General features: G+C 46.4%; 2 gene segments (V, D, J or C); one reads left to right on the forward strand and one right to left on the reverse strand.

The window, feature by feature from the left end:
* Window positions 1-4827: 4827 nt before the first annotated feature.
* LOC119961493 lies at window positions 4828-6440 on the reverse strand. The segment is given in 2 exon segments: window positions 4828-5222; window positions 6389-6440. Coding segments are annotated over 2 exon segments (447 nt in total).
* A 22195-nt stretch (window positions 6441-28635) lies between these two features.
* On the forward strand, window positions 28636-60482 carry LOC119961500. The segment is given in 8 exon segments: window positions 28636-28750; window positions 28879-29247; window positions 51007-51303; window positions 51513-51824; window positions 52464-52772; window positions 54292-54621; window positions 59973-60100; window positions 60241-60482. Coding segments are annotated over 8 exon segments (1800 nt in total).
* The last annotated feature ends 7435 nt before the right edge of the window (window positions 60483-67917 follow it).

Here is a 67917-nt window from a genome sequence, read left to right on the forward strand (position 1 = left end):
AATATTCCAGCAGTTGGTCCGTAGGCTTTTATGCTATGGCATTCGAAGTGCTCATCTAAATGTTTCTTCAATGTTGTGAGGTTTTCTGCCTCTATGACCCTTTCACGCATTCAGCCCCAGATTCCCATCACCCTCTGGGTCAAAATGGTTTCCTCAAATATCCTCTAAATCCGCCCCTTAACGTAAATCTATTCCCCCTGGTTATTCACCCTTCTACTAAATGGAAAAGTTCCTTCCTATCGACCCAATCAACGCCACTCATCATTTTCTGACATAAAAATCAACAATAAGGAAGACAGAGTCTAAACAGCTGCAATGTAGATTTCTGGGACTCATTTGTGGCTTGGTCTGTATTTCGGTAAACCCACAATCAACTCAACATCCGTATTGACGAAGAGCCACCGATATTCCAAACGTTAGCTCCCTACTCTCTCCATAGGTGCTGTCAGAACTGTTGAGATTGTCCAGTTTTTCAGATTCTAGCAATAATTTGCTTTTATTTATATTATCGATTGACAAATCGATTTTGATTCAAGCCTGAACCCGGCATCGTGTGCTCCCCATGTCACGGACTGATAATGCTGGCAGAGTTGTTAGGTGAGTCTCTGCTATTCTCCATTTCACGTGTAAGTAGCGCAGGAATTGTTTGTTTTTTTTAGGTTCATCGCCAATCGCTCTTTAGGGGGCAGTTATGAGTCAACCCCAGAGAATTACTCTGAGTCTCTGGATTTCTAGTCCAGTGACAATACCACTTTGCCACCGCCTCCCCCTGGTCCATTCATTTCATTACTCACCGGGTGCCGAGGAGTCAGTGTCCCTGGGCTCAGCTGAGTTGCGGCTTCTGGCAGAACAGTCCGTACGTTTCGGCTATACTAACTCCACATCTCTCTGCTGCTTGGTGGATATTCCTGGGTTAAAGTTACTGTAAATATCTCAGCATGATAGGCCTCAACATTCTCCAAACTACTCTATTGTTTATCGGCACAAGGATTGAAGCACCAAAAGAGCGGCCTGCTAAATACACCTGACAACGTTTAAAAAGCGAGGATCAAATTCTTCGCGCAGAAAGAACCTTAGTGGAGCTGTAAATACTCGCTCCGGTTTTTGTACGGTGCTCTAGCTGCTATCTAACGGTATGCCTCACTGCACAGTAATAGACCGCCCCGTCCTCCACACTGAGGGAGCCTATATTGCGGTAACCGTTCTGTTCAGACTTGTCAGCAGCCGTCAGATATCGTCCTGAAACTGCACCGTTCTTCAACGCGTGCTGTTTAGCACAGGGCTAAATCGCTGGATTTGAAAGCAGACTAAGGCAGGCTAGCAGCACTGTTCGATTCCCGTAACAGTCTCCCCGAACAGGCGCCGGAATGTGACGATGAGGGGCTTGTCACAGTAACTTCATTTGAAGCCGACTCTTGACAATAAGCCATTACAATTTTCATAGTGATAATCCATCTCGGTGGTTGTGCCGGTTTCTGCTGATGCCACAGCATGCCGTACATACTCTTGTCTGTATGTTCACAATTCAAACGCACCGAATCCCCTTCTGATGAGGTTATTGTTACCGGTAACTAAGTTACTGGATCTGCGCATAGCCCGCCTGTGAAGGTAGAGGATTAAATATCAAGTGTTGATGTAAATTTGCCTGTATCTGAAAGAGTTTGTGAAACCTCCTAATTGCACTTCATATAGATGTTTTCGATCATAATTATATTGCCATCGATGTGTAATAACATGTTAATTTGCCTCGATGTTTATTGTGCCACAGCGCCGCCATTATTATCAGATACTTGTCAGACTGAATCTCTCTCAGAGATTGTGAGGAGAGAGGTGAACCCGGGCGGCTCTGTTACGCTCATTGCGAGGGCGGAGGGGTTGTGTAGGGGGATGGGGGGGGGGGGGGGGGGGGTTGGAGGGGTTATTGTGTCCTCACTTGCTCCCCATACATCAGGCTTCAGAGTAAACGTCACATGGGTTGTGACGCCTGTGCTTGAATTGGGCGCCCGCTGCTGATACATTTCTGTAAATCGAATTTTCTTGTTGGGTGGGTTCAGGCTTTGCTGCAAAACATACCGAGAATACCCAACACTCTCAATTGGAGCTGTTTAGATACTGTCTCTGTTAATGTTGATGTTTATGACAGAAAATTATGCTGAATCTGGGGAAAACCATCGCTGGAATCTTTTGTCTAAATCCTGGGTATGTCAAATATTAAAAGGACAAGACTATCGAGCTGACGATCAGTAACAAAATGATTAAAATTAAACTGTTAACAGATACAGTCAGGGGAGGGGGGTTGGGGGAGATAGTTCAGTTTAGTTAATTTTAGGCGAATCCAGCGAGTGGAGGAGTAGGGACTGGGGCACTGTGTGTGTAAGCCATGTTGGCTGGGAATGGGTTGTTGGTTGGGGGCGGGGCGGGGCGGGGGAGGGGTTATTACTGAGTTATGTTTACAGTTGTAATTGTCGTTCTAAAGTCATAAATGCCTTAATAAAATGTTTTTTTTAAAAGACGATAATTTCCGACCGCGCCGTGTATTTATGTGGGCAGCACGGTAGCACAGTTGTTAGCACTGTTGCTCCACAGATCCAGTGTCCAGGTTAGAATCCCGGCTTGGGTTACTGTCTGTGCGGGTCTGCCCATTCTCCCCGTGTGTGCGTTGGTTTCCTCCCACAGTCCAAAGATGTGCGGGTTAGGTGGATTGGCCATGCTAAATTGCCCGTAGTGTACTAAAAAGTAGGGTTGGGGCAGCACGGTAGCATGGTGGTTAGCATAAATGCTTCACAGCTCCAGGGTCCCAGGTTCGGTTCCCCGCTGGGTCACTGTCTGTGCGGAGTCTGCACGTCATCCCCGTGTGTGCGTGGGTTTCATCCGGATGCTCCGGTTTCCTCCCACATTCCAAAGATGTGCGGGTTAGGTGGATTGGCCATGCTAAATTGCCCGTAGTGTCCTAAAAGGTAGGGTTGGGGGGGGGGGGAGTTGTTGGGTTACGGGTATAGGGTGGATACGTGGGTTTGAGTAGGGTGATCATTGCTCGGCACAACATCGAGGGCCGAAGGGCCTGTTCTGTGCTGTGCTGTACTGTTCTATGTTCTATGTTCTAAATGCCCACAAAGATTGTGTTAGTTTGCGGGCATGGGATGGGGGTGTGTGTTTGGGTAGAGTGCTCTTTCCGGGGACCGGTGCAAACTCGATGGGCCGGGTGGCCTGCTTCTACACTGTGGATTCTATGAGTCTATGAAATAGGGGCAGGAAGGGTCAGTTGCATCAGATCCTTTCTCGCCGGAGCAAAGTGCCTTCCCTCTACATTGTTCTCAGTGACTCGACCAATGAGCAGGTTACCCCTCGCTATTTCCGCTCCCTCACTTGCGAATGCAGCTGACTACCGCCGCACATTTTTAATCAGCTTTGAGTCTGCGGTGTCCCCGGTCATAGTTTCCGTTTGTTGATCCCGCTTTGACAGAGTGGTGATATTCTAAACATTGTTGTCACTGGGCGATTCCTGTCATTGGTTTAATCAGCCGTGCAGTGGACCTGAATCGGCATTTCTGCTCTGACAGGTAATTGCCTGAGAGCAACTAATTCAGGAACTATCACGGGAACCGCCATTCAGCTCTCCTCAACACCATCTCACGGAAAACCCCCCATTCTCCCCGCATTGTGGAACCTGATATTATTTTTAATTGAATAACAATGATAACGGTGGGTGTGGCCGTTATGCTGGGTAATGTGAGGCCGCTATTGAATTTTATTTGATTATTTCTGTTTGTTTCTGTCAGATTGCAGCCACCAGGACCCAGTGAAACAGCGGGGAGGCTGAAATAAGGGTTGTAGAGACAGTGACGTCACACCACAATTCAGTCAATACAATAGATCCTGACAGGTACAGTAAGCATCCGGGCAGCCTGCACGGTTCATATTCCGTCTGATTGGAGAGGATCTGCAGCAGAAACGTATAAATTATCTTAATGTGACTAACATACAGATAAATAACTGTACATAAGTATATTGTTACCGACCGAGGCACAGCACAGTTGAGCTGTCTGACCGCAGGAAGAGGAAGTATCTACAATGGTGTACACAGCTCAATGTAGCAGCAGGAGCGGGGTACTGACGATCAGAACAGGCTCTGTTCATTTCAACAGAGACGGTCAATCCTCTGATTATCAGCGACACTCGGGTGAAAGGCATCGTCAGTAATATTGGCCCCCGTGACAGTGCAGCAAAAATCTAAGGACGATACAAGTACAAGGCTGTGGTGGTCCAGCGCCTTCATGACTTGTGGGTTAATTCGAGCTCCGGCAGTTTTATAGCACTCACCATAAGCCGCACCCCCCTGAAGCACGTCTCGTATTTGAGTGACTCCCTAGCAACAGGCAAGAGATGAGTTTTCGATCGAAAAATCAATTTTCTACTGAAGCCTAAATCAGACTCCATGGTCCCGCATGATAATAATAATCCTGTTGCTCAGTGAGTCTGCTGAAATTCTTATTACAGTATGAATTTCATGTGTGAAATACAACAGTAGAATTTGACACACTCTGTTTTTTACAGGATCGTACGGGGTAGGCTCAGCGACCTTGGGCTTATCCAAGTTAACGGTTCTGGAAGAGCAATCTATAATTTCCGGCGACATTATCTCCAGATCTGAGAGCTGTTATTGCCCCCTTCTGGTACGCGGGCATTCCAAGTTTTAATTTACCATCTACATCGCGGCTGGAGATCATTCTCATGATTTCGCAAATTGCCCCTCTGTTCACCCGCAGAAGAACAGAGACACCAATATAACTGTCTGATAAATAGACCTGACTGTTCGTGAATCCGGGATTAAACAATTCCCGCAAACAGCGGCAGCAAAGCCCATTTAGTGGCGCTGTAAATACTCGCTGAGGTTTTTGTACGGTGCTCTAGCTGCTCTCTAACGCTGTGCCTCATTGCACAGTAATAGACCGCCCCGTCATCCACACTGAGAGCGCTTATATTGAGGTAACCGTTCTGTTTAGACTTGTCAGCAGCCACCAGATATCGTCCTGACACTGCATCATCCTTCAGATCTACAAATTTGCTAATAATCCAGATTGGTGGCTGTGCCGCTTTCTGCTGATACCATTGCATGGACTGCATAGCGGAGTCTGTATATTCACAATCCAGCCGCACCGAACCCCCTTCTGATTCGGTTTTTGTCACCGGTGATTGAGTTACTGGATCTGCGCTTAGTCCGCCTGCGAAGGGAGATAAATGAAATATCGATCAGTTAAACGTAATTCACCTACATTTTTTTGTATATCTGTGAGTTTCTGGAAACTCAACTCTACTCATCATGTGGATATTTCTGATCGTTAATTATATTCAATGTTATTGCAATCTATAACCCGCTAATATGGCTTGATGAACATCATCCATTACTTACCGTCCAACAATACCGCCAGTATTAACAGAAACATGTCTGACTGAATCTTTCTGAGTGAATGGGAATGGGATGAGGCAGAGATTGAGAGGAGGAGAGGGAACCCGGGCCCTGTTCAGCTCATTGTTCCACCCACACACTGCAGAGCCAGGCCCATTGTGACATCACTCTCGCCACGACGCCTATTGGTATTGACGATGCCCTCACGGAACTTCATCATCCCCATTCTGAAGGTGGCGCCCTCTGGTGCCCGAGTCGTGACATTCCTGTTTGAATGCAGCCACTGAATGTATTGAGAGTGTATTGAAAAACACAAGAAAACACGAATGTTTCCCAGAAATCTAAAATGGATCTGCTAGGAAACAATTTTTACCATTATTGACGTTTGTGTAAGAAAGGGACACTAAATCGATGAAATCTTTGCTGCTCGTTTCTTTCCAAATCCTGTCCATGACAAATCTGAAGTAGTGTTAGGATGTTGGAGAAATTGTGGATGTTATATATTTAAATATTACCAGGGGCGAGGGCCGTTTATGAAAAAAGACCAGAGAACTTTGGGTTCATTTGCTTGTAACAAAAGAAGTAGAAGGAAGGCTCAATCGTTTTGCTGAAAAATATGCCTATTCGATAACGTAGATCGTCTGTAATTGTTCCCATTAGCAGCAGTTCCAATGACAAATCATCCCGACTTAATTGAAAAAATGATAGAGAATGATGTATTTATTGATATATTCCGATCTGTTAACATCTAGAACACGACGCGTAAAATTATGATAGAAAAAGAATCAATGGCAAATTTCAAAAGGGGATTTTCATGATCTGAAACGGGATAGGAATATGAAAAATGTGGGGTGCGAAAGACGATTGGGATAGCATTTTCAAATAGGCACGTGTGCGGTAAGCCGAATGCTCATTCCGTTCCCTAATTTTCTATAATTCTGAGCGATTCATGCCCGTTCCCTATTAATTGTTCTCACTCACTTGAGCAGTGAGCAGATGCAAGGTGGCTGCAGGCCTCCAGAGATTCAACCATCGCTATTTCCGCTCCGTCAATCGCGCCTGCACCTGTTTGCAGCCGCACAGTCTGACTGGTTTAAAGTCTGTGGTGTCCCGGGGAGCAGCTCCCGTTTGCTGCTCTCATTCTGAAACGATTGTGCTGATGGAAATATTGCTGCACATGACCCATTCGTGTCATCCGGATAGGTCATCAATGCAGCGGTCTGGGAATCTGTATTTCTTCTCCAGCTGATCACTTCCTCCACTGAAGAGGGACTAATTCGGGATCTTCCTGGTTCCGCTCCTCAACAAGATCTGGCTTCTCAGAAAATATTTCCCTCACCTTAAAACTCCATTCTCCTATGACTGATCTTTTATTCCCAATATGACCCATTCTACTTGTTTGCCCAACAATCCCATTTTTCTCAAACCCGTGGGACTCTCTCTATTTCATTTCTACTTTTGTAATTTAGCACAATTTCCTGTTCAGTTACCTCACGGGGCCACTACCTGCCTATTACCCCTCCTATTTAGGCTGTAGGCAGTTAGTTTGGCCAATGAGAAGCTCTTCTCCTCAGAAACTCCGGTATTACCACCACAACAACATAGGCGTTTTCTCAACACTCCTTCCACTTGATAGACTGATCCCTAAAATAAAATTGTCTTTAAAAAAAATGAAGTCGATATTCCGCCTAAGAAACCTGGGACATTGACTTTTTTCCAAGGATCACTTGGTTCCCTTTGTATCATATGAAACTAACTATATAAGAAGTAGCATCGACCGTAGATCAGTTGACCCTTCGAACTTTCAGTAAGATCACAGTTGATCAGATTGCGGCCGGAGGTCTAATTTCCTGCCTGCCCTTCAGAAATGGGAACTCGTTTGAAAATCAGAAGTTTTCTTGGAGATCGAAAACAACCTCGGCGTTTTCTTTCCAATGAAGGACAGTTGAAAATGTTCACCTTGAAAAAGTGTCCATGACGGGAAGTGAGAAAGGACAGTTCCTGAATTCAGTTTCTCGTATAATACCAGGAATTATCCGACTGGTTTGGAACCATTTGCCAATGTTTCTGACAAACTGCTGGATCGAATTAAATAATTATCTGCAATCAGTCATGCTTTATTAATAACTGTGTAATTTACAATGAAATGCATATCGAAAGCTATCACTCGATTACAATAATAGTCTGTCTACTAATGTTTGTTTTGTGAGTGGCTGTCTGTGTGTGTGACTGAGTGTGCATGTCTTTATGTTTGTGTGAGAGAGTGTATATGTCTGTTTGAGTATGTGTATGTATGTGTGCATGTGTGTGCTGTATGTGCGTGCGTGCATGTGTACTTTATTGCCTTCCGTTAGGCGGATGATATAGCTTCAACATCTGCGTGGGCGTTTGGAAGCGTTTATATGAGTGTCTCTAATTCTATTTCCCGGCGTCTGAAGTTACGTTTATTTTACCAAACCGTGACGCAAGAGGGCGCTACTAGATAATTTGTGAAATATTTTTTACCGCAAACAATTTTCAATGTGCGTAAATCACTTCCAATTTATCAAGGCGTTTTGTGTACTTTTGTTAATTCTGATCGTGTGCGTCATGGACACGTTATTAAGTTTGGAATTATTAATGGGCAACATTAATGGGCTGGTTCAGCTCACTCGGCTAAATCGCTGGCTTTTAAATTAGACCAAGCAGGCCAGCAGCACGGTTCGATTCCCGTACCAGCCTCCCCGGACAGGTGCCGGAATGTGGCGACCAGGGGCTTTTCACAGTAACTTCATTTGAAGCCTACTCGTGACAATAAGCGATTTTCATTTTCATTTTTCAAAATCAGGAATTGCTTCAGTTTCACTTCGTCAAAGTTCGCATGAGAGAGAAGAAAAGTGAGCAAGATAGAAAGTGATAATGGCAAAAATGGATGGTGCAGGGAGAGAGAGACAAGCACATGGGAGGAGGGAAGAGGGAGAGAATGAGAGATTGATCGCAAAACTCTAAACAGACGGTCAAAAAGGAGAAAGATACCACAACAAGTTTAGCCACACGAGGTAGTGCACACATATATTGAAATGTAATCCTGAGCCTCTGCTTGAGTGCCTGTATGAGTGTGAGTGAACAGCCAATCCTCTTCCTGAGCAGCAGGAGCTCAGATTCGTAATAAGCGAAGCTTTCCTCGTTTTCTGGTCACTGTTTAACATCAGTCTGTAACATTCGGAATGTTTAAAACATTCTGTTTGTCAGCTGAAATCTAAACCATCTACCAGGTTTCTCCTCTGTCCTTTCCCTATAATCATGGTCGTACTGCTCAGTGAGTGGATTGTCAAGTCGTTTCTATGTTCCATTGTTTTCAATTACTCAAACGTCTGACACATGCTGGTCTTTGTTTAAGCAATTACGGGAACGGATTCAATGTCCCAGGGTCTACCTGAATTAATTATTAAGGAAGTACAGACCGTAACACCGAACTGCAATTACTGTCCATTGGATAGCTATCCTTACGGTTCTGGTACATTCGCTTTCTGTGGAAACTCCGAGATGCTTACTGATGATACTCCAGAATTCCAAGACCAGTTTTCTGCCGGTTTCGAACCGGACAAGAAAACAGTTCCTTTACATATCTGTGGGCTGAAGCGCAGTCAGTCCGTACCAAAACCGACAAGGCACTCTGTTTCCCTCTCATTGAATCGGATCACGAAGTGAAGCTCAGATTCATATCTCGGATCATATCAACTTGTAAAGTAGCTGTCAGCAGAACCCAAACTGAGTGGCATTGCCAGACATGCAGCGCTGTTGAGAATCAAAATGAGCCCTACAACAATTACACTGTAGAAGCCAGAAAGGTGTATTTGGGAATGTTGATAACAAAGTGAAGCTGTGAGGGAGTTTCAGCATTGCTGTTCCGCCCAAATCAGGAGAGTGCGCATGCGTCAGAGCATCCGTCTCAGGAACGTAAGACTGCAGTCTCTGTGACGTCATTCTGAAGTCTCTGTGACGTCAGTCTGTCGGTGTTTTGTAAAGTCAGAGCGTCAGTTTCCTGCTCCGCGAACCTGATCTGAACATCAAACCCAGTTTTTAGAAGAAATAAACAAATGATAAGGAGCAGGGAAGAATAATTAACCGGTAGATTAATTTTGTGCTGTAACTGCCTGTCATGTTGAAGTCTAGTTTTTTTTCAGCCGCTTCAGGAACCCGGATCTTGACGATTTATTCAAAATTAGGTTGAGACTGCTTTCCATCACATTTCCCTCAAGCAGAACGCAGTAATAGACGTGGGGCACGTCAATAAGCTGCCGCCCCTTGAAGCTCAAGTTGGTGAATTTAATCGGTCTCGAATTCTACCAAGAAATGTGGTTAGCCAAAACTTGGATTTACGCACCCAGACTTTCCGCAGTACGAACTTGCGCTGTGTATCTGGATGATATTGGTGCCAGAATAAATAATAAAGCAGATATTGCACATACATACTATAGTTTTCTCTTCTGCAAATGTCTTAAGATCTAAGGGCAGCGACAGGGACACAGAACCTTTATAACTTGTATCTCAAAACCATTTTGGTTTTAACATTTTGCTCTCTATTCGCTCTTTAAAAAAGAAGGGTTGAATATTTGAACACTGGTTCTGATCCCACCATCAATAATCTGCTGAAAAGTTTTAGGATTCTATCATCCGACTGCCATTTGCTCGCAGTGCGGTTGTGAAACGGATGAATAGTGAAGTGACTGCGAGTGAATAGAAACATACCGAGCTCGGGCCCGTGTATAGTGCCGTGTACATCTTGGGGGCTGGTTCTGTCGGAGGAGATGGGTGAGAAGAAAAGCTTTCTTTAGACACCAGACAGAAACTCCGGGCTATGAAAGTTGGTGGAAAATATTATAGGTTTAAAAAGATACTCCTAAAGGCCACGAAAATGAGGGAAAGTGATGCATGTGGCGTGCTTTAACACTCGATGATCCTAACTTGTGAAATTCAATCTTTCCACGAAATAAAATCCAAAAAACTTTGGAGAATTATTTACATCCCCAGAGCTATATAGAACATAGAACAGTACAGCACATAACAGGCCCTTCGACCCTCGATGTTGTGCCGAGCAATGATCGCCCTACTCAAACCCACGTATCCACCCTATACCCGTAACCCAACAACCCCTCCCCCTCCCCCTCCCTCCCTCCCCCCTCCAACCTCCCCCTCCTCCCCCTCCCCCTCCCCCTCCCCCTCCCCCCTCTCCCCCTCCCCCTCCTCCCCCTCCCCCTCCCTCCCCCTTCCCCCCTCCACTCCCCTCCCCCCTCCCCCTCCCCCACTCCCCCCTCCCCTCCCCCTCCCTCCCCCCGCTCCCCCTCCCCCCCTCCCCCCTCCCCCCTCCCTCCTCCCCCCTCCACCCCCTCCCCCCTCCCCCTTCCCCCTCCCCCCTCTCCCCCTCCCCCTCCCCCTCCCCCCTCCCCCCTCCCCCCTTCCCCCTCCCCCTCCCCCTCCTCCCCCCTTGCCCCTCCCCCTCCCACTCCCCCCTCCCCCCTCCACCCCCCTTCCCCCTCCCCCCTCCCCCACCCCCTTCCCCCCTCCCCCTCCCCCTCTCCCCCTCCCACCTCCCCCCTCTTCCCCCTTCCCCCCTCCCCCCTCCCCCCTCCCCCACATGACATTCAAGTTCAGAGAGTCGAAAATAAAATTCCTCTCAAATTGCCGTTTCAACGAATTCACCAGCCAAGGTACAGTGAAGGGACCCGGTGGCGAGATGTGGAGACAATAAGGTCGGAGACACGATGAGAGATAAACGAACAGATAACAACAGATAGAGAGAATCAAAGGATTATAGTGAGAAAAAAGCATAAAGTAGATGCAGTATTTGAAAATGGGAAGAAAAATAAGACATAAATAATAATATATTAATTCATTGAGAAAATTATATAATCAATTGACTATAACACAACACGTGTCAAAATAAGTTACTTCACTGCGTTTTAAACATATTTTAACATTAGTTCCTGGACATGACTGGAAAGGGATCCACAAATGGAACCTCACCAGCCTGACGGAGGAAGTTAAAAAGGACCTGCAAAGATGGAACACACTCCCGCTCTCCCTCGCGGGGAGAGTTCAGACGATCAAAATGAACGTACTGCCCAGGTTCCTCTTCCTGTTTAGATCCATTCCGATCTACATCCCCAAGGCCTTTTTCAAAGCGCTGGACAAACTCATCATGGCGTTCGTATGGGGGGGTAAAAATGCTAGGATCCCAAAGAAGGTCTTACAAAAAACAAAAACCAGGGGAGGGTTAGCCCTCCCGAATCTACAATTCTACCACTGGGCAGCAACAGCCGAGCGAGTAAGGGGATGGATCCAGGAGCCAGAAGCTGAGTGGGTGCGTGCGGAGGAGGCCTCCTGCATGGGAACCTCCCTCCGGGCCCTCGCCACGGCAGCACTCCCATCCCCACCCAAAAAACACTCCAGCAGCCCAGTGGTGACAGCCACCCTCCAATCCTGGAACCAACTGCGGCAGCAACTTGGCCTGACCAAAATGTCGAACAGGGCTCCCATCTGCAACAACCATAGGTTCAAACCAGCACTGACCGACGCCACCTTCAAAAGGTGGAGGCAGGACGGGGGAACACTGACAGTCAGGGACCTATACACGGACGACAGGATCGCAACACTGGACGAACTGACAGAGAAATTTCAGCTAGCTGGGGGGAACGAGCTACGGTACCTGCAGCTCAAAAACTTCCTACGAAAGGAGACAAGGACGTACCCACAACCGCCACGACAGACACTACTGGAAGACCTACTGGACGCAAGTATCCTAGAGAAAGGGAACTGTAGTGACATGTATGACCGACTGGTAGATAGGGACGACACCGTACTGGACGCAACAAGGAGGAAGTGGGAGGACGACCTGGGGATGGAGATAGGGTGGGGACTCTGGAGCGAAGCACTGCATAGGGTCAACTCCACCTCCACGTGCGCAAGGCTCAGCCTGACGCAACTAAAAGTGGTACATAGAGCCCACTTAACAAGAACCCGTATGAGTCGGTTCTTCCCGGAGGTGGAAGACAGATGTGAGCGGTGCCAAAGAGGCCCGGCCAACCACGCCCACATGTTCTGGTCTTGCCCCAGACTTGTGGAGTACTGGACAGCCTTCTTCGAGGCTATGTCCAAGTGGTGGGGGTGAGGGTGGAGCCATGCCCGATAGTGGCGGTCTTCGGGGTTTCAGACCAGCCAGATCTATTCCTGGGGAGGAGGGCGGACGCCCTTGCCTTTGCCTCCCTGATCGCCCGCCGTAGAATCCTGTTTGGCTGGCGGTCAGCAGCACCGCCCAGAGCTGCGGACTGGCTGTCCGACCTCTCGGAATCTCTCCAAATGGAGAAAATCAAATTTGCCATCCGAGGGTCGGACGACGGCTTCCACAGAACGTGGGAGCCATTCATGCAACTGTTCCGGGACCTATTTGTGGCCAATGTACAAGAGGAAGAATAGTCGGGGGAAGGTAGCGGGAGGGGGGGGGGGGGCTACAGGTTCGTTACGGGGGTTCGATGGCTAGCTAAGGCCCAAAACCAAGCTAAATAAACATGTTGAGGGGGGGGGGGGCGCAGTTACTACTACGAAGATGCTTACCTGTAAATATGTATGTTAATTTTTGCGTGTTTGGTTTTTTTTTTTTTTTTGTTTTGTCTCTCTCTCCTAACAATTTGTAATTTGTTCAATATAAAATATGAAAACTGAATAAAAACATTTATTAAAAAAAAAAACATTAGTTCCTGGGTATATTCACCTGCATTAAATTCTAAGTTCTGCAGCTAAATTCAAATGTATGTTAATACATGTATGTTAAATTACAAGCTTTCAGATACTAAAATGCCAGCATAATCCCCGTCCGTGGCATATCCCACGAACAACACAGAGATCATTTCTCTGAGTGCCATAGTAGAATCTTAATCAAGCTCGACTCCATTCACCACCACCCTAGCCCACCACCTCCCCTACCCTTCCGGCAGCCCAGTTCAGTTTATTTTAGTGATCGAGGACTGAAATAAATAGAACATCTCATCTGCATCCAACCTTGTTATTCTTCCAGAGAACAGCTTTCAGGACAATTACTGATTAAACAGTCGCTGAGGTCAATTAAAGATCAAATTTTGTTGATTTTTACCGTTCTGTTGGTGATCAGCGAAATGTACGGTTAGATTTTCAGCCTCTGCAATAAACACAGACTTGTGGTTACAGACATGATATCAGGCCAATCAGACGCAGCTCTCGAGGCGATGTTCCTGTCATATGTTCAGCAGGAAGTGGCTCCAGTCAAGCTTCTGCCAATGGACTCTGTTTTTGTTTAATTTTACAGTTTTCTGAGATGAATAAAATATCTCTGAAAACAATGTCGCTCTCCGTTCTCAACATGGTCTGGGTTTATATCAGTTACGTAAAATTTTTCATCTTTTACGAGTTTCTCTCTGTTGTAATAAATGTGACAAAATGGGAAACCTTGAGGAGTAAAAATCTATATCCACTCTGGGTTCTGATCGATTGCGAGCATTTCTGTCTTTCCTTACCAGTCGAACATGGGGACACAAACCACAATAGAAACAACACACCGCAATGGATAAATTCCAACCATTAAGGAATGTTGTACAGACTGGCGTCCCCTCCTTAAGTTGAGGGGAAAGACTCAGAAGTGACCTGATGACTGCTGTAAACTGAGTGAAGAATTTCGAATGAGAGCGACTTGACAAGTCGTTAATACTTATGGAAGATTCTAAAACTAACATGCATAAATATAGAGATCCAACATGATCCAATCTGGAATTCGAGAAAAATTCGAGAAAACTTTCATCACCGCTCTTTCTCCCTCGCCTGCTTACCTATTGCCCTATGGCGTCTTCACCAATCTCAACTGGCTCCTTGTGAGTTCTACTTTCTAAACCACTCTCCCGATAGTTAGGTAAGCAGGCGAGGGAGAAAAGAGCCGTAAAAACTTTCCTGATTCACCGAGATGAAGTGGAAGGAACATGGACCAGTTCAGCTGAAATAGGTTCTTTGCGCTGGAAACTCTTCTAATTTATATAACACTAACTGACTTTGTACCTTCAGTACAATTCAGTTGAAGTTTAATCGACGATTTCCGCTTTCATATGTGCTCAAGGTCTGGCGATGGAGATTCTGTGACTCAGCGGAATCCTCACTGACACAGACAGAAGGAGAGATGTCACTTCAATCAGTACCTATACCGACGATGCTTATTATTTATTCTGGGACCGTCAATACCCAGACAGGACTGCCTGAGTTTGCGGTCCGGAAGGCACACAGTAAGAAGTCTTACATCACCAGTTTAACGTCCAACAGGTTGTTTCGAATCACCAGCGTTCGGAGCACTGCTCCTTCCTCGGGTAAATGAAGAGGTGGGTCCCAGAAACATATATATTGACAAAGTCAATGAGGCTAGACGATGCTTTGAATGCGAGCATTTGCAGTAATTAAATCTTTACAGGTCCGGAGGGAGCAACTGGTGAGAGGGATAGTCACAGGGTGAAAGAGGTGTGAATTGTCTCAGGTGAGGACAGTTGGGAGGATTTCGCAAACCCAGGCCAGATCGGGGGTGAGTGCAATGCGACATGAATCCAAGGCACAAGGGTGGCGGTGCTGAGTTGACGGCGGATTTCGCTCAGGGCCGATTTTCTGATGCAGCCCAGCAGTCAACAAGTTGTATCGATCGACCATCTCGGAGATGCGGCTGCCTGACACCCCCCCCCCCCCTCACCACCCCTCCCCCCACCGTGGCTATTACCGGCTAGGAGAGCCGCAACTGAGAGGAATGAGTAAAAGTAACTCCCAACATGTCCACAGAACAGATGGTGGATTTGAACAGAGGGATTTTAAACTGACTTGTTTTAGTTCAGACTCTATGCCGATTGGCTCATTCCTGACAGTCAAAGGTGACACCCAATCAGCTCACAGTTCTTTTGTTCTGCAAGGAACAGAATCCCGACAGTACAGAAGGAAGCCATTCTGCACCCGTACAGTCTGCACCGTCCCTTCGAAAGACCGTCCTATCTCGGGCGAATTTCCATACTCTTCCTGAAACTCCACCCTAAGGGGCATGGTCCCTTAGCATGGTTAATCCAGCTAACCTGCACATCTTTGCTCTGTGGGAGGGTAGCAGAGCGGGAAACCCACGCAAACACGAGGACATTGTACAAACTCCACACGGACAGATACCCGAGGTGTGAATCGAACCCGTGTACCTGGCGATGAGAGGCAGCAGCGCTAACCTACTATTCACCTTGCCGCCCAATCGATTAACGTCCATTTGTTTCCCGCCAATCTACGACGTCAGGCAATGAATATCGAACCACTGGAAATGTTCCCACAACAGCTAATTGCACAGAAGACAGAAGATGATAAGAAATATGATTTCGCGTGGGCCATTTGGTTTTTCTAACCTGCTCCGCCATTCAATAGATCCTGATTGGTTGACCTGACATTCAACTTCCTGAGCTATCCAAAAATTCCTTATTACCTTATAGTCAACAAACCCATCAACATCTGTTTTTAAGGAACTCACCAACTGAACAACGACAAATGTCTCAAGGAATAAGAATAAGGCGGGCATTAAACGCAATGTTGTTTCATTATCAAGGTGGGGGTGATTCACCCAGACAGCGGTCAATGTTCAAGGCAACTCATCAAAAGCTCATTGTAGTTTTGGTGCTGAAAGTTACGGAGATTCCATGTTTGAAGGAATTCCATCGAACTTTTCTCCCTCCATCAGAATGCTTCATTGGAGAGGAGGCACTGCAGAGCAATGTGGCCAATGCGTGTTTTTGCTTTTCGGAATCGTAATGGACATTGGCTGTTTTAGTCATCTCTATACCTTTGTCTGTTTTTCCTTCCACTGTCGATACATTTGATTTACACTTACCAATCTGCTGTTGTATTCGCTTGATTGATTCTCTTCATCGATCCTAATCTATCTACATCTTCAGCTGTATTTATCCTCCTGTAAAACTTTCAAAAATAGCTCCGATTCTGTCAACTTGTGTCTACTTTCAATGACTTGCCTATGAGCATTGGCGCTGTCTAGGTGAATCACCCCCTGCCTAATAATATTTATGAGAATGGATCCAGAGATAAGCAACTAGCACTTTTATTCACGAAGATAGATTTGAGAAGTAGCGACTGCTGCCCTTGATGAGCAGGTTTAAAACGCGATCTGAGAGAGGTATTGCAAATCATGCGGCTTCTAGACAGAGTAGATATGGAGGAACAGTTCCCATGGGTGGGAGGATCGAGTACCAGAGAGCACAGATTGAAGGTAATTGGGAAAGGAATCATGGAGCCATGAGAGAAACATTTTCACCCAATCAGTGGTTAGGATGTGGACTGGACTGTTTGAATGCGTGTGCGTGTGTGTGTGTGTGTGTGGGGGGGGGGGTCAACGGATGCTTTCAAAGGGTAATTGGATTGTTATCTCAAATGGAAAAATCAATGGTAGTTTACAGAGAAATGAGTGGTATAGATAATCGCCCCTTTATTCGGCCAGCACATGCATGCCTGGTGGAAGGCCTTCTCTGCATTGAAAACACCCTCTGACTATGTTTTAAAGGGGCGGCAGTGGGTTAGTTTGTAATGCCACTGGGCTAGTAATTGGATGTCCAGCCAATTCCTGACGCCATGTGTTCAAATCTTACAAAAGCTGAAAGTTGAATTTTAAAATATAAAATGGCACAGGAAGCTAATCAGTTCATGGGGAACCGATGGTGAATAAACGTTGGGTCTAGCCAGTGAGGCCCAAAGCCCATGAAATATTTGTTTTTTAATGAGAATTGTAATAATAACGTTTGGCCATTTGGTGGCAGTGACACCGTGATGTGCTGACATTACATGAAGCACAGATTGTCTCAATTATTGAGACAATGGCCCGGTCTGTGTTCAAATTAAACGACACAGTAAGAAGTGTGACACCACGTTAAAGTCCAACAGGTTTGTTTCAAACACCAACCTTCGGAGCACTGCTGCCTTCCTCAGTGAATGAAATTAAATGACATCAAATTAAACGAGACACCATATTAGCTAACTCAGTAGGTTAGACAGCTGGTTTGTGATGCAGAACCTGGCCAACAGCACGGGTGAATTCGTACTGGCTAACGTTATTCCTGAAGGACTTGCCTTCCCAACCTTGCCCCTTGCCTCAGGTTTAATCATCACCAGCTAGCTCTGTCCCCTCAAAAGAGGAAAGCATCTATGGTCATCTGGGACGATGGCGGACTTTATCTATTAAGCTCGGCCACCTTTCTGATTTTATGATAAAGAGCCCAGTTATTACTGTACTCTGCTGAATCCCAGCTGTTAACAGTTGAACCAAGGCCCTCCTTATATTACACCCAGCATTCAGGAAGTTACAATAGCACTGAATCATACCTCGGCTAATATGAAAATGGTCCCTGGCCAATTGTTACTTCACGAGACCCCAGTCTCCACTAATACTAAACCTAAACATGTCCCTGTTTGTATTACATGAGGCTCTGTCTCAATTATACTTAAAAATAACCTGCCACATTCCTCAGCATAGTGGTCTGGGCCAAACCATCTTTAGCTGCTTTATCAATGATCTTCTTTTACTCATAAAGTCAGAAATGAGGGTGCCCTCTGTTGACTGCACAATATTAATCCACCATTTGCGACCCCTCGCATACTGAAGCAGCCTATGAAGAATGCAACAAGATCTGGACTATATTCAGGTTTGATTGACAAGTGACAAGTGCAGGCAATGACCAAGAGAGGATCAAACCATCGCCACTTGACATTGAATGGAATTACTATTGTGGAATCCCCCAACATCAATATCCTGGGAGTGACCATTGACCAGAAACTAAAATCGAATATCCCAATAAATACGGCGTCTACCAAAGCAAGTCAAGTCTAGGAACACAGGATAAAACAGCCTCTTTGATTGATATCACTTCCACAAACCTCCAATCCTTCAACCACCGACGAAGAGCGTCAGATTATGTAACATATACAAGATGTACTATAGAAACTCACCACGGCTACTGAGGCAGCGTCTTCCAAACGTCCGGACACTTCCATCTTGTAGGACAACACTAGAAATACGCATGTATTTGTGATCATAATCGTCGAAATATTTTGAACATTAATAAGTGGAATAGGTCAAAGATAATGCAGGCATCAGGAGCAAATTCCGATGTGACAGGAATACAGATTCCATAAATAATAACAGAGAATTAGAGCATTAAAACTTGAATGGCGGCGGACTATTTGTACATACATTACCGAAGCAGCGTTTTTTGCCCACTCTTATTTTAGGAGACGCAATTAAAATACCTAAGACATTGCTGATATGAACGTGCACAATACAGGGCCTGATGCAATTTAATAGTTACAACCTGCAGTGCAGGACTGAACACATCTCTGGATCGAGTCTGATGCTGACACAAGAGTAGCTTGGTGCAGCGAATCAAGTTGGCATCTCAAATATCCGTTGTCTGTGTGAGAGACAGCGAACATTGACACAACAGCAAATGGGTTTCCCAATGTTGAATTAGAGTCAGGCACCATTGCAATGTGAACTGGATGAAGCTAGTGTTAGGCAGATAAAACTCGAATTTGCTGGAATTTCTCTGCATGTCAGTCAGAATCTGAGGAGAGAAACAGAGTTCACGTTTCATGTCACTGACAGAACATCAGCAGGGGGCAGCAGGGTAGCATGGTGGTTAGCATAAATGCTTCACAGCTCCAGGGTCCCAGGTTCGATTCCCGGCTGGGTCACTGTCTGTGCGGAGTCTGCACGTCCTCCCCCTGTGTGCGTGGGTTTCCTCCGGGTGCTCCGGTTTCCTCCCACAGTCCAAAGATGTGCGGGTTAGGTGGATTGGCCATGCTAAATTGCCGGTAGTGTCCTAATAAAAGTAAGGTTAAGGGGGGTTGTTGGTTACGGGTATAGGGTGGATACGTGGGTTTGAGTAGGGTGATCATGGCTCGGCACAACATTGAGGGCCGAAGGGCCTGTTCTGTGCTGTACTGTTCTATGTTCTATGTTCTATCAGCACCAGGTTCATCCACCTGAACGAACTATTTCTCTCTGAAAATGCGACCCGCCGAGTAACATATTGAGCAGCACTTCTGCTTCTGAGCTGTTTGACCTGGGTATAATTCTACTCCAGGATTTGTTGACCATGGGAGGACTGTTTGTGCAACTGAACCAGGTTTATTGATCAGCCTCCATAAAATCCTTCGACTTCCCCGCACCTTCCTCCGAGGTGGAAATAATTTGAATGTGCGAAAAACAAACGAATTTTCCATCCGATTTCTGATCTGTTGAGTCTTTCCAGCAGGCGTCTGTGTTTATTTTAGATTTCTAGTATATGTGGTCAGTTACCTTTGTTCTAATGTAATGGGAACTGCGGACAGATCTTGTCGGCATCAAGTCATGGTGGTACACTTAACCTCTGAGTCAGAAAATTGTGGGTGCAAGTCCAAGTCCGGAGCCTCGACCATATAATGCGGATCAATTCTCACCGTGATAGTTTAGATGAAACTCCTTGGTGCCCATTGTCCATTATTCCATAAACTTCAGATCCATAGGTGAAGGACAGACAAACACTGATCAGTATCTGCATTCACCGAAGTGCGGGTTACTGGCACAACAATGATGCTTGACGTCATTTCCCCCCTCCCCCACACCATTTGTAAATAACGAACAAATATTTCCATTAATGATGAAGTGATTTACAACTGCCTGGCCCGGAGTCATGCAACGGCCCCAGTACAATTATCATCAGAGACTGGCTCCAGTGTATGAATAACAGAGACTGCCGGGCCCGGGGTCAGACTGGGGTCAGGTATAATAATAATCACAGAGACCGGCTCCAGTGTATCAATAACAGAGACTGCCGGGCCCGGGGTCAGGCTGGGGTCTGGTATAATAATAATCACAGAGACCGGCTCCAGTGTATCAATAACAGAGACTGCAGGGCCCGGGGTCAGACTGGGGTCTGGTTTAATAATAATCACAGAGACCGGCTCCAGTGTATCAATAACAGAGCCTGCCGGGCCCGGGGTCAGACTGGGTTCTGGCATAATAATAATCAGAGACCGGCTCCAGTGTATCAGTAACAGAGACTGCCCGGCCCGGGGTCAGACTGGGGTCTGGTATATAAATAATCACAGAGACCGGCTCCAGTGTATCAATAATAGGCACCACAGGACCTGGGGTCAGACTGGGGGCTCGTATAATGATAATCAGAGACCGGCTCCAGTGTATCAATAATAGGCACCACAGGACCTGGGGTCAGACTGGGGGCTCGTATAATGATAATCAGAGACAGGCTCCAGTGTATCAATAACAGAGTCTGTTTCTAATCTGTTGCATTTTAACCTGGTGTTGCAGGACTTCTTACTGTGCCCACCCCGGTCGAAATCTGGCACTTCCACATCAACCTGATGTGCAGGTAAGCAGGGTGCCGAATTTTATGAAGTGGAACTGTGAGAAAGCAATGACGCTCCGGGCCTTGACTCGATCTTCCGTGCATTAGAAAGGATTGGAAACATCAACGAGAGAGGCGCGTGGGACTGACTCCATCTGGGATCTTTAATACCCAAGGGGAGGACCATCATGGCGGACTCCAGAGGTTCCTGATATCTGTGGTGATAATGGTGCATCTGCCACGGGAATTCTTATCATTCTTCCCATCAGTTCTCCATCTACACAGTCACGCAAGACCCGGTTCCAGAATCTTCTGGAAACCAATGTTTCAAAATCAGATTGGGGTGCAAACTTTAAAAGTCACAACCACATCACAGGAAGAATTAGTGCCACAAATGTTCAAGATAATTTTGCTTTTTCAAAGCAAGTTCTATCCAGTGTTACTTTGTTCACAGAAGTGGATTGTAAACAGTGACGGACTTCTGAAAGAGTCCTGACAATTATTGATATACACCATGGATATCAATAGATAGGATTAGCACACTAATGAGGTAGTGATGGGCAAGCTAATGGGGCTAAAGGTATACAAGTCTCCTGGCCCTGATGGAATGTATCCCAGAGTGCTAAAAGAGATGGCTAGGGACATTGCAGATACACTAGTGATGATTTACCAAAATTCACTAGACTCTGGGGTGGTCCCGGTGGATTGGAAATTAGCAAACGTGACACCACTGTTTAAAAAAGGAGGTAGGCAGAGAGCAGGAAATTATAGGCCAGTGAGCTTAACTTCGGTAGTAGGGAATATGCTGGAATCTATCATCAAGGAAGAAATGCGAGGCATCGGATATAAGTTGTCCCATTGGGCAGACGCAGCATGGGTTCATAAGGGCATGGTCGTGCCTAACTAATTTAGTGGAATTTTTTGAGGACATTACCAGTGCAGTGGATAACGGGGAGCCCATGGATGTGTATATCTGGATTCCCAGAAAGCTTTTGACAATGTGCCACACAAAAGGCTGCTGCATAAGTAAAGATGCATGGCATTAAGGGCAAAGTAGTAGCATGGATAGAGGATTGGTTAATTAATAGAAAGCAAAGAGTGGGGATTAATGGGTTGCTTCTCTGGTTTGGCGATCAGTAGATAGTGGTGTCCCTCAGAGATCCTGTTGGCCCACAATTGTTCACAATCTACATAGATGACTTGGAGCTGGGGACCAAGGGCAATGTGTCCAAGTTTGCAGATGACACTAAGATGAGTGGTAAAGCGAAAAGTGCAGAGGATACTGGAAGTCTGCAGAGGGATTTGGATAGATTAAGTGAGTGGGCTAGGGTCTGGCAAATGGAATACAATGTTGAAAAATGTGAGGTTATCCATTTTGGTAGGAATAACAGCAAACGGATATTATTTAAACAATAAAATATTAAAGCATGCTGCTGTGCAAGAGAGACCTGGGTGTGCTCGTGCATGAGTCACAGAAAGTTGGTTTACAGGTGCAACAGGTGATTAAGAAGGCAAATGGAATTTTGTCCTTCATTGCTAGAGGGATGGAGGTTTAAGACTAGCGAGGTTATGATGCAATTATATAAGATGTTAGTGAGGCCACAGTTGGAGTGTTGTGTCAGTTTTTGGTCTCCTTACTTGAGAAAGGACCGTACTGGCGCTGGAGGGTGTGCAGAGGGATTCACTAGGTTAATCCTAGAGCTGAAGCGGTTGGATTATGAGGAGAGGTTGAGTAGACTGGGACTGTACTCATTGGAATTTAGAAGGATGATGGGGGATCTTATCGAAACCTTTAAAATTATGAAGGGAATAGATAGGAGAGATACGGGCATGTTGTTTCCACTGGCGGGTGAAAGCAGAACTAGGGGACATAGCCTCAAAATAAGGGGAAGTAGATGAGGACTTGAGTTTAGGAGGAACTTCTTCACCCAAAGGGTTGTGAATCTATGGAATTCCTTGCCCAGTGAAGCAGTTGAGGCTCCTTCATTAAATGTCTTTAAGGTAAAGATCGATAGTTTTTTGAAGAAAAAATGGGATTAAGGGTTGGTGTTCGGGCCGGAAAGTGGAGCTGAGTCCATAAAAGATCAGCCATGATCTCATTGAATGGCGGAGCAGGCTCGAGGGACCAGATGGCCTACTCCTGCTCCTAGTTCTTATGTTCTTGTAATGATTATTTGATTCGCCTCAATGAAGGACAGAGGTAGGTACATTCGGCCAGCACGGTAGCACAATGGTAGCGCTATTGCTTCACAGCTTCAGAGTCCCAAGTTCGATTCCCAGTTTGGGTCACTGTCTGTGCGGAGTCTGCACGTTCTCCGCGTGTCTGCGTGGGTTTCCTCCGTGTGCTCCGGTTTCCTCCCACAAGTTCCGAAAGATGTGCTGTTAAGTGAACTGGACATTCTTAATTCTCCCTCTGTATACCCGAACAGGAGCGGGAATGTGGCGACGTGGGGCTTTTCACAGTAACTTCATTGCAGTGTTAATGTCAGCCTACTTTAGATAATAAAGATTATTATTATCAAATGGTGCCGGAATGATGACATAGATGAACCATCCAAATGGACCCATTCTCCCTCATTCTTAAAACCTTCACTATTTATCCAAGTCATTTTACAAAGTTACCATTAAATCGGATTCAATCATTCTTTCCAGCTGTCTATTCCCGTTCATGAGAACTCGCTGTGTAAACCTAATCTTCCTGTTCAACACAGTAATTCTGTGTCCTCGGGTTACAGACCCGTTTGCCATTTGTAATAGTCTCTCTTTAATTACTCTGTTCAAACCGTCAAGGTTTTTTAAAGCAGGTTTATTAAATAGACACACAGAAAGTAGGAGAGCGATAAATGGAGAGATAGACAGTGTGAAACTGAGCGAAGATACTTCCTGAAGAGGAGAAAGAGATACGCTGTGTTAACAGATAAAAGCTGAGAAACAGTAAAAACAAATTGCACAGAGAGAGGAAGAATGATAAAATAATAAAATGTAGGATGTTATTTCCTGGTTTCAGATAACCGTAGAAACTCAGTGACTGATCCACTGACCATCCAGTTATGTCCTCGAATGGAAGCTCTGAACAGATCACACGAGGCTCATTTTAAATGTCACCACAATGTGATCTGTGTGAGTCTGCGCGGACTCTATGGACAGATGCAGGCCGCACTGACAGATATTCTCACCAGATTGTGTCTCCTGGATTTATTTTTTGCTCAGAAGTGAGATGTGCGGTTTGGAACCGGCAGCAGAGAAACAGGAAGTTGTGTTACCTGAGAATGAAACAGGAGGCGTCAGTTTCATGTTATCACCGTGATCAGCCTTCCTGCCTGTGAGGGTGAACTCACTCTGACAGCATCAAGAATGCTGCCGGTCTCTGCATTAAATTCACCTCCATTCCCATTCCCTTTAAAAAGTTAGGTTATTTCTACAAAAAACACATTAACTGAAGGGGAGATGGACAGAGGATTATCACTGGGAGAGAAGAAGGGGAATTAAAATATTTTCGCTAACAAGGTTATACCAAAGTAGAAAGTTTGAAATAAGTTGATATCTGAAAGAGAGAGAGAGAGAGAGAGAGAAGACAGTGAAGGGGTGGTGATGCGGCTAAGTGAATGAACTGGTGCCTTTCTGGCACTGACGTTTTCTTTGAAGACGTCTTGGCGTTTAGCCTTTTCAGACATAGAGAGTGTCTTAAAATATTTTAACATTAGGTGCCAGATATGGCTGCTCTGTGCCTGTGGAAGTGACTCAAATCTGAGAGGGAGAAGAGGGATCAGCTGATGTGAATGAATGTTTGCGCAAGAGTTTATAATCAAATGAGTTGCTTTGGCCTGGATGATGTCGAGTTTCTTCGATATTATTAGAGCTGCACCCAGCCGGGCAAGTAGAGAGTATTCCATTGAAGATGGAATTGTAGATAGTGAACAGGGTCAGTAGCTGAGTTACTCGCCACAGGTTTCCTAGCCTCTGACCGGATCTCGGTAGCCTCAGCCTTTAATGGCCACTCCAGTTCCGTTTCCGGTCAATGGTAGCCCCAAGATATTGATAGTGGGGGATTCAGTGATCACAATATCACTGAATATGAAGGGGCGATAGTTAGATTCCATTTTGCTGGAGATGGTCATTGTCTGGCATTTCTATGGCGTGAATATTACCAATTGTCACAATTCAGAGAGTTAAATAATTATATTCACCAATTATCATCAATTCACATACATCAATAATAATCTTTATTAGTGTCACAATAGGCTTACATTAACACTATAATGAGGTGACTGAGAAAATCCCGCAGACACCACATTCCAACGCCTGTTCCTGTACACAGAGGGAGAATTCAGAATGTCTAATTCGGGGCAGCAGGGTAGCATGGTGGTTAGCATAAATGCTTCACAGCTCCAGGGTCCCAGGTTCGATTCCCGGCTGGGTCACTGTCTGTGTGGAGTCTGCACGTCCTCCCCCTGTGTGCGTGGGTTTCCTCCGGGTGCTCCGGTTTCCTCCCACAGTCCAAAGATGTGCGGGTTAGGTGGATTGGCCATGCTAAATTGCCCGTAGTGTCCTAATAAAAGTAAGGTTAAGGGGGGGTTGTTGAGTTACGGGTATTGGGTGGAAACGTGGGTTTGAGTAGGGTGATCATGGCTCGGCACAACATTGAGGGCCGAAGGGCCTGTTCTGTGCTGTACTGTTCTATGTTCTACCTAACAGCACGTCTTTGGGGAAATGTGGGAGGAAACCCATGAAAGTGAATTAAACGAGACCAAGGAGAATGAGCAGCTACTCAGCAGCCTCTGCATTATATTGGCAAATAATCAAAAAAACAGACATAAAACTGGAGAGTGTAATGATTCTTAAAGTGACGCTCGAAAATTCCTGCATATAATATGAAGTTAATGAATCTTTGAATCCCGATTTTTGTATTACACTATTTTGGAAAGCAATTCAAAATTTGCAGCTGTCCACTGAGTTTCGCAGTAGATCTGCCATCACATTAATATGCTTTAGCCTGTTACCTTCACTAATTTGGGTGAGGACATGTCGAGTGATTTGTTGCAAATGGAATGACCACATGTTCCAAATATTATAACCGTCCCTCCTCGACGTTAGCATGTTCCCGCTTTCTGCCTTTGATATGAAGATTCACCATCAGCAGAGAAAAATCATCAGGAATACCTCTAATCTGCTCTTGATGACCTCCAGCTCTTTAGTTCCCGATAGTCTCTGGTTGGAATTCATCCAGAAAATCTCGAAGGACCGAATGTATCAGTCTGACACAAGTTATAAAGGACCTGCTTTAATTTATGACGTAGTCAAGCACAAAAATTTAAATGTGGAACAGGATCTTTTAGGTCCATCTCTGGAAACATTCATCAATCCATTCACTGATTCCTCAATCAAAACATTTCAGGCATCCAACTATCATTCATCTCTGCATCAACGCAGTAATCCCTTTATTTTTCGACAGATGGTAGCGTCGTATTAATGTCATTGGATAAGGAATCCAACGGCCCGAGCTTATTCTGTGGGACCTCGGGCACAAATCCCATCATGCTTGGTGGTGGAATTTGAATTCAGTTCATAAATCTGGAATGCACACTAACCGTGACCATGAAGTCCCCGCTGCTTTACTGGTGAAGGAAACATGATATCCCTCCCTTGTCTACACGGGACTCCAGTCAGCCAGCAACATGTCTGAGTTCTAGAGTAATTAGGAGTAGGGAAGACATGGTGGTCTTTCCAGTGAGAACCACATTCCACGGAAGAATAAATGGAAAACATATAATTAGACATGTTTATCTGTTCCAAAATGTACTCTGTCTGATAGTCTGTTTGTATTTCTACCCACATGAGATATTGGGAGATCCTTAAGCCTGCTATTGTTGATAAGAGGGGCATGAAAAGCTGGATAACTCTCCTTTCTTTAGAGATGGGAACAGTTCACATAGGTTCACAAATTAAAACATTAAATGATCTCCAGTACTGTTGCTGGGTAGATTTGTTTATAAATAGTCCTCATTGACAATGTTACGAGTTTGAAGTTGGCTTGCAGCCAAGCGGTCAGTACTGAGGAAACAGATCAATGAAAAAAATCCAGATGCTTCCTGTAAACAACATTGAACATTCGAGCCTCCCTGACTGCAGGCGGCTGGATTGCTGCCAAATACTGTGTGGGGCAGATTAACCTGAATATGAATGGATTAAATGGGATTGATCCATTCAAACAATAAATGTTTCAGTCGCGCATGAAGTAAACGTTTTACATGGTGTTCCATCTAAGTAAATAATTTTCAGTGAATGTTTTGTTCACTCTCAGCTTAAACCCGATCGGAAAATAGGAAACTGACGCGATGTTATTTAATTTATATTAGTTCTGAGTAAAGGGCACTATAGTTATTAAAGTCCGTTTGTTAAGAAGCTAATAAAGTGAGAGTGAGTGGTGTTGATGGACACAATGCACAAGCCGTACAAGATGAATACAATTGCGAAAAAGGAAATTTAAAAAATAATAATGAAAATGCCTTGAAGCTGCCGGAATTCCTGGGACATTATCCGAGTTGTTCGCTTCGTTTAAACGGAGGAGCCTCTTATACCCGATTAGCACTGTGCAGTTTAATTTTTGCTGATTGCCATGATTTAACAGTCCCTCTCATTGCTGCCAACGAGTGGAGAATTGACCAGTTCATAACCTGCTTCAGTGTAAGTTAAAATATTTATTCTTGTGATATTGTGTAATATGCCGCAAAGTCCTGATATCCTGTGTTACCAACACGAGTGAATGTTAGACAACCGGTGGGCCAATAAAATTAGCGGCAACGATTTGGATGCTGAAGGATAATTTTGCTGATCGCAGTGTCCGTTCCGATTCATTAACTTCTTTGTCAAATGTTAATGTCAATTTAATGTTTCTCTGTCAACTCACTGTTGAATTATCAGGCAAGCGGCTTCTTTTACCGCTAATGTTTACAGGACTGTCTGAGGCTCAGCGGCAAAATGTGAGAAGAAACAAACATTGAACATACAGTGGAGGAGGAGGCCATTCGGCCCATCGAGTCTGCACCGACCCATTTAAGCCCTAATTCCACCCTATCCGCTTAACCCTACGTAATGCGTAATTTTGGTCACTAAGGGAAATTTATCATGGCCACTCACCAAATCTCCACGTCTTTGAACTGTGGGAGGAAACCGGAGCACCCTGAGGAAACCCGCGCAGACCCAGGGAGAACGTAAAGACTCCGTACAAACAGTGACCCAGCGAGGAATCGAACTTGGGACCCTGGTGCTGTGAAACCACAGTGCTATCCCCTTGTGTAATAAACTAAATTATGTAGTGCTTGTCATCCACATTGTAAATAGAAGCACTTTGTTCATCCTTGGCATTTAGTTACCTAAATCGATATCAAGTCCTCTGATAGATAATACGTTATTGTTGTTTTGGGGTAAAGACGCTTGCAAATCAGACTGACAGGGTATTTTTCCCGTGTTCATGTATTGTTTAATCCTTTATGTTAATTCCCCTGAGAATAACAGAAATTAAGGGATTTGATTTAAAACATTTTTTTCTACAATTAACAGATTCTCAATTTCTTTTTGCCACAAGAATAAATGGAGACATCACAATGAATACATTCAGACAACCAACTATCCGATACAGATAAATGTTAATTTTAATAATAACCTACAGTAAATCTCTGGGTCCATTCTGTTGGGGGTGTGGAAGGTGGGACGTGGATCCAGTCGCCGCCTCCAACAGGGAATCAACAGGCGGCGCCTGGAAAGCCGCCCCCTTCTGCCGGGTATTTAAATGCCGCTCACTGGGACCCGAATCCAACAGTCCGGGAGCTGGTTTGTTCACTGACTTCCTGACACAATAATTTCCCCCAAGTGACCAGAAGGATGAGGTGGGCCATTTCTCTCAGTTCGTTGCTGACTTTCTTATCCCGTGAGTAGTTTTTATTGTCCAAGTCTCTCACTGTTACTGTCTCAGTGTTAGTCTCTCTCTGGAATGTCCCACAGTCACCAATCATTTCACCAGCATTAATCCTCGGGCTTTTTGATATATTTTTACAGGTGTCCAGTCGGATGTTGTGTTGACTCAGCCAGAGGCAGAGACCGGGCGTCCCGGAGGCTCCCTGAGACTGACCTGTAAAACCAGCGGCTTCAGTCTTGGCAGCTACTTCATGTACTGGGTCCGCCAGGCTCCCGGACAGGGGCTGGAGTGGCTGGTTTGGTACGGTAGTTCATCCAGCAACTATGCCCCAGCAATCAAGGATCGATTTACTGCGTCCAAAGACACGTCAAATAACATCTTCTCATTGCTTATGACGAGCATGGAGACCGAAGACACCGCCATCTATTACTGTGCAGGGTACATGTATCAGGGGCTGGGCCACACCATCGGCTACTGGGGACAAGGCACCATGGTGACGGTGACTGCAGGTAAAACCATTCAATTATTTACTCACAGTTTTACTTCAGAATTTGTTCTTTTTTTTCTATTTTAACGATTAATCCGTTCACTGGTATGTCGGTTTGGTGGATTCTGTTTTGAAATTTTGTTCCAATTTTTATGTGATTCTGCTGAAAAAGGTTATCGAATTACTCTGTCTCATGACAATAGGTTCTGCTGAGGGATTTAGTCCCTATTTGTTGTGATTGAATGAGTATTTTCTGAGGATACAATGTGGCTGGGTTACTTTAAATATCTTTTTTTTAAAATAATTTTTATTGAAAAATGTTGATTTTATACAACATTGACGCACCTCAGTAAAATACCGAAAATAACAATAATATTAACAATCATATACATTCGCCCCACCTCCATGAACAACACAGCATTTTAACAACAACGCAAATTAACACACTATAAAGTTACAGAATAAACACTACAATAATGCACCCCCCCCCACCCCCCCCCCCCCCCCCCCCCACCCCCCCGGGTTGCTGCTGCTATTGACCAAGATACCTATCTCTGAGCCAGGAAGTCCAGAAAAGGCTGGCATCGTTTATAGAACCCTTGTATTGATCCTCTCAGGGAAAATTTGACCTTTTCCAATTTTATAAATCCCGCCATGTCACTGATCCAGGTCTCCACACTTGGGGGCCTCGCATCCTTCCATTGTAACAGAATCCTTCAACCGGCTACTAGGGACGCAAAGGCCAGGACACCGGCCTCTTTCGCCTCCTGCACTCCCGGCTCTACCGCAACTCCAAAAGTTGCGAGTCCACACCCTGGTTTGACCCTGGATCCAACCACCCTCGACACCGTCCCCGCCACCCCCTTCCAGAATTCTTCCAGTGCTGGGCATGCCCAGAACATATGGGCGTGGTTCGCTGGACTCCCCGAACATCTGGTGCACCTGTCCTCACCCCCAAAGAACCTACTCATCCTAGTCCCGGACATGTGGGCCCGGTGCAGCACCTTAAATTGGATGAGGCTAAGCCTCGCACACGAGGAGGAAGAGTTGACTCTCTCCAAGGCATCCGCCCAAGTCCCGTCCTCTATCTGCTCCCCGAGTTCCTCCTCCCATTTAGCCTTCAGCTCCTCCACTGACGACTCCTCCACCTCCTGCATTACCTTATAGATGCCAGACTCCTTCCCCTCTCCTACCCACACCCCCGAAAGCAATCTGTCCATCGTCCCCTGCGAGGGCAGCAAAGGGAATCCCTCTACCTGTCGCCTAGCAAACGCCTTTACCTGCAGGTATCTGAACATGTTCCCTTGGGGAAGGCCAAATTTATCTTCCAGTTCCCCAAGGCCCGCAAACCTCCCGCCAATAAACAGGTCCCTCAATTTGCTGATGCCCGCCCTTTGCCAGCCCCTGAATCCCCATCCGTGTTCCCCAGGATGAACCTATAGTTGCCACCCAGTGGAGCCTCCATCGAGCCCCCTGTTTCCCCCCCGATGCCGTCTCCACTGTCCCCAGATTATTAGGGTCGCCACCACCACCAGTCTTGTGGTAAACCTCTTAGGGGAGAGCGGCAACGGTGCCATTACCATGGCACCCAGGCTCGCACCTCTACATGACGCCATCTCCATTCTTTTCCACGCTGCCCCTCCCCCCTCCATCACCCATTTACGCACCATTGACACATTGGCTGCTCAATAGCACCCCAGAAGGTTGGGCAGCGCCAGCCCGCCTCTATCCCTCCCTCGCTCCAGGAACACCCTCTTCACTCTCGGAGTCCCATGTGCCCACACAAAGCTCAGAATACTGTTGGTCACTCTCCTAAAGAAGGCCCTGGGGATAAATATGGGAAGGCACTTAAGAAGGAACAAGAACCTCGGAAGCACCGTCATTTTGACGGACTGTACCCTCCCCGCCAACGACAATGGAAGCATGTCCCACCTCCTGAACTCCTCCTCCATCTGATCTACCAGTCTGGTGAAGTTATGCTTGTGAAGAGTCCCCCAGTCCCTGGCCACCTGCACCCCCAGGTACCTAAAGCTCTCCCCTGCCCGCCTAAGCGGGAGCCTACCAATTCCTTCCTCCTGGTCTCCAGGGTGCACCACAAACACCTCGTTCTTGCCTAACTTTAATTTATAACCTGAAAAGGTCCCAAACTCGGCTAGCAACTCCATCACTCCTGGCATCCCTCCCACCGGGTCCGCCACATACTGTAACAGGTCGTTGGCATACAACGACACCCTATGTTCCTCTCCACCTCGCACCAAGCCTCTCCACCTCTCTGAATCTCTCAACGCCATCGCCAGCGGCTCGACTACCAGTGAAAACAACAAGGGGGACAGAGAGCAACCCTGCCTGGTCCCTCGGTAAAGCCAGAAGTACTCCGACCTCCTCCTATTCGTGGCCACGCACGCCATCGGGGCCTCATATAGCAGCCTTACCCATCTAATGAACCCTTCACCAAATCCAAACCTCCCCAACACCTCCCATAAGTACCCCCACTCCACTCTATCGAAGGCCTTCTCCGGATCCAGCGCCACCACTATCTCTGCCTCCCCCTCAATCGCCGGCATCATGATGACATTCAACAATCTCCGCACATTCGTGTTCAGCTGCCGTCACTTCACAAAACCTGTCTGGTCCTCGTGTACAACCCTTGGCACACAGTCCTCTATCCTGGTGGCCAGGATTTTTGCCAGCACCTTAGCGTCCACGTTGAGGAGAGATATGGGCCTGTATGAACCACACTGCTGGGGGTCCTTGTCGTTCTTTAAAATTAACGAGATCAGCGCCCGCGGCTTCGTCAGGGGCAAAGTCCCCCCTTCCCACGCTTCGTTGAGTGTCTGCACCAGCAAGGGGCCCACTAGGTCCACAAACTTTTTATAAAATTCCACCGGGAACCAATCCGGCCCCGGTGCCTTCCCTGACTGCATCTGCCCGATCCCGTTGACTAGCTCCTCCAGCTCAATCGGCGCACCCAGCCCCGCCACCTTCTCCTCCTGCACCTTCGGGAAAGAAAGCCTGTCAAGGAACCTCTCCATTCCCCTCCTCTCCCCCGTTGGCTCCGACCGGTACAGTTCCCCGTAAAAGCCCTTGAAGACCTCATTCACCTCTACCCCCTTCCGTACCACATTCCCACTCTTGTCTCTCACTCCAGCAATCTCCTTAGCTGCATCCCGCTTACGGAGCTGATGTGCCAGCATCCTACTCGCCTTTTCACCACGCTCGTACACTGCCCCTTGTGCCTTCCTCCACTGTGCCTCCGCCTTTCTAGTGGTCAGAAAATCAAATTTAGCCTGCAGGCTGTGCCTCTCCCCCAACAGTCCCTCCTCGGGTGCCTCTGCATACCTCCTGTCCACCTCCAGCATCTTTCCCACCAGTCTATCCCTCTCACTCCTCTCGCTCCTCTCCCTGTGTGCCCGGATGGATATCAGCTCCCCACGAATTACTGCCTTCAGGGCTTCCCAGACCATCCCCACCTGAACCTCCCCCGTATCATTCACCTCAAGGTACCCCTCAATACTTGCCCGGACCCTCCTACACACCTCGTCCTCCGCCAACAACCCCACATCCAACCGCCACAACGGACTTTGGATCTCCCCCATCTCCAACTCTATCCAATGTGGAGCGTGGTCGGAGATTGCAATGGCCGAATACTCGGCCTCCTCCACTCTCAGAATCAGTCCCCTACTCACCACAAAGAAATCTATCCATGAGTAGACCCTATGTACGTGGGAGAAGAAAGAGTACTCGCTTGCCCTCGGCCTCACAAACCTCCATGGATCCACTCCACCCATCTGATCCATAAACTCTCTCAGTACCTTGGCCGCCGCCGGCCTCCTACCCGTCCTAGAGCTGGACCGATCCAGTGAAGGATCCAACACCGTATTAAAGTCCCCCCTATGATCAGACCTCCCGCCTCCAGATCCGGGATCCGTCCCAACTTACGCCTCATAAAGCCCGCATCGTCCCTATTTGGGGCATACACACTAGCCAGTACCACCTTCTCTCCTTGTAGCCTGCCCCTAACCATAACATACCTTCCCCCCCCCCCTTATCCGCCACCACCTCCGATGCCTCAAACAACACATTTTTCCCCACCAGAATCGCCACTCCCCGGTTCTTCACATCCAACCCAGAGTGGAAAACCTGCCCCACCCATCCCTTCCTCAGGCGGACCTGGTGGTTATCCTGAAGCATTGCCACATCTGCCTTTAGCCCCTTCAGGTGATCCAGTACCCTTGACCGCTTCACCGGCCCATTCAACCCTCTCACATTCCAGGTGACCAACCGGATCAGAGGGCGTCCCGCCCCCATCCCCCATCGGCTAGCCATAGCCCGTCGACTGCCCGCCCCAGGCCAGCACCCCCTGCCCGACCCCGTCCCCATTGCGACAACCCCTCACCTCTGTCCCCCAGCCCCCACCAGCTCCTTCTTGACCCTACCAGCAGCAACCCGGTATTCCCCTTCCCCCCCCCCCCTCCCCCCCCCCCAGGCTAGGAACCCTCCCAGCCGCGAACCATCCTCCATTGTACTTCCGTGGGTCAGCTAACTTCTGCTGACCCCAGAAACTCCCGCCAATAGCCCGAAACTCCCGAAGTGGGATTTTACTTTAAATATCTGATGTCTATCAAACAGTTTGGCTGCTCTGCAATGTTTAATCACGGTGACATATAGTGGCTGCAAATGTTATGATCTCCTGCACAAGTGTTAGAAATCGAACCCAATATTAACAAAATATGCTAAAGTTTATGTATTAATTCATTGAACATTTTCCGCTTACTCAAAATGATGATACTTCTTCAATTGTTTTCTGCTCAGTTTAACTATTCATTCACTTGATGGCAGGCGCGTTTGGTGAACACTGGATTGATATTTTCTTGAAATGCTTTATAATTCTGTTGAAAGTGTTTGCAGAATTGAGCTGCTTCTCCACGAAAGAGTTTCAGCCACTCAGTGATGCGGTTTAGTGTTTTTTAGCTGAAGAAATTGTGTCTGGCTAACTTTGAATAAGTAAAATCTGCCAAACAGCTGTGGTTTCCGCATTGTTTAAACTCGGTGACACTGAGCGGTTGCACTTTTTGTGATTGAATTAAAAAAATTTAAGCGTTTGAAACTGCTTGACGCATGATTGCAGGCAGAACATGTAGGGTTGTAGAGCTTTTTAAAAAAGTTAGAATTGCCTGAAATTGTTTTAATAATATAATACTGATTCGACAGCAGTGTTCAGTTACACAAGAGATTTTAAATTATTTTTTATATCCCTGATTACGTTTGCAGTTACTTCAATAGAAGTTTAACATTGCAGTTTGACAATTTTTGTATCCGGTTATTATATTATTTCTGTGCAGCCGCAACAATTTGATTCCTTCAATTACTTTTGCAGTTGGCTAGTGAAATAATTGTGACTAATCTAATCATATAGAGTTTTCTGCGATCTGGAAGTCGCTGGCAATGAAGGAATTGTATATATGATTTAATTTGAATTGCAGGAATGTTCAGACTGCACGGGACTGGAGTTTGACAAGTAAAAGCTCGAAATTCAAAAAATTAATTTAATTATAAAAGGCGAATGTTAGCTTTGCAATAAATAACATCAATTTGCGCATAGCTGTACTATACACAGGGCATAATTATACTGAAAATAAATGACAGAATACATAGAAGAACAGCTTTTATCTGAGCCTCATTCTTATTTCGATGAAGTATTAAATTGAACAACATCATTTCTGCTACATTTGCTCATTACGTTTCGAAGGATCAAAGTGAATAGTTTTAACTATGTTTTATACTGATTTATTTGGATCTGCTTTCATGAAGCAATAGATTTAATAATTAAGTTCCAGGGATTGTCTGAGTTATTAAACCTCGGAAGCACTTTCATTGATCACAAACTGCCAGGGACTTTATTTATTTATTGATATATAGTTTGAGTTACAACAGTTGTAAACTCGGGAGACCCGCTTTAACAAATAGATGATGCAACACCTAACCCCACCTATCCCCTCAACTCAGAAGGACAGTTTTCGCGATGTCAGCCCAGTTGAAAGTGTTTGAAATATTGTACTCGAAGATTTATAATGTGAATAATACTTTGTGAATAGGTGGAATTCAAAATGTATCATTGCGTTCAGGAATATGCATGTTTAATATTTTGTGGGTTAAAACAGGGCAGTTAAAAACAAACAAGTATAGTATTAAAATGTTATTTGTTTTAAGTAAAAATATTGTACATGTCTGAATGTTTCCATACAGTTGTTTTATGCTTATTGTTTAGCATCGATTAAACCCAGATGAAATAACAATTTTCAAGGGAGGAGCTAGTGTTGAATTATAGAAAATCATTATTTATTATTTTTATTATAGAGTGCACATTACCTCACTAGACAACTAAATGACAATGAATAACAACATACTATACAATAATAGTGCTAACTAATTAAACATTAAGGACAATTGACAGTTGAGCTTTTAGAGAACTTTTGATTGTATCCAAAACGAATTTAGAAAACAATCTATATATTAACTAAGGCCGATGAGGATTTCACCTCAATTATTGTGTTGATTACATTTAATAAAGAAATTAGATCAAATCAGCTAATCGGTTTTCAATGTGAATATCTCCTATTTTTTAAATTTCCCATCATTAGATCTCTGTCACTGACATTAAACTACCCTCAGTCCGTTATATTTGATGTTCTCATTTTCAGCGAAAATACATTTTGCACAGTTCAGAGAGACAGAGAGAAAATGTTGAAAGGCGAAGAGAGTTTTGAGATTAATATCAGTTTAATTTCAAAGAGGTTACTGAATTGTTGTCGTAATTTTACCATTAATAAATTAGAATCAAACAACTTGACTAATTCATTCCCTTGTATTTCAGGGAATAGAATTTAGAACAGTACAGCACAGAACAGGCCCTTCGGCCCTCGATGTTGTGCCGAGCAATGATCACCCTACTTAAACCCACGTAACCCGTATACTCGTAACCCAACAATCCCCCCATTAACCTTACACTACGGGCAATTTAGCATGGCCAATCCACCTAACCCGCACATCGTTGGACTGTGGGAGGAAACCGGAGCACCCGGAGGAAACCCACGCACACACGGGGAGGACCTGCAGACTCCACACAGACAGTGACCCAGCCGGGAATCAAACCTGGGACCCTGGAGCTGTGAAGCATTGATGCTAACCACCATGCTACCGTGAGGCCCCTTTTTTTTTTTTTACCAGCCCTTGGAAAGAGCACCCCACTTAAACCTATGCCTCCAATGCTATCCCCATAACCCAGCAACCCCACCTAACCTTTTATGGACACTAGGGTAATTTAGCATGTTCAATCCACTGAACCTGCACACCTTTGGATTGTGGGAGGAAGCCCCCACACACATCGGGACAAAGTGCAAACCTGACAGTCACCTGGGGCCGGAATTGAACCCGGGTCCCTGGAGCTGTGAGGCAGCCTTGAAGGGCTGAATGGCCTATCCAGACAGAACCAGACTTTTGGTTAAAGGTGAGCTCTTCACTGGGGTGACATTTAGAAGTCAGAGCAGGCCTAAAAATTAAGAAATTTATGATCAAGAACTAATTAGCTCCATAAAGCAAACACAAGAATGCACAGTCATTTAATCAAACAGTGTAGTTCGATGTATTTCTTTAAAAAACCTTGCATTCGTGAAAAAATGTGAAAATGTTTTACTTTTGTTTGACGAGGAACCTCAGAACTCATATCCATGCCCAGATTGTTGACAAACCCCCAGACAGACTGGAGGAGATCTGGCAACTTTTTAACCAGTGATGTGTCTAGCCTTTGCATGTTAGAATGTTAATGCAGAGGGAGATTGTTTATCTTTTATTCCGTGCTGAGCGATCCTTGTTCTATTTAATGGGACAGTGAAGGGGAAAAAAGTAGTCTGTATCTTATTTATTTTTTTCAAGAAACTATTTTATTGAGGTATTTTAGGCATAAAGGAAAAGTGACATTGTATAGTACAAACAAATAAGTCAAGCCACAAATTAAACATAGTGCAAACCACAGGCTCTGTTCACGCAAAGGACCGGCCTCAATATCCCCCTACTCTACACTACCATATCCCACCCCCCCCCCCCCCCCCCCCCCCCACCCCCAACCCCTGCTGACGCTTAATTCTCTGCGAATAAGTCAATAAATGGCTGCCACGTTCGGGCAAACCCAATAGCGAACCTCCTCAAGGCGAACTTGACTTTCTCTTGGCAGAGAAAGCTCGCCATGTCCGATAAGCCATACCTCAGCCCTCGGGGGCTTTGAGTCCCTCCATGCTAACAGTATTCGTCGCCGGGCAACCAGGGAAGCAAAGGCCAGAACGTCGGCCTCTCTCTCTTCTTGGACTCCCGGGTTCTCCAAAACCCCAAAGATTGCCTCAGGACTCATTACCACCCCATTTTCAATACCCAGGACATGCCATCTGTGAATCCCTGTCAGTACCCCCTGCATTTAGGGCACGACCAGAACACGTATACATGGTTAGCCGGCGCATCTAGCACACTTGTCGTCCAGCCCAAAAGAATTTGCTAATCTGGGACACCGTCATGGGGCCCGATGCACAAGCTTAAACTAGATCAGCTGAGCCTGGCGCGTGTTGCGGTCGTGATTATTCTGCTTAGGGCTTCTGCCCAAATCCGTCCTCTATCTCCCCCCACCCCCACCCCCTCCCCCGAGCTCTTCTTTCCACTTAAGCATCAGGTCTCGGTCTGCATATCCTTAGCTCCCATTAGTTCCTTGTAGACGTCTGAGACTCTATCCTCTCCCACCTATCCCCGGGAAACTACCATTCCTGCCTCACCCTTCGGACGGGAGATGTGGGAAAGATGGCACCAGTCCTGCGTACGAAATCCCGCACCTGTAAGTATCTAAAATCGTTCCCTCTCCGGCAGCCCAAACTTCTCCTCATGCTCAGAAAGCTCCCTTCCAGGAACAGATCCCCCATCCTCACAATCCCCGCTCTCCTCCACAGTCAATACCACCCGTCCATGTTCCCCGTGGTAATCGGTGGTTCCCGCAGATTGGGGTCCACACCGATGCTCTTACCTCCGCTACATGCCTAAGAGCTGACACCACTATCGAGCTTGTGGAGTACTGTGCAGCGGAAATGACAGAGACGCCGTTACCAGGGCTGCTAAACTGGTGCTCCTGCATGAAGCAGCCTCCATTTGCTCCCAAACCGACGCCGCACACACCATCCATTCCCTTATCATCGCTATGTTGGCCGCCCAGTAATAGTTGCTGAAGATCGGCAAAGCCAGCCCTCCGTTCTCGTCTGTTCCTTTCAAGCATCACCCTCTTCACCCACGGAGACTTCCCTGCCCATGCAAATCACAGGATAATTTTATTCAGCCTCTTGAAGAAGGACCACAGAATAAAGATGGGGAGACATTGAAAAACAAACAAGAACCGTGGGAGAATCGTCATCTTAACTGTCTGCACCCTCTCCGCCAATGACAACGGGAGCACATCCCATCTCTGGACCTTCTCCCTCACTCGTTCTACCAGTCGGGACAGGTTGAGCTTTGCAACTTGCCCCTGTCCCGTGCCACCAGAATCCCCAAATATGGAAACTCTCTGCCACTAGCCTGAACGGAACCCCTTCAGCCTACTCTCCTGCTCCCTCGCCTGAAATACAAACAACTCACTCTAAGGCATGTTCAGTTTGTATCCGGAGAACTGGCCAAATTCCCTCAGGATTGACATCATACCGTCCATTCCCACCATTGGCTCCGATACATATAACAGCAGATTATCTGCGAACCGCGAGACTCTATGTTCCACTACCCCCCGGACCAGACCAGCACTTTCCAGCACCTAGTGCAATTGACAGCGGCTCTATGGCCAGCGCAAACAGCAGTGGGGAGAGAGGGCAGCCCTCTCTTGTCCCATGGTGCAGTGTTAAGTAGTCCGATGTCGTCCTGTTCGTCCTTACACTCGCCCCCGGGGCCTGATATGATAGCCGAACCCAGTTGATGAACCCCCCCACCCCTCCCCCCGGAACCTGAACCGTCCTAGTACCTCCCACAGATAATCCCACTCGACCCGGTCAAAAGCCTTTTCAGCATCCATGGCTGCCACTATCTCTACCTGCCTACACTCTGGGGGCATCGTAATCACGTTGAGCAGCCTTCTTAGGTTGGCCACCAGCTGCCTCCCCTTTACAAACCAGGTTTGGTCCTCCACAATTACATCCGGTACACAGTCTTCAATTCTAGTCGCCAAGATCTTGGCCAGTAACTTGGGGTCTACGTTGAAGAAAGAGATAGGCCTGTATGACCTACAAGCTTCCGGGTCCTTATCCAGTTTCAGAATAAGGAGATGGTGGCCTGCGACATCATCGGGAGTAAACGCCCACTGTCTCTTGCCTCGTTAAAAACCCTGACGAGTACCGGCCCCACTATCCTGGCAATTGTTTTGTAAAACTCCACCGGATACTCGTCCGGCCCCAGGGCTTTACCCGACTGCTTGACTTTCAGGCCCCCCAAAACCTCTTTGATCCTGACGAGAGCCCCAGTCCGTCCACCAACCCCTTTCCCACTCTTGGAAAGGTCAGTCCATCTAGGAATCGCCTCATCCCACCCGGTTCCCCGGGGGATTCCGAAGTCTACAGCTTCCTATAAAAGTCCCTAAAGACCTTGTTCAGCCCTGCTGGGTCACCCACTAGATTATCGTCCCCATCCACTACTCTCCCTTTTTCCCGAGCCGCTTCCCTCTTCCTTAGTTGTTGCACAAGCATTCTGCTGGCTTTCTCCCCGTGCTCATAAATCGTGCATTTTACCTTTCTAAGCTGCTCTACAGCCTTCTCTGTAGTCAGCACCCCAAATTCCCGCTGCAGCCTCTGCCGTTTCCTGAGTAACTCTGGCCTCGGGGATTCCGCATACTCCTGTCCGTCCATAGAATTTTCTTAATCAGTCGGTCCGTCTCTGCACTGTCTGCCCTGTCCCTGTAAGCCCGGAGTGAAATCAGCTCCCCTCTCACCACTGCCTTCAGTGCCTCCCAGAGCACCACTGCCAAGACATCTCCAATATTGTTCACCTGCACGTAATTCTGCATGCATTTCTTCAGCCTCTCACACACCGTCTCAACCGCGAGTAATCCAACTTCCAGCCTCCATGGTGGGCGCTGAAAGCTGTCCCTACAAAACTGCAGGTCTATCCAGTGCGGAGCATGGTCCGCTACGGCAATTGCCGAATATTCTGCCCCCACCATTCCAGCCAGCAGGTCCCTACTCACAACAAATTCTTCAATTCGGAAATACACCTTGTGGAAGTGGGAGTAGTACGAGACCTCCCTCGCCATTGGCCAGCTAAATCTCCACAGATCTGCTTCCCCCGTTTGCTCCATGAACCCTCTCAGTTCGTTTGCCATCGCTGGCAACCTGCCCGTTCTTGAACATGACCAGTCCAGGATCGGGTCTAGGACTGTGTTAAATTCCCCGCCCATGATCAGCTTACGCGAGTCCAAGTCGGGGATCTTCCCTAGCATCATCCTAATAACATCCACATCGTCCCAATTAGGGGCATACACACTAACCAGGACTACTCTCACCCCTTCGAGCTTACCCCTCACCATAACGAACCTGCCACCCCCATCCACGACGGTGCCCTCCACCTCAAATTTATTACCACCCTTTTTTTAATCAACACCACCTCGTCTTAGAATCAAGCCCCGAATGAAAGACCTGACTGACCCAGCCCTTCCTTCACCTAACCTGGACTGCCACTTTCAGGTGCATCTCCTGCAACAAGACTATGCCAGCCTTCAGAACTCGCAGAAGCGCAAACACATGTGCCCTCTTGACTGGCCCGTTTAACCCTCTAACATTCCAGGTGATCAGCCTGGTTGGGGGGCACTTCGGCCCCCCCTTTGCCGATCAGCGATCCCCTTTCCTTGGCCAGCCCACCAGCCATGTGTCACGCTTCATCTAGCCCGTCTCCTGACCGGCTCCTCCCATGACCTCCTCACTGTTGCCAAGCCCAGTTTCAATTCCAATCAGCAGAACGACTCCCCCCCCCCCCCCCCCCCCCCCCCCCAGCAACACCATCCTGCTCTGATCTAACTATATGCACATACCCACCTGGCTTCCGTTGACTAGCCCAACTCAGCGAGTCTGGGACTCCTAGCCTCAGCGCCAGCGCGTCTCCCACCCATTGTTCCCAGTCACCCCTCCCCTGATCCATCCATACCATCTCCCCAGATCAGCCCTACTTAAGCAAACACTCTATACAATACAGTAACAACCCCCCACAATAGCACAATTCAAGTTAAACAAAAAAAAAGATAGGAAATAATAGGCACTCTCAACCCTTTACCGCCAGACACAGAAAACGATTGCACAAAGTTCCCCTGAAGCATCCATCTTAACCCAACCCTTTTGACTGTTTTCATTATTATTCCCCACCCCCCAGCCAAACTCCAGCTAATCAAAGAGACTAAAAAGGAAACATTCAGGTAAACCACGCAAAAAGCACGCAAACAAAACATAACTATTATCTTCCAACACCCTAAAAAGGACGAAAAAAGAAACGACAAAAACGGACCCAAACATGCAGGCAATTTTCAAAACGGGAGAAAAACCACATATACTTAAAAGTTCTAACATGAGTCCAAACGTCCTCAGCTCAGGGCCAGCCCTTGCTTCTTAACGAAGTCAATCGCCTCCTCGGTTTCCTCGAAATAGTAGTGCTGACCCTCATACGTAACTCACAGTCGCGCCGAAAAAAGCAGCCTGAATTTGACCTTGTTTTTATACAATATCTCCTTCACCTGCCTGTCACCTCCCCTCCTCCTGGCCACCTCAGCATTCAAATCTTGGTCAACACGCAGGGTGGTGTTGTCCCAAGTACAGCTTTGTGTGCTCTTTGCCCATTGCAGCACCCGTTCCCTGTCCAGGTACCTGTGAAAGTGTACCACCGTCGCTCGTGGGGGACCCCCTCGTCGCGGCTGCCTCACCTGCACTCTGTGGGCCCTGTCCACCACCGGCGGGTGAGGGAAAACCTCGTTCCCCAGCAACTTCTGAAACATACCCTCCACATCGGTTGCAGCGTCCAGCCCTTCTGCTCCCTCCGGGAGGCGCACGATTCTCACGTTCTGCCGGAGATATCTGTTGTCCAGTTCCTCCAGCCTTTCCAGAAGCACTTTTTGCTGCTCACTCAACCTCCGAATCTCCACATCCGCCACCGTTTGAAAGTCAGCCTGCTCCTCCACTGACTTCTCCAAATGCTGGAGCTTCTCAGCCTGATCATCCAGCCTTTTTCCCATCCGGTCAATCGACTTGTGTAGCGGCTCCAAGTTGTCACGCTTCAGAGCCAAAAGGCCCTCCTGCATAGTCTGCAGCAGCTGCTCCATTGTGGGTTGGGCTGTCGGCTCCTTGCTCTGAACATCAGCCATACTGGTCCCTCTCACAGCCTCCACTGTGCCCTTACTCGACCACTTTGTCTGCTGTTTACGGTCACTCCGGCGTCTAAGGTCCATATAATTCTGTATGGGTCCTGTGCCTGAGTACTATTACTTTCCAGCTCCGCGCTCAAAAGCGCAAAAAAGTCGGGTGGAAAGGTCCAAAAGTCCAACCGAAACGGCCACCGTGCGACCTAATCCCTCATAGTCGCCACCGGAAGTCCCAGTCTGAATCTTAATTTTAATCTTAATAGGGGATGTTAGAGTCGCTGGTTCGACCAAAATTTGTTGTCTATGATTAATTGTCTCTTGGGAAAGTGTTAATGTGAAGCATCCTTGAATAGCTGCAGCTCATGTGTTGTAGGTACACCCACAGTACTGTTGGGGAGGGAGCTCTAGCATTTTGACCCAGTGACAGTAAAGGGACGGCAGTGTAGTTTCAAGTCAGGATTGTGTGTGGCTTGGAAGGAAACGTGCAGGTCTTGGAGTTCCCATGCATCTGCTGGCCTTGTCCTTCTAGGTGGCAGAGGTTGCAGGTTTGGAAGGTGCTTTCTATTGAGTCTCGGAGAGTTGCTGCAGTGCATCTTTTATGTCATACACACGTCTGCCTCTGTTTGTCCGTGATGGAGGGTGTGAATGTTTAAGCTGGAGATTGGGTGCTAATTTGGCGAGAGGTTATGTCCTGAACAGTGTTGATTTATTGATATTTTTTCGAGTTTCACGCATTGAAGCACGTCGCAATTCTTCAATCACAGGACTGACTTGGAGATGGTGACATGCCTTTCGACATTAGGAATTGGATGGCTTGATACATGATTCCCAGCCTCTGACCGGCTTTTGTAGCTACAGCATTTATAGCAAAACTGGATTGAACCCTTCCGTGGGCACACTTGATGGGATAATTTGGAATATGTTTTATTTAATATCAATCCAGTGTTGTGCCCCCTGCCTTGCAGTGGGAGAAAGGAGCTTTTGGGGGAGGACTGAGGGATGAAAATGCCCTAAGCCTGACCTGAGAGCCTTTTCCCTGCAGAGGTCACGTAGACTGAATAAATATCGAACTGTGGAGCTATGAGCTATCGAGTCAGATATATGGAAATACATTGATCCATTGTTTGGTGAAATGACACACGTTAATTGATTTTTACAATATTTCTGGAAAATGAAAAATTTGAATGAAATGATTCTGTTGAAGCATTTTAAGCATCAGAAATTAATTGAATGTGAGTGATCTGAACTTCAGCACACTTTCAGAATAAATAGTATCCGGAAGTGAGAGTAATGCTCCAGAGAGCAACGTCTGTTCTGATCTGAGAGGAGGCTGCAAGTTATTTTCACAACTTAATGGACAATGAAGAGATTCCAGCTCCAAATAATCTTCCAAGATTCCGGCTCCAGAATAAACTACTAATAATAATAATCTTTATTGTCACAAGTAGGCTTCCATTAACACTGCAATGAAGTTACTGTGAAAATCCCCTGGTCACCACACTCCTGCACCTGTTCGGGTACACTGAAGGAGAATTCAGAATGCCCAATTCACCTAATGAAACGTCTTTCGGGACTTGTGGGAGGAAACCGGAGCACCCGAAGGAAACCCACGCAGACACGGGAGAATATGCAAACTCCGCACAGACAGTGACCCAAGCCCGAAATTCAACCTGGGACCCTGGCGCTGTGAAGTTATAGTGCTAACAACTGTGCTGCCGTGGTGCCCTGTGCGACTGAAAATCTTACATTGTTCAATTCGATTTTTTTTAAATCACAGTCCGGAATATACTGAGGTGTCAACCAATTGACCGACTCAGTCACGAGATAAAGCACAATGTCAGTGGACGACATTCCTATGAAAGATTTAAATGATTGTCCAACCTGTGGTCCGTGGGCCGGATTGTGTTCACTTAGTCACCGTCACTCACTGTGAGAGTGGATGCGAGTGTGTGTGAAGTGTGAGAGTAAGGGTGAAGTAAAGTATTTTAAACTGGGACTGCGCCAGACCGATACATACACACATTACACTCGCTCTCACTCACAGAAACTCACTCTCTCTCACACACACACATACACACAGACACACTCACCATCCCACACATACTGTCCCAATGTCGTTCTCACACACACAGGCGTACTCTCGCACTCACACACACAGTCCCACTCTCGCTCTCACATACACAGACGCGCTCTCGGTCTCACACACACAGACGCACTCTCTCACACAATGTCTCTCATGCACACATATCATCTCGCCCACATGCACACACAGATTCACTCTCAAACTCTGATACTCTCTCACACAGACACTCACAAGTACTCTCACAACCATTCTTTTTATGTATCTCTCACAGAGACATCCACATAATCATGTGCATGCGTGCGCGCACATATACACGGGGACACACACGTACTGTCAGACACATTCACACTCTCTATCACATACACACTCTCCGATACACGAGTGAGATTTACCGGCTTTGACATCAAGGCAGCATTTCAACGAGTGTAGTCTCAAGCAGCCCAAGCAAAAATTGAATCGATGGGAATCAAGGAAACAATCTCCACTGGTTGAAGTCCTAATAAGCATCAAGGTAGATGATTTCCATTGCTGGATGTCAATCGCCTCAATTCCAAGACATCACTGCAAGAGTTCCTCAGGGTAGTGTCCTACGCCAACCATCTTCTGCTTCTTCATCAATGACCTTTCTTCCATCATAAGGTCAAAAGTGGGGTTTCTCTGATGATTACACAATGTTCAGCACCATTTGCAACTGTGCGTTACTGAAAACATCTATGTATTAATAAAGCAAGATGGGACGATGTCCAGGCTCTGGCTGACAAGTGGTAAGTAACATTCACGTCACCCAACTGAAGGCAATGACGATCTCCAGAAAATACGGATCTAACCATCACCCATTGATATTCAATGGCATTGCCATCATTGAAACCCCCCATTATTAGCATCCTGGGGCTAATAGGGAACAGATGTGATCTGGACGAGCTGTATACATTTTGTGGCTCCAAGAAGAGTTCACAGGTAAGGAATCCTGCGGCAAGAAATTTAGCTCCTGTCCACCAACTAATAATTCACTGCAGAAGATGATCATGTTTCCTTCGGCAGCACCTTCCAAACTCACGACAGCTACCATCTGGACAAGATCAGCAGACACATGGGAACACCACCAACTGGAAGTTCCCTTCAAGCCACTGACAACTCTTACTTCGAAATATATCACCGTTCCTTCACGGTCGCTGCATCAAAATCCTGGAAATGCCGCCTGGACAACATCACATGGACTGAAATGGTTCAAGATGGAAGCTCCGCCACTGCTTCAAGGGCAATTAGGAATGGGAAATAAATGTTGGCCTCGCCTATGGCCTTCATCTAAGAATGAATAAAAACAACACACTCTCTCTGACACAATGTTCCAATATTCCCGTTTGTAAAATAAAAATCCATTCAGTTGCAGGAATATTTATTGTTCCAGTTCTGACTTATATTGTGAAAAATAAAATTACACCAGCAATAAAGTAGCTGCCCAGTGATCTACACTGCTGTCTGACTGTACACAGCCGGTGTTACTGAAAGTATTAAAGCAGCTGCCAGTGATCTACACTGCTGTCTGACTTTACACAGCCGGTGTTACTGACAGTATTAAAGCAGCTGCCCAGTGATCTACACTGCTGTCTGACTGTACACAGCCCGTGTTACTGACAGTATTAAAGCAGCTGCCCAGTGATCTACACTGCTGTCTGACTGTACACAGCCGGTATTACTGAAAGTATTAAAGCAGCTGCCCAGTGATCTACACTGCTGTCTGACTGTACACAGCCCGTGTTACTGAAAGTATTAAAGCAGCTGCCCAGTGATCTACACTGCGGTCTGACTGTACACAGCCGGTGTTACTGACAGTATTACAGCAGCTGCCCAGTGATCTACACTGCAGCCTGACTGTACACAGCCGGTGTTACTGAAAGCTGATCAATGTGGAGAATCAGGACAGGATGGATGGAGAGGAAGCGGAGGAGGTGGGCGTGGTGGAGCCGAATGGAGGAGCCCCCAGCTCGGCTGTGGACAACAGGCAACAGGAAGCTGAGGCTGAGCGGAAATTCATCCAGAGAAATAGCGTCCTGAAGGGCTGAGAGTACCTGGGAATGATCACACACCGACGGTTACTCGCCCTCGCTCATTCACTCGGCCTGACGCACCTCACTTACCCATTCTTACTCACTCACACCAATTCACTCATCATCACTCTCCCACATTCAGTCACCCACCCCCAGTAACCTACGCTCATTCAAATACCCTCATTCACATATATCCTTTCACCCTCCCTGACACACATTCACTTACCCACCATCACTCATCTACCCCCCCCCCGACACATTTTCACTCACCTACCATCACTCACAAAAGCTCACTCACCCACCCTCAGTCACTCACCTCACTCGGTGACACACTCTCACTTACTCAGCCTCATTCACCCACTCCCCTTGACACACCCTCACTCAACTACCATCAGTCACCCACCCTCACTCCCCCAGCGTCACTCACTCGCACTCCCTCACTCTCCCTTGCTCACCTACCCTCCCGCACGCACCCTTACTCACACACACACTCACCTTCTTTCAGCCATCCACAGTCACCCACTCTACATCATCAACACTCACTCATACACCATCATTCACTCAACCCTTACTCTCATGAACACACTCACCCATCCTCACTCAACATCACTCAGTCACCCTTATTGACTCACAACCTCACTCACTTTCCCTCACTCACCCACATTGGTTCACTCACCCAACCTCAATAATTCAGCCTCACAAACCCACTCATCCTCATTCAGTAACTCAGTCTAGCTGAATACCCACACTTACACACCTATCGTCACTTACTGACACGCTCACTCACCCAACCTCACTCACGCAATGTTACTCACTCACCGTCGCTCACTTAACTACCCTCAATGACCGACCATCACTCACCCTAGATAACCGACACTACCTCAGACACCTTCATACCCACCATCACTGGCTCATCCTCACTCACATACCCATCCTGACTCATTCACCCTCACTCTCACTGCTTCATTCTCAAAGCCTCTCTCATCAACACTCCCTCACGCGTCTTCACTCACATCCTCAGCCATCCCTATACAACTCCCTCACTCACGCAAGTTCCTTCAAAATCCCTCTCAGCCACCATTAGTCACGCACCGTCACACATCCACTTTATTTTACCCACTCTCACTCGCCCTCACTAAATCACTCTCACTCAGCCTCATAAGCTTACCGTCACTAATTCACGCTCACCCACCCTCATTCACCCACCATCATTCACCCTCACATGCTTACCCTCACTTACACACATCATTCATTGTTTAACCCTCCCTCACCCATCAATCACCAGCACACACACATCCTCGCCCATTCACCGGCACTAATTCTCCATCCCTGATTCAATTACTCACTCATCCTCTCTCACTCACACTCAATAAATCGGCGGGGAGTGTCTGCAACGAGAGAGAAAGAGAGAACTGGAGCGACACACGAGCACGAGTGGCGTCCGAATGTGGTTGCATGTGACGGGAGTGGCACGAGCTGAAGGAAAGTGCATTGAGCCGGGAGAGAACGCCGGGGTCGTGGAAACAGAAAACGAGGCAGGGGTAAGGGCAGAGATGGGGGTGGGGGAGAGCACTGAGATATGGGGGAATGGGTAGTGATGCGGCGGAAATCACAAAGGGAACGACAAAATAGCCGAGCTGGCAAAAAACAGAGCGCAGGGAAAATGTGCAGAGAGCAGGGGAAAGTCTGGAGAGTCAGTGGAAGTGCAGAGATCCAGAAGAAATCCCACTGAGCGAGTAATGAGCGAGAAGAATCCGGGTAAAGTGCACAGGGCTGTCGAAAAGCTCAAAGAGCTTGAAGAACATGCTAAGAACCGAGAAGACCTCCAAAGAACTGAGAAAAGTGAATGGCACAAAGAGCCAGAAGAAAGTGCCGAGAGACGAGAGACAGAGCAGAGATGTGGGGGAAAAGATAGAGAACCGGGGAAAAGAGGAGAGAGCTTTAAGAAAGTGAAGGGAACAGGCGAAAGGTGCAGAGATCCAGCAGGACCGCAGAGAGATGGGGGAACGCACAGAGAGCGCGGGGCGGGGCGGAGGGATTGCAGACAGCCCGTTCTCAGTGACAGGCGGAGTGTGGAGTTAACACCACAATCAGCACAGCCAGGATATTATTGAATGGGGGAGGAGGCTCGACGGGTCGAATAGCCTCCAGCAGCTGTTAATGTGGATGATCCTAAAATTAGAGAATGTTGCAATGACTCAAATTTGGAGATTAATTGCAATTGCGAAACTGTGCATTCTTAAGGTACTTTTGACGCAAAGTCACTATTCTGTGGTTTGGGGAGTGTGGGTAGTGAGGTGGAGAGAGGAGGGGCATCAGGCAGTTTGAACAAAGGGAATTTCCAAAACTGCAAAGATATAAATGAAGAGACAACTTCTTTCTCACAAAGTGCTGTTGATTGTGACGTACACAGCTCAGTTAGGTGGATTGTGACGTACATAGCTCAGTTAGCTGGATTGTGACGTACACAGGTCAGTTAGCTGGATTGTGACGTACACAGCTCAGTTAGCTGAATTTTGACGAACACAGGTCAGTTAGCTGGATTGTGACGTACACAGCTCAGTCAGCTGGAATGTGACGTACCCAGCTCAGTTAGCTGGATTGTGACGTACACAGCTCAGTTAGCTGGATTGTGACGTACACAGCTCAGTTAGCTGGATTGTGACGTACACAGCTCCGTTAGCTGGATTGTGACGGACACAGCTCAGTTAGCTGGATTGTGACGTACACAGCTCCGTTAGCTAGATTGTGACGTACACAGCTCAGTCAGCTGGATTGTGACGTACTCAGCTCAGTTAGCTGGATTGTGACGTACACAGCTCAGTTAGATGAATTTTGACGAACACAGGTCAGTTAGCTGGATTGTGACGTACACAGCTCAGTCAGCTGGAATGTGACGTACCCAGCTCAGTTAGCTGGATTGTGACGTACACAGCTCAGTTAGCTGGATTGAGACGTACACAGCTCAGTTAGCCGGATTGAGACGTACACAGCTCAGTTCGCTGGATTGTGACGTACATAGCTCAGTTAGCTGGATTGTGACGTAGACAGCTCCGTTAGCTGGATTGTGACGTACACAGCTCAGTTAGCTGGATTGTGACGTACACAGCTCCTTTAGCTGGATTGTGACGGACACAGCTCAGTTAGCTGGATTGTGACGTACACAGCTCCGTTAGCTAGATGGTGACGTACACGGCTCAGTCAGCTGGATTGTGACGTACTCAGCTCAGTTAGCTGGATTGTGACGTACACAGCTCAGTTAGCTGGATTGAGACGTACACAGCTCAGTCAGCTGGATTGTGACGTACACAGCTCAGTCAGCTGGATTGTTACGTACACAGCTCAGTTAGTTCGACTGTCATGTACACAGCTCAGTTAGCTGCATTGTGACATTTACAGCGTTGTTAGCTGGATTGCGACGTACACAGCTCAGTTAGCTGGATTGTGGCGTACGTAGCTCAGTTAGCTGGATTGTGACGTGCACTGCTCAATTAGCTGGATTGAGACGTACACAGCTCAGTTGGTTGGATTGTGACGTACACAGCTCAGTCAGCTGGATTGTGACGTACACAGCTCAGTTCGTTCGACTGTCATGTACACAGCTCAGTTAGCTGCAATGTGACCTACACAGCTCAGTTAGCTGGATTGTGGCGTACACAGCTCAGTTAGCTGGATTGTGACGTACACAGCTCAGTTGGCTGGATTGTGACGTACACAGCTCAGTTAGCTGGACGGCTGGTTCGTGATGAAGAGCGATCTCAACAGCGTGGGTTCAATTGCTGCACCGGCTGAGGTTATTAATGAAGACCCCATTCTCAACCTTGCCCCTGGCCTGAGTTATGGTGACCCTCAGGTTAAATCACCACCAGTCAGCTCTCAAAAGGAGAGAGCAATCTCCGGGACTATGGTGGGGTTTACATTTTAGAGAATACGATGACTGAAATAATGCGAAAAATCATCCGCTCTTCACTTTCAATCCAATGAAATTTACACCATTCAGATTACATCAAAATGCTGTTTTTTGCCAGGTGATATGGACGGAGAAAAATATGTAAGTTTCTAATGAGGGGGCAAACAGGCGGTGGTTGTCAAATGATAGAACTAATAGAAGCTGAAATGTGGATAGAGCATTTATTCGGAAAATGTTGTAATAAACGCATAGTTCTCGTCAAATTTTGAAATGTTTGGTTACTGAATAAATACAATCCCAGAGTCTAACTTGTTGAATGGGCCATTCTCTCCCAGCGACACCGTCTCCGCCCACTCTCTACAGCCTGGTCTCCTGTCAGCAACGCAACACCGACGGCTCCGTGACCTACGGCTGTTTAGCGATGGACTACTCCCCAGAAATCACCAGCGTTACCTGGAAGAAGGATGGGCAGCCGATCACCACTGGAGTTAAGAAATACCCGTCAGTGAGAAACAAGAAGGGAACCTACACCCTGAGCAGCCAGTTAACCATCACCGAGTCGGAGGGGGGATGCAGCAAAATCAGCTGTGAGGTTCGAAACAGCGGCTCAGACAAGAGCATTGAAATGACATGTAAGTGTTGTAGAAACTGTGAGAAATAAGAAACCTGTGATTACCTTATATAGAGTCTTGGATATAACTCATTTGTAATTCTCTGCATAGTCCTGATCCATGGGAAATCCTGCTTCGTGTCCATTGGCCACAAATGTGAAAGTATATGAACTAATTTTGATTGTTATCAATTTATTCTGTAATAAATGTCTAACTTGTGTTTTCTGAAGGTCCTCTACCTGACATCCATCCAAATGTTCTCCTCACCGTGAGTTCTAATGAAGAAATCTCAAGCAAGAAATTTGCAACCATGGTCTGTTCAATTAACGATTTCCGCCCAAAGTCAATGACGGTGAAGTGGCTGAAGAATGGACAAGCCATGGCTTCAGGTATTGTCACCTCTCCCGCCTGTGAAGTGAACGGGAACTTCTCGGCGAGCAGTCGGCTGACAGTCTCCGCTGGGGAATGGTTCAGCAGAGCGGTCTATACCTGCCAGGTCACTCATCAAGAGGTCACCCAAAGTCACAACATCACCGCGTCTGGTAAGGGACACAAACAGAGGAAACAATAAATCATCCTGCACTCTGCTGTTAATCCAAATCAGGAATTTACTGAAGGTAGCACAAAGCACAGAATAACTTCTAATTTACTGCCATGTAGTTTGTGTTTCATTCTCATGTAAGAGATGCATTTGGATTACTCACCATTCAGGATTTGATCAGTATAGAAATAAATGTTTCCCTCTCACCTGAAGTAATTTAGGGAGTGAGGTGGATTTGATATCAGCTTTACCATGAGACAGCTGATTAAATTGCAGAGGCAATAGCTGTCTGGAACCCTTTACTGAAACCAGCTCGGGACGAAGATTTTGGAAAGTTCATTCAAGATATTTATCAAGCAGCCTTCCATATTAGGATTCTGAGATCAGGACTGGAATATTTGTATTGGGAATGCTGCAATACTGATTCATTAGAATGGTTTCGAGGCTGACTGTATTTCACAATGAAAATAGTTTTCACAAACCAAACTAGTTTTCCATTGTGTATAGAAGATTTAAAGGCGATTATTAGAGGTTCTTATTCCGAGGTTGCTTTATTCCCATTTAGTGAGTGAAGGCTGAATCCTGCTGTCCTGATTCTGAAGATGAAACTTGGGTTGATTTCCATGTTTTTCATTCACAGATACTTCCGGTTGCACTGCCGCATCAGTAACAATACTGCCACCGCCAATAGAACAGGTCTTACTGGAGGCGACTGTAACCTTAACCTGCGTCATTTCAAATGCTCCTTATGGAGTCAACGTGTCCTGGAGTGAAGCGAAGAAGCCGCTGAAATCAGAGATTGCCGACCAGCCTGGGGCAGATACTGAGAGCGTGGTCAGCAAATTAAACATCTCGACACAAGCCTGGCTGAGTGGGGCTGTGTTTGACTGTATGGCGAGCCATCAGGACCTGCCAACTCCTTTAAGAATTTCAATCCACAAAAAAATAGGTGAGCGGTGAGACTGAAGCAATAATTGAGCCATTGTGCCTATTTCCAGTGTCAGTGCAGCGGTCAGTATTTAGTATTCAGTGTATTTATGGTCTATTCTGATTGGTAATTCCACTAACTAAATACTCTGGGCGTTTAGAGTTTAAGTGGGGAATTGATATGCAGATGAATGAACAATGAATTGAAAACAGCGATATTGGGTTTAGATGGAGCGAGACCATAGACCACAAGATTTAGGAGCAGATGTAGGCCATTGGGCCCATCAACACTGATACAGCTTCCAGTGAGGTCATGACTGATCTGATGTGATAATCTTCAATTCCTCTTTCCCGCCTTATCCCCATATCTCTTGACGTCTTTACTGATTTAAAATGCATCTCTCTCAACCTTGAACGTACCGAACAACCCAGAATCTACAGCACCCTGGGTCAAATAATTCCACAGCTTCACTACCCTCTGAGAGAGGAAATTCCTTCTCATCTCTGTCTTAAATAGGCGGACCCTTACTTTGTGATCATTCACTCTGCTCCGAGATGCTCCCACAAGGGAAAACAACCTCTCAGCATCTATTCTAAGTTTTAGCCCGACTTCCCCATGTTTAAATTCTATTCCCTTTGAAATAAATGTCAACATTCAATTTGTCTCCATATTTCCAGCAGAACTTGCTTTTTGTGGTTTCTGCGCGAGGAACCGCAATTCCCCCGTTACTTAAGCTTTCTACAGTCTTTCTACATCTAAAATATATTCCGTTATGTTCTTCCCCCTACCGAAGTTTCAAACCTCACATTTTCCTACATCATATTCCATCTGCTAAGTTTTTACTCGGTAACTTACGCTGTCTCTGTTCCTCTGTGGATTTCCTATAATCCTCACCACTTGCCTTTCTACCTACTTTTGTCATCTGCAAACGTGGGACACGTACATACATTTATTAAACACAGTTTTGAAATTCATGTATATTACATCTATTGCATCTAGCCTTCTCGTTATCACCTCAAATAAGGGCACTACATTTGTCAAGAAATTATTTCCCCTTCACGAAGCCGTGCTGACTCTGTTTGATTATATTGTGTATTTCTAAATGCTTAGCTATTGGATCCGTTATAATGGGCTCGAACCGTTTTCCACTGACAGATGTTAACGTCCCTGGCCTATAGTTACCTGTTTTTGACTCCCCTCCCTTTTGAATAAGGGTGTTACATTGGCAGTTTCCCAATCCTCTGGGAGTAAGGTGGGATGAGCCTGGTGTGGAGTTTATACACCAGCACAGAACAGTTGCGCCGAATGGCCTGTTTCCCTGCTGTACACTTTCTGAAACTTTCGAATCCAATATCCGTAAATTCTCAGGGAAAGGATTGTGTCCACCTCTGCTCCGAGCTGGAAAACCGGACAGATCCCAAAGTGGAAAATTGAAGCCTTTAAAATCCAACACAAAACACATTTCTCCCACATCTAACCCGCGGTTCCATTGTCTCCGGAATTTCCTATTTTATTGACATTTATTGTACATTTTCTGCAGATCCCAATCCGCGGGAACCGTCCGTCTCTGTCCTCCTGCCCTCGGCTGAAGACGTCTCCGCTCAGAGATTCGTCTCCCTCAGCTGCCTAGTGAGAGGTTTCTCCCCCCGAGAGATCTTCGTCAAGTGGACCGTCAATGACAAGCCGGTGAATCCCGGGAACGACAAGAACACCGAGGTGATGGCGGAGAACGGCAATAGCTCCTTCTTCATGTACAGCCTGTTATCCATTGCAGCGGAGGAGTGGGCCAGCGGCGCTTCTTACTCCTGTGTGGTGGGACATGAAGCCATCCCCTTGAAGATCATCAACAGAACGGTTGACAAATCCAGCGGTAAACCCAGTTTTGTGAACATTTCCCTCGCTCTGATGGACACCGTTAATTCATGTCAATGAGACTCTATTGGTTATATTTCGAACTAAAATAAAAATAATAAAGGTTTTTTTCCTCCAATTGTGATTTAAATGTACAGCCGCCTAATTAATGGCGCTTCCACTTTGCTGATATTAGATCTGTTCAATGAGACCCGGATTTCTACAGGTCTCAGCCCCAAGTCTGATACAACCAGTGCTCCCAGCTCAGATACACCCTGGGTTAGAGACAGAGTAAAACTAATTCATTCAAGGATTCAGCAAAATAACTTAATTGTCCTTCCTCCCGCTGAGGAGAAATCATTTCAGACAAACAAACACATCACATTTAGATCTCGGGGTTCCTGCTTCTCTGATTGTCCATCCCTTTTAAATTGATGTCGGTTTAAGTTGCTGTATCACATCTAATGGGACCTGAAATGAGGGTCACACAGAAACATGGACCAACAATCCCCAGTCAAAGAGAGGGGAAAGTGAAATTGTTAATGCACTGTACCCCCACTTCCCCAACAGAGAGGGGGGGAGGGGCTTTAGTTAATCCACTGTACCCCCACTTCCCCAACAGAGAGAGAGGGAGGGGCATTAGTTAATTCACTGTAACCCAATTCCACAACAAAGAGAGGAAGAGGGGCATTACTTCATGCACTGTACCCACACTTCCCAGGCAAAGAGAGGGTGGTTTAGTTTACACACGGTGCCCCCACTTCCCCAGCAAAGAGAGGGGAGGGGCATTACCTAATGCACTGTACCCCCACTTCCCCAGCAAAGAGAGTGGGAGGGGCATTAGTTAATCCACTGTACCCCCACTTCCCCAATAGAGAGAGGGGGAGGGGCATTAGTTAATGCATTGTACCCTCACTTCCCCAACAAATAGAGCAAAGGGGCAATACTAACCCACTTTACCTCCACTTTCCCGACCAAAAGAGGAGGAAGGTGACGATTGAACTCTCTGTATCTCCGCCTCCAGCAGGGAGAACCCAAAGGCAATTTGCTGAGCTGACCAGAGAGAGGGCGATTATTAACTCAATATCTTCCCAGGGAGTTTGGAAGTAAACGGTTCTCTGGACTAAGAAATCAGTTACTGACATTACAAGATGGCATTGAGCTTACTGGCTGAAGGGTTTAAAATACCATCATGATAAAGATGTTCTTAAAATATCTATTTATGCAACATAATTTAAAAAAAAGAGTTTGGAGCCTTCTCGGGCTACAAACTCAACATGAGCAAAAGCGAGATCTTCCCAGTACACCAGCAAGAGGGAGGGGGGGGGGGGGGGGCAGCACTAAAGGGGCTGCCGTTCAAACAAGCCCGACATAAATTGCGCTACCTGGGGATCCAAATAGCCCATGACTGGAAAGGGGTCCACAAATGGAACCTCACCAGCCTGATGGAGGAAGTAAAAAAGGACCTGCAAAGATGGAACACACTCCCACTCTCCCTCGCGGGGAGAGTCCAGACGATCAAAATGAACGTATTGCCCAGGTTCCTCTTCCTGTTTAGATCCATTCCGATCTACACCCCTAAGGCCTTCTTCAAAGCGCTGGACAAACTTATCATGGCGTTCGTATGGGGGGCGGGGGGGGGGGGGGGGTAAAAATGCTAGGATCCCAAAGAAGATCCTACAAAAAACAAAATCCGGGGGGGGCTAGCTCTCCCGAATCTACAATTCTACCACTGGGCGGCAACAGCCGAGCGAGTAAGGGGATGGATCCAGGAGCCAGAAGCCGAGTGCGTGCGTGCGGAGGAGGCCTCCTACATAGGGACCTCCCTCCGGGCCCTCGCCACGGCAGCACTCCCATCCCCACCCAAAAAACACTCCACCAGCCCAGTGGTGACAGCCACCCTCCAATTCTGGAACCAACTGCGGCAGCAATTTGGCCTGACCAAAATGTCGGACAAGGCTCCCATCTGCAACAACCATAGGTTCACACCAGCACTGACTAACGCCACCTTCAAAAGGTGGAGGCAGGACGGGGGGGGACACTGACAGTCAGGGACCTACACACGGACGACAGGATCGCAACACTGGACGAACTGACAGAGAAATTTCGGCTAGCTGGGGGGAACGAGCTGCAGTACCTCCAGCTCAAAAACTTCCTACGAAAGGAGACAAGGACGTACCCACAACCGCCACGACAGACACTACTGGAAGACCTACTGGACGCAAGTATCCTAGAGAAAGGGAACTGTAGCGACTTGTATGACCGACTGGTAGATAGGGACAACACCGTACTGGACGCAACAAGAAGGAAATGGGAGGACGACCTGGGGATGGAGATAGGATGGGGACTCTGGAGCGAAGCACTGCATAGGGTCAACTCCATCTCCACGTGCGCAAGGCTCAGCCTGACGCAACTAAAAGTGGTACATAGAGCCCACTTAATGAGAAACCGTATGAGTAGGTTCTTCCCGGAGGTGGAGGACAGATGTGAATGGTGTCAAAGAGGCCCGGCCAACCACGCCCACATGTTCTGGTCTTGCCCCAGACTTGTGGAGTACTGGACAGCCTTCTTCGAGGCAATGTCCAAAGTGGTGTGGGTGAGGGTGGAGCCATGCCCGATTGTGGCGGTCTTCGTAGTTTCAGACCAGCCAGATCTATTCCTGGGGAGGAGGGCAGATGCCCTTACCTTTGCCTCCCTGATCGCCCGCCGTAGAATCCTGTTTGGCTGGCGGTCAGCAGCACCACCCAGAGCTGCAGACTGGCTGTCCGACCTCTCGGAATCTCTCCAAATGGAGAAAATCAAATTCGCCATCCGAGGGTCGGACGACGGCTTCCACAGAACGTGGGAGCCATTCATGCAATTGTTCCAGGACCTGTTTGTGGCCAACGAACAAGAGGAAGAATAGTCGGGTGGCCAAGAATCAGGGGAAAATGAATGGGAATGGGGGGAAGGTTGCCGGGGGGGGTTACGGGTTCGTTATGGGGGTTTGATGGCTAGCTAAGGCCCAAAACCAAACTGTAAATAAATGCCTATAAACATGTGCCTCAGCCACATTGGGGAATGTAAAATATGTATGCCGGCTAAAGGGGGGAGGCCACAGTTATTATTACGAAGATGCTCACCTGTAAATATATATGTTAATTTTTGCGTGTTCTTTTTTTTCTCTCTCTAACAATTTTTAATTTGTTCAATATAAAACATGAAAACTGAATAAAAAACATTTATTAAAAAAAAGCATAATTTTTTTAGCACTTTGTCCCTCTTATCCGTCTGCTGAAACTGATTCCCCATAATCTAAATCCAGATTGGTGATTGAATTCTCCCTGAGTTTTCACTGTTCTCCCCTGAGCCTCCTCCTTGTACTTTTGCATTCGGTCACCTGATGTCAGCTTGCAACTCAGACAAAACACATTTATAAGCAGAAAGTTCAACATATTCTACATCGGTATCAATAATACTCTCAACTGGTAAAGCTACAGGCAGCTGATGCAAATATACAGACAAACAGACACAGCCACTACACACACATGCACACAGACCCACAAACACACACACGCTCACACGTAGACACAAACACACACATGGACACACACATAGAAACACATGCATAAACATACACCCAGGCACAACGAACCACACATATTTTGACACAAAACACACGCAAACGTGCGCAAAAATTCACAAACATGCACATAAACACAAACAAACCCACATTTATACAGAGACAGACACACGTGCACATCCACACATACACACACTAATCCACACACACAAGCGGCTACACAAATGTACACAAACAGACATATACAACCACATGTCCACACACATACACAAACATATAAAACCAGACAAGCAGGCTGACAGAAGAATATTAAACACAAATGTAACCAATAACATGTACATTAGCAGAATTTCACGATGACAGAAATATTTCCATTCAGAGACAATAATCCACATTAACACACTAATGGGCTCGCGCAGACACATATTAGCCAACTTGTAAACACGCTAACACGAACACATATGAATACACATAGAGTCATCAATACACATCAATAGATAGTTATAAGCAACCACCAACGCATAAATAGCACTGCTGCCTCTCAGCACCATAAACCCGGGTTCAATTCCAGACTTGGGTGACTGTGTGGTGTTCCCACGTTCTCCAGTGTCTGTTCCTGTTTCCTCCGAGTCTCCGGTTTCCTCCCACAGTCCAAAGATGTGCAGGTTCGGTGGGTTGGCCACGCTATATTACCCCTTAATGACCACAACGTTAGGTGGGGTTACCAGGTTCTGGGGACAGGGCAGGGGCATGCGTCCAGGTAGGGTGCTCTTTCGGAGGGTCGGTGCAGACTCAATAGGCCGAATAGCCTCGTTCGGCACAGTCGGGATTATCCGATGATGATTCTATGATGAATTACACGCATCAACAAACACATACACACACAAAGGTACTTATTCAGACACAAACATTAAGACACTGACATGCATGTTGAACGTATAAAGACACATTAACACTTTTATTACTGGGCAGGGAAGAATAAACTTATATTAACACAGACATTAATATATAAACATAGACTTCAACACACAAACACACACAATAAAACACTCATATATACACATTAACTTAAGATAAATTTACACACAGGCGCTGACACACAAATCAATACTCATTGACACATGAACACACAATGACACTTATTTTTTTTTAAATTTAGGGTAGCCAATTATTTTTTCCAATTAAGGGGCAATTTAGCATGGCCAATCCACCTAACCTGCACGTCTTTGGGGTGTGGGGGTGAAACCCACGCAGACACGGGGAGAACGTGCAGACTCCACACGGACAGTGACCCAGAGCCGGGATTCGATCTCGGGTCCTCAGCCGTAGGCAGCAATGCTAACCACTGTGCCACCGTGCTGCCCTACAATGACACTTATAAAGACATCGGGACACACAAATGAAGAGTAAAGAAACACGAATTTCGCATCTACACAGACACAAAAGCTAAAGAACAAACACAAACGTCAGGCAAGGGCGGCATGGTGACGCAATGGTTAGCACTGCTGCCTCACGATCCCGCTCCTGGGTCTGTGTCCCTGTGGACTTTCCCCGTGACCCGTGGGTCTCACCTCCGACAACCCAATGATGTGCAGGCTAGGTGGATTGGCCAGGCTAACTTGCCCCTTAATTGGAAGAAAAAAGTTACTGAGATCGATTTCTGAGTGTCATGAACTCAACAGTAGATATGCAATGACAAATATATTAAAGAATGAATTAGCAGCGGGAGAAAATGAAACGAGAATATTAAAAACAAAACGTGTATTAACTAACAATCTGATTATATTTATTTGGCTCTATCCTCGTAGATTCCACAGACCACACCTGGACTGAAGACAATGAGGATGATAACGGGAACATCTGGACAACCGCTTCCACATTCATCACCCTGTTCTTCCTGAGCATTTCCTACAGCGCTGCAGTCACTCTGGTGAAGGTGAGAAGATTCAATCCACTCACACTTCAAACTGACAGAAGGCGTTTAAAACATCTCTAAATGTTTGATTGATTAAAAACTCTAACATCAATGTCCCAAATCATAAATATCTGCTTCATTATTTTCTCTCTCTTTTACAGATCAAGTGATCGGTTGACGTTCGGATGCTGTAGATTTTCCTCAGCTGTTTATTATGATCTGTGTGTGACAGAAATACAATATCTCCTCTTGGTGACTCTAACAGTAAAATTCTCTCAGTTTATTATTCTGCATCTGTAACTGAGACAATCATGGACAGTATTTCTGCTTTTCAGTTTAAAATGTACCAGATAATTTTGGCTGTAATGTAATTGTAGTTAATAATTTCTCTCAATGTCATGTCTAAATAAGAAGTCTTACAACACCAGGTTAAAGTCCAACAGGTTTGTTTCAAACACGAGCTTTCGGAGCACGGCTCCTTCTTCAGGTGAATCTTCAGGATTCACCTGAAGAAGGAGCCGTGCTCCGAAAGCTCGTGTTTGAAACAAACCTGTTGGACTTTAACCTGGTGTTGTAAGACTTCTTACTGTGCTCACCCCAGTCCAACGCCGGCATCTCCACATCATGTCTAAATAAGTAACTTACCTCGGATCTTATTCACAACTCTTGCCTTCCCTTTATGTTGAGTTCCTGTTGTCTCTTTCTTGTGCCTGTTACAGTTGTACATACATTTGGCAGCTCAGAGGGCATGCGTTCTGTTCTCAGTGTGACCCTCAATCGTTATGTTCCCTTTTGTAAACATCAAAATAAACCTTTGTGTCATATTTTTTCTGAAATTTTAATAAATACTGAATGAAAAATGAAGAAAATAAGACTAATCTGAACTCCTTTCGCTAAGGTCCATCGGCACTGATCCATTTCTCCGATTATACAGTTGTCTCCCCTTTCCCAGACAGATATTTCTCACCAGACCTGGCTGGGATGTGTCTGAACTCAGTGAAAGAGCGACTGCGCCACCAAGCGGCCCATCCGGGTTAAGACACCTTCACCTTTGACCTTTTACGGTAAACACCAGAGAGAGAATGGTTGCACAGCTGAAGAATTCCACTGATTCACTCCCCTCTGATGGAAGAAATGTCTCCTCACCTCTGTCCTAAATTTGAACCCCTTCCTCTGAGATTATGCCTCTGGCCCTAGACTCTCCCACAAGAGGAAACAAGATGATTTTTCAGGCTGTGTACATGGTTAAAGCTCTTTCCACAGTCAGTTCACTGGAACACTCCCACTCAGACGTGTGTGTGTCTCGGGGCGTTTCCCGTCACACTGATGTTTGAAATCTCTTCCCACAGTCAGAACAGACAAACACATTGACAGTTTGTGATATTTAGATCCTAATGAATTGAGTGACTGTCAGATCTTGATGTTATATTTGATTCGAGTTTCCCAGCTGCCAATCCTCACGTTCTAATGCCTGAAAAAGAAGTTTACAAAAATGATCACTATAAGAACAGGGTAGAAATTCACAACAGATCATTCTAGTTTCTATCGAACCTTCTTTCCTCTCTTGCTTTTCCCAAGCATGTGGTCCAGTCAAAATAAATGACCAAAATTAGCAAGTCCCAACAAAAGTGTCACTGCCTGTGCGGAGTCTGCCTGTTCCCACCCTGTCTGCATGGGTTTCCTCCGGGTGCTCCGGCTTCCTCCCACAGTCCAAAGATGTGCAGGTTAGGTGGATTGGCCATGTTAAATTGACCTTACGTTAGATGGGGTTGCAGGATTACAGGGATAGGGTGGAGGTGTAGTCTTAAGTAGGGTGCTATTTCCAAGAGCTGGTACAGACTCGATGGTCCAATTGGCCTCCTTCTGCACTGTAAATTCTATGATTGTATCTCTATGTATTGAACAATCCAGGGAGGTAGGAGAGAGGCAGGGAAAGGAGAGCCGGAAAGAAGGTGCGGGATGCAATAATGAACATGGTATCTCCAGGAGTAGGGAACGAGGAGAATAAAGACGAAAGACAGGAGCAACGGCAGAAGCGGAGGTGAGCGCAAGACGGCAGCGAGATCCGTCCGGGAGAAGCAAGCGACAACACCAACACCAAACCCATTCGAGTATTGCCCACTGTAATTGTTTCTCCGGCACCCGAATGTATATTTACCTCCCCAATCTCTCCCCCCTCCCCTCCCCCCCCCCACCCCACGCCCGCCCGCCCGCAAACAGTCGCTTACTTATGTGTTGTAAATAATTTTGCCAGGTGTACCAAGTTGCTGCTGTTGAGCTGGTGCACAATACCCTACCAGTTATTCTATTTTATTTTTTATTGTATTTTTAAAAAATATTCACTATTTTCTTTTCTTTGGTATGTTGGGGTGTGTCCTTCTCTTCTATACATGTGTGTGTGTGTGTATATATATATATATGTTTCTTATCCTGTGTACATAACGGTAAATATACTTTGTTCAAAAACCCAACAAAAAACATTTACCAAAAAAAATGTATTGAACAATCAGCGAGTCAGCCTGAAATCTGCCTCACAATGCCCGGGTGATTGACGGCAGCTCCAGACCAATAGGAAGAGGAGGGGCGGTACTGGAGGGCAGAACGGGAGCGGCTGGTCCTCCAACCAATCGGAGTGAATAAGGGGCGGGGCACCGCTGTGATTGAAGCATGCGCAGTGTAGGTAATGGCGATGCAGAAGGATGTCTTTTTCAGATCGGAAATCGGTATGAGGCGTTTAACAATATGGAGGGAGCGAGAGATCGCGGGGGCGGGCGGAAACGTTGGTTAAAGTTGTTGCAATCGCAAACCTCTGAAAGGTTTACGGGACCCAGTTTGTACGGAGCGGAGCTGCAGCTCCTCATCTTCGGCTCGGGTTAACGGCCGCCATCTTTATTGGATGTGCATCAGGGCGCATGCGCGTTTCTCATCTTTGTTAGGCAGATGTTTCACTGAGTGGGAGGGGCTTGTTCCCCATTGTTCAGAATGGAGACAACTTGTCCATCAAACTGGATTAGTCTTTCAGTCCCAATGTCTTATTGATGATGCAAAGCGGTGGCAGAGATGGAAAGAAAAGGAAGCCAATCCTGCTCTCCAGATTTCGCTGTCTCATTGTCCATCCTGCCCAATGTGTCCAAAGCTCTGTGGCCCTGTTCAGCCACATGAAGACCCAGGGCAGAAACTCACAACCCTAAGTCAGCATGACCCTCAAATCAGGGGACTGCTGATGACGAGGGTCAGCGGGGCGGGGGGCGAGGCGGCATGAGTGGTAATCCTGGACCAAGGAGCAGGAAGAGAGGTCATTGTGAATTTCTATACTGAACTGACTAATTGATTTTGGAAACTCCTTTTATAGGGGATTAGTCGGGGAGGATTTACACACAGCAAACTCAAACCAGGAGACATGTTTATCTTTCCTGAATTTTATTTCTGGACTGACAGTGATGCCTTTGTAAACTTCTTTCACAGGGACTTAGAAAGGGACAGGAAACGCACAACCAATCCTCATATCAAATTCTGACAGCACTTTTCTGGTGATCAGGACCTGGAGATTATTGACCTTTCGGTGTAAGCATTGAGTTCAAATCATTACCACACTGTGTAAATTTTCTTCCTCATATCTCCCCTGTAGATCTTGCTCACAATCTTAAATCTGTGTCCCATAATCCTTTTACAATCTGCTATTGAACAGCTTTTCTTTATCTTTTGCTGGGTTTGCCGTTGTCATTTCCGGTGCCTGGGTCGCTGCCGGGAGGTCCGTCCGGTTTCATTCCCTTTTCCTGTTTTTGTAGCGGTTGAATGGGCTTGGACCAGTTCATTTAAGATCCAGAAAACAGTTGAAATCTCCTCCAAGAATTAATTGATGTGTATCCATGTATGGGGGAACAATTCTTTTTACAAATGCCACATTGTCCTAGTTAGGGGCATAGCCATTCACCAGCATCACCAATGTACCCGCCAACCACCCACTGACCACCGTGGTTATATTGCTGCCTCACGGCACCGGGATCCCAGGTTCGGGTCACTGTGTGGAGTTTGCACATTCTCCCCGTGTTTGCCTTGGTTTCGGCTCCACAACCCAAAGATGTCCAGGGTAGGTGGATTGGCCATGCTAAATTGCCCGTCAATTGGAAAAAATGAATTGGGCACTCGAAATTCATATTTAAAAAAAACATTAACACTGCAATGAAGTTACTGTGAAAAGCCCCTGGTCGCCACATTATAGTGCCTGTTTGGGTACACAGAGGGAGAATTCAGAATGTCCAAATGACTTAACAGCATGTCTTTCGTGACTAGTGAGATTAAACCAGAGCACCCGGAGGAAACCCACATAGACACAGGGAGAACATGCACACTCCGCACAGACAGTGACCCAAGCCAGGAATCGCACCTGGGATCCTGAAGCTGTGAAGCAACAGTGTTACCCACTGTGCTACAGTTACTACCCCTTAAAACATTTTGCTTGGCCAACAGAAAACATTATCAAAGGGCTTGTCCGGGATTTGAACCCGGGGCCTCCCGCAAATTTCGAAACCAAAACACCCGATGCGAGAATCATACTCCCAGACCAATGAGCCCCTCAATGAAGGCAGTCGCCTCCTCTGGAGTCTCAAAATTAAAGTCTTTGGACTCATCTGCAACTCATAGCTTTGCTGGGTAAACCACCCCGAATGGAACTCCTTTCCTCGATAGAGCAGCCTGAACCTTATTAAAGGCCGCTCGCTTCCTCACCAGCTCGGCTCCCACATCCTGGTAAATCCTCACTAGGATAACTGAGTGAATCCCTTCCCACACTTAGAACAGGCGAATGGTCTGTCGCGGGTGTGACGGTGATGATGAATTTCCAACTCACATGGAGATCTGAATCCCTTCCCACAGTCCCCACATTTCCATGGTTTCAGCATGCTGCTGGTGTCCTTGTCCCTCTCCAAGTTTGACGATCAGTTGAACTCAAGTGTGTGTGTATCGGGTCTTTTTTCAGTAACGCTGATCTTTTTAAAAAATAAATTTAGAGTATCCATTTTTTTTTTCCAATTAAGGGGCAATTTAGCATGTCCAATCCACCTACCCTGCACATCTTTGGGTTGTGGGGCTGAAACGCACGCAAACACAGGGAGAATGTGCAAACTCCACACGGACAGTGACCCAGGGCCGAGATCGAACCTGGGACCTCGGCACCATGAGGCAGCAGTCCCAGTCACACTGATGTTGAAAATCTTTTCTTACAGACAGAGCAGACAACATTTCTTCGTCTACATTCACAGGCTAATGATATTCAGGTCCTGATGAATGGAGTGACTCTGTTAAATCTTGCTGTGAAGTTTGATTTGAGTTTCCATTTGTAAATTCTCCCCTTGTAATATCCTGTAAGAGGAGTTTATAAAAGTTTTCCTGTGGTAACAAATTCCACGGGCTCACCACTCTCTAGTTGAAGAAATTTCTCCTCATCTCTGTCTAAATGGTCTCCCCCGTATCCTCAGATTGCGACCTCTGGTTCTGTACACTCCCACCATCGGGAAAATCTTTCCTGCATCTACCTTGTTAAGTCCTGTTCGAATATTATAGGTTTCTATGAGATCCCCCTCATTCTTCTGAACTCCAGCGAATACAAACCTAACTGATTCAATCTCTCATACGTCAGTCCCACCATCCCAGGAATCAGTCTGGTAAACGCTCGCTGCACTCCCTCTAGAGCAAGAACATCCTTCCTCAGATAAGGAGACCAAAATTGCACACAATATTCCAGATATGGCCTCGCCACGGCCCTGTGTAATAATAGCAAGATATTCCTGCTCCTGTACTCGAATCCGCTCGCAATGAAGGCTAGCATACCATTTGCCTTATTTACCGCCTGCTGTAGCTGCATGCTTACCTTCAGTGACTGGTGTACGAGGATACCCAGGTCTCGTTGCACATTCCCCGCCTCTCCTAATCTATGGCCGTTCAGATAATAGTCTGCCTTCTCATTTTTGGTACCAATGTGGATAACCTCGCATTTCTCCAAATTATACTGCATCTGCCATTCATTTGCTCACTCACTCAACTTGTCCAAATCACACTGAAGGATCTCTGCATCCTCTTCACGGCTCACCCTCCCAAGCAACTTGTGTGATCTGTAAATTTGGAGATATTGCATTTTGTTCCCTCATCTAAGTTGTTAATATATAAGTGGCACAGCTGCCTCATGGTGCTGAGGATCAGGGTTCAGTCATGCCTGGGTCACTGTCTGTGTGCAGTCAAGTTCTCGACTTTGCATGGGTCTCACCCCCATAACCCCAAAGATGTGCAGTGGAGGGGAACTGGCCACGCTAAATTACCACTTCATTGCAAAAATAGAATTGGGTACTTTAAATTTGAAAAGAAAAATCATTTATATATCTTGTGAATATCTGGGCCCAGGCACCGATCCCTGCGGTACCCCACTAGCCACTGCCTGCCAATTTGAAAAGGATCCATTAATTCCTCCTCTTTGTTTCCTGTCTGCCAGTCAGTTTTTTATCCATCTCAAGAGACGACCCCTAATCCCATGTGCTTTCATTTTACACACTAATATCTTATGCAGGAATAAGTCGAAAGCCATCTGAAAGTCCAAATATACCACATCCACTGGCTCTCCCTCGTCAACTCTACCAGTTACACCCTTGAAGAATTCCAGTAGATTTGTCAAGCATGATTTCCCCTTAATAAATGCATGCTGATTCTGTCCGATCCTGCCACTGGTTTCTAAGTGCTTTTCTTTAAAATCTTTGATAATGGATTCTAAAATTTGCCCCACTGCCGATGTCAGGCTTTCTGGTCTATAATTCCCTGTTTTGTCTCGAGCTCCCTATTTAAATAGTGAGTTACATAAGCCACCCTCCAATGTTCAGGAATTGTTCCAGAGTCTATAGAATCCTGGAAGATGACCACCAATGCATCCATTATTTCTAGAACCACTTCCTTAAGTACTTTGGGACACAGATTATCAGGCCCTGGGGATTTATCAGCCTCCAATCCCATCAATTTCCCCAACACAATTTCTCGAATATTGATCTCCTTTAGTTCCTTCCTCTCACTAAATCCTGCGTTCCCCAACATTTCTAGCATCTAATTTGTGAAGCCAGAAGCAAAGTATGTATTTATTTGCTCAGCCATTTCTTTGTCCCCTATTATACATTCCCCTGTTTCTGACTGAAAGGAACCTACATTTGTCTTCACCGATCTTTTTCTCTTCACATACCGACAGAAACTTATACAATCAGCCTAATTTCCTGTTTTGTGCCATTCCCAACATCACCACTGCAGTTTGGGGGTCTATATAAGATGCCCACTAATGTTTTTTGCCCCTTGGTGTTTCTCAGCTCTACCCATACAGACTCCACATTGTCGGAGCTAATATCCTTCCTCACTATTGCATTAATTTCCTCTTTAACCAGCACTGCCACTCCATTGCCTTTTCCTTTTTGTCTGTCCTTCCTAAATACTGAAGATATTCAGTTCCCACCCCTGGTCATCCTGCAGCCATGTCTCCATAATCCTGATTATCTCACACCCGCTTACATCTATTTACACAATTCACTCGGTTATGCCGTCTGCAGTCACACCTGGGAGTTCACACTGGGGAGAGGCCGTTCACCTGCTCTCAATGTGCGAAGGGATTTTCTAATTCATCGCACTTTCTGAGACACCAACAAGTTCACAACTGATTACAGGGATTGGATTCTGCTGTTATTGTTTCTGTTCTCAATTACATCCAGGACTGCATTTTGTTCATTCTGTTGGTCAGTGGGGACGGTCAGAGGGTTTCTTTCTGCTGGACTGGCCGGTCTCATGGCTTCTCCCCCAGTGGGCTGATTCTCTCT

This window comes from Scyliorhinus canicula, unplaced genomic scaffold (assembly GCF_902713615.1).
Source record: "Scyliorhinus canicula unplaced genomic scaffold, sScyCan1.1, whole genome shotgun sequence".
In the NCBI taxonomy this organism is placed as follows: domain Eukaryota; kingdom Metazoa; phylum Chordata; class Chondrichthyes; order Carcharhiniformes; family Scyliorhinidae; genus Scyliorhinus; species Scyliorhinus canicula.